Genomic DNA, 67,748 nt, shown 5'->3' with positions numbered 1-67,748 from the left:
GGAGGCCCCTGTCATGTAGGCAGAGGGCCCGCCTGCCCAGCCAGGACTGCCCATGGGAAGTGGGAGGGGTTGTGGGCACGCTGAGGGGGGAGCTCCGTCCCCCTTTCTTGGGGACTGTGGGCACCAGACCCTCTGACCAGGCAGGGCCATTTGGCTTCTACGTGGACAGTCCTGTCCACAGGGGAGCTCACTCCTCCGTGCCCCCACATTATCTGGGACAGCCTTGCCGGTCAGAAAGCTCTTCAAGCTGAGAGTGACGAGGGTGACCGGCCTAGGACTTCCTCCCGGGGCCCTGGAAGGATGCTGAGGCCAGGTCAGTCCCTTCCAGCTCACAGGGGAGGCCTCTGAGGTCAGAGGTCAGCTGTCCCAAAGGGAATGCAGGAGTCCTGGGAGTGAGGCCTGTTGGAGGCCCCAGGTAGCCTTGGGGGGCTACCCTGTGGGGCCTTGGAGGCCCCCTGGGAGATGGTGGGGTGGTGAGGCTGGGGAGCCTCCAGCTGCCCGCTGGCTCTGCTCTCGGGCTTGTGCCCCCTCGCGGCTGCAGGGCCCAGCCATTGTCCTGCCAAGGCTCCCTGGGGGTCTGAGGACAGCACACAGGATGATCCGCTATTGATGAGGCGGGGACAGGATGGGGCAGGCTGGCCTGGGTCAGCAGATCCGCCCCGGGCTCAGGATGTGCCTGGCCATTGATCTGATGGACGCTGGCCTGTCTGGGACCTGAGGGAAGTGGGGGGCCGCCTGCGCAGCATCGTCGGGGGGTGAGTGCAAATGTGGAGACGAACGCCCCTCCCTGCCCCCACTGAGTTCTTCTGGGTCCACCCTGAGCCCCAGGGGGTCCCTGATGCACAGTCCTAGGGTGCTCCTGGAGCACTGTCTCTGCTGGGAGGGGGACCCTCACCCCAGGCAAGGGACGGGGCTATGACCCCCGCACCTTAACGGGCACACTGGTGGCCTATTCTGAGGGGCTCCCTGACCTGAAAGGGCTGAGTCCCTTCTGCACGGGGCCGAGGGCACCCGAGACCGTCTCAGGTATGAGAAAGTACAGGGAAGCAGCAGAGACAGACGCCCCCAGGACAGCCTGAGGGGAAGGTGGCACCCAGGAGACAAAGCGACAGGCCAGGAGGGGGAGGAGCAGGGGCAGGGAAGGAGGACAGACCCAGAGACAGAGAAAGGGTAGGGCTGTGGCCTGGGCCCCCACAGCTCCTGGGTGCCCCTCAGAGGTGGCACCAGGCTCAGGTCACCTTGGGCCGGCCCCCACCTGGGCCCCCTCTCGGCCTGTCCGCCCTCCGCCAGCCTGAGTGATTCATGGTTGGCGCGTGCCAGTCACCGGATTGATTATCGGAGGCAGGTTCACTTGGTGGGGTCTGGGAGCCTCTGGAGCCAGGCGGCCAGGCCACCTGGAAAACCGCAGACAGGGCCTCGGCCCCCTGCCCACACCCACCCTCCCGCCCCAACCTTTGCCGCTAATGAATTGGGATTTGGTCCACAAAACCACAGCCCGCCACACCAGAGACTGTCTGGCTCCAGCAGGGCTGGGAGAGCGGTGGGCAGGGCAGCAGGAGCCCTGGGCCAGCGCCCCCTGAGTGGACTCCCCCACTGGCCAGGGCCCTGCAGGGCTGGGGAGCTGGGCGGCCCGCCGTCCCGTGTGACTCCTCACAGCCACCAGGTGGGAGAAGCCCCGAGTGAGCCCCCCTCCTGTAGGGCTCCTCCTGTAGGGAACCCTGCCGGCAGGCGAGGTGGGGGGCCCGTGTGGCTCCTGCAGCTGCCGCAGCCTCCCTGGGCTCCGCCCGACCGGGACCTGCCCCCACCCCTAACACGGTCCCCCCCCACACCCCCAGGCTACCACCGCACCTGCTCCAAACCCACCCCTTAGCTGCGGCCCCACCCTGCCTCTCCCCGGCCGACTCCTGCCCTTCCCGAAGGGCCTTGCCTCTTACCTGCCAGCCCCCGAAGCCCACCCACTGCCAGGGGCCAGCGGCCAGGACTGGGCCTCATTTGGGCGGCTGGTGCCCGGTAGGGCAGGCCCAGGAGAATTAGATGAATGAATGAATGAACGGACGAAAGAATGAATGAACGAGGTGAGAAGAGACCCAGGAACAATCGGAGGGCAGCCCCCAAGGAGCTTCAGGGAAGAGACTCCTTGTAAATTTCCAGACCGGAGGGAGCGGGAGAGCCCAGGCCGTGTGGCAAGGTGCCCCCAGGAGAGGGACCCAGGCGAGGGGGCCGGCCCCCCCGGGCCCTGGGCTTCCCTGGGGGTCCTGCCTGCCTGAGCCCAGGCCCGAGGGAGGTGGGTGACCCGGGACAGGAGGGGAGCTGGCCTCGCCTCCCTGGGAGGGGGAGGGCCGCTGAGAGATCTGCTGTCAGGCCGGCGGTTTTAAGGCAGGATTCCAGCAGAAAAAGAGAGATTTGCCAATTTAATGGAAAATCGATCCAGCCTCTGGCCGGTGCAGGCCCTGCGTCAGGCACAGAGGGTCACAGCAGCTCACTCTGGGGCCTGGCCCCTTCGTCTTGGTGGGGAAGGAGTCCTCTCCACAGCGCCTGAGTCTGGGGTCAGCTGGGACCTGCCTGCTGTCCCAGCCTCCGGTCCCTGTGGCGTCCACGAGGTGACAGAGCCCTGGACCTGCCCGCCCCCACGAGGCTGTGCGTGAGCTACTGGGGCATGGGGCCTCCGGCGCAGACCTTCCCAGGGTCCTACGGCCCAGCTGTGTCATGGGAGGAACAGAGGCCTTCCTGCCTCTGCAGGGAGCCCGTCCCTTCTCTTGGACCATCGGCAGCTCGGCACCGTCCCCACAGCTACTGGCCGTATGACCGCAGCCCGCACCCGCAGCCAGCAACGCCGCCCCTCGCGGCTACAAGCTCCAGGCCGTGCAGCGTCCCCGTTGACCACCCTGGCCATCACACAGCCGGCCCCTGGGCCCACGTGGCCAGTCTCTGTGGACACCACCACCACCGGCACGCCACCGGTCAGCAACCCCCATCCCGTCTAGACCGCCCTCAGCGCCCAACCTTCAGGGCCCCTGCATCTGTGCGTCGGGGGAGCCCACGCTGACCCCACCACCAGTGTCCAGGGCTGGGTCCTCTGCGGGGCTCTGGGGTCGAGAGGCCTGGACCAGCCGAGCCTGGGCGCCCGGGGGTGGGGGTGGCAGGTGTCACTCTCAGAGGTGAACACCACGGCGTAATGAACGGCGGGTGGGAGGGGGCGCCACGGTATTTAACGGCTGCTATTGGATTGTGCGGCTCAGCCTGTAACCGGCACATTATGAAGGCTAATGGATTTTTGAGGCCAGATTGATTTTTCATTAATTTGGTAAAAATCTTTTTCCTCTCCCCTATAATTCTGTCTTAAAACGCTCCTCCTGACAGCTCGATAAGTCACTCTTGCCTTAATGCACGTCTGGCTCGTCGTCGGGCGAGGGGTGGGGGGTGGGGGGAGGCAGGGGAGCTGAGGAGGCTGGGGGGGGGGGGCTGCCGCCAATCATCTCCAGGTAAATACTGCGTTATGTATGGCTCCCGGGGCTGCGGCCACCCTGCAGGGCCCTCTCCCAGGGGGGGCCTTGGCCGCGGCTGCTGACAGCACAGCCCCCCGGGCAGAGAGAGAGTGTGCAGAGGACGGGGAGAACTGGGGGCAGTGGGATCCCGCTTCCGGAAGGGCTGGCCTCCCCTGACTCCGGAGGAGCTGAGCTGTAGTGGGACCCACCCAGGACTTTGGTCCAGCCTCCTCCCGCCCGCCAGGCCTGTGCGGCCTGAGAGCAGGGCCCTGCCCTCCTAGGCCCCATGGCCATCTCCACCCTCCACAGAGGGCCCCCAGCTGTCCCCCAGGCCTCCAGCCAGTCTACCCCTCCCTGGGCTTCGGTTGACCCTCCCACCCCAGGCCACGCCCAACAGCCCTGTTGTGTCCAGGACTAGTGGTCCTTGCCTTAAACCGACCTGGTCTCGAACCTGCTTGACCTCCTGGAATCACAGTCCAACTGTATCCGACCCCGGGACCCTTTGGCCTCAGCCATGCTTCTGGGACCGACTCTTGAGGCGTGGGAGGAGGGGAGAGGCCGTGGCGGATGGCAGATGCCTGCCCCACTCTGCTTCTCTAAATGACCAGTCTGCTGGCCCTGCCACGGCCCACACGGCTGTGTGAGGACCCGGTCAGCGAGGACGCCCCCCCTGCCTCCCCGGGGCTGACCCCGTCCTCCGGCCACACTGTCTGTGGGATCCATGTGGGCCTGGAGCCTCATGTTGGGCCTGGGGGGCCGTGATGGGTGGGCTGACCTCCCAAGACATAAAGAGGAACTCCGCCACGATACGCCCCCTCCAGGGGTCCAGGACTCTCAGGGGCACCGTCCCCCTCCAGTAGAGCTCCCAACAGCCTGATCCCAGCGTGAGCTCAGGCAGGGAAACTGAGGCCCAGTGACACACCCTGAGCTGCTTTCTCTGCAGTCTGGGAGAGGGGCGCCCTCTGTGTCCCTGGGGACGCAGCCTTCGGCTAGGTGGCTTGCCCCCCTCCTTCCCTGCCCCGCTTCAATGGCCCCCCTGTGCTCCCCCCACCAACCCCGGGCTCACTCAGGTGCCGCTGAGGGTCCAGGCTCCCTGGAGGAGAGGCTGGGAAGGTGGAGGGGTAAGGTAGGGGAGAGCGTGGGGTCCTCAGCAGCAGGAGCAGCACAGGAGGGGACAGGGCTTGTATGAGGAACTGGGACGGCCCGGTCTGGGGGTGGGAAACAGCCTCACAAGGGGCAGGCTGGGGTTCTGGTGCCCCATCACCAATGTGATGCGTGCTTTGGGTCAGAGGCATGGAACCGATGGTTTCTGGCACCTCTCTGGAAGGGATGGGCTCCTGGGGGCAGATAGGAGCGGCCCCTGAGGTAAGACCCCTTCCCCAAAGGGTCAGAGCACGGGGTGCGAGAACTCGGGCGAGTCACTGTCCTCTCTGCCCTGCCCTCGCTCCTCCTGGACTGTGGGCCAAGCGTCCCCCTGCCCCCAGGACGGGCCAGGTCTGCCCCACTCCCTCCAGGCAGGGGACTGGCCAAGGCAGATGGCCCCAGACGGCCAGGAGTGGGCTGGAGGTCGCTCAGGGAGGCTACCGTCAGGCGTCCACCCTGTTTCCTCCTCGGGCTGGGAAACGGAGGCTCCCAGTGGACAGTAGGGGCACAGCCCAACACTCTCTGGCCCGCACACGTTGTGTTCCCTGGCCAGGGCCCCTCCCAGCCCGCTGGGACGGCAGCACTGACCCGGTACCTCCCAGGGGGGCCCAAGCCTCTCCTGACACATCTCCACCCTCCGTCCTCCAGCTAGCGGCCACGTGGACGTGCTGAAACTCACGTCCGCCCCTGGAAGCCCCGCACCACCTCCGCGTGCTCCCGCCTGGCGGCAGCCTCAGCCACCCCCCCGGGGCTCCCCTCTGCCCATACTGGCCACCCCCCTGCCCTCCTGCGTCTGCAGCCCGCCCAGCAGTTCCAGTCAGGGCCTCCCTGGCCGCGGGCTCCACCTTCGGGCCCCAGCCCAGCTCCTCCAGCACCCGGAGAGCCACACTGAGCGCTGGCCTCGGCCCTCGACCCTCCGCCCGGGCCGTGGGCCCCGTTGGCACCTCCGCTCCACCCCCCAATGGTCCCAAACGGGTCTGCGTCTCCGCACGGGAGCCGGGTGGGGTACACTGTCCCGCAAGGCAGGTGAGTGCATAGACCCCGCGGCTGAGGAGGAAGAAAGGAGGGGGGCACCACCTAGCAACGGTGGGGGGCCACCGGGCCGAACGCGGGCAGCCCCGCAGGCCTCAGACCCCCTAAAACACACAGCCGGGGGTTGGGCCGGGCTGTTCTGAGGCCCCGATGGAGCTTTACACAGGCCCGGTGACCCCACAGTCCTGGGCTGAGGCCGCTCTCAAGACCTCGGCTTCTCCCTTGTCCTCCTCGGTGTCTGCTTCCCACACACTCCCCAGCCGCCCAGCCCAGGCCCCTCTGTGCCAGCCCCAGCCTCAGTCTACCCCCGATCCCCTAAGAGGCAGGGTTGGCCCGGGAGCCTCCAAAGCTGAGCCCGGACCAACGCCACCGCCCAGCCAGAAGGAACCCCGCCGGGCGGTGACCAGCCGGTGCTCCTCACCCGCGCCCCACTGGACCCTGACAACGGGCTGAGACCTCGGGAAGCAGCCCTCCAGGGGCCCAGTCTGCAAGGTGGTGAGACACCACCCGGGCGCCATGCCTGTGTGCTCTGAGGCCCCGGGAGGCAGGGTGGTGGGGCAGGGAGGGACGTCAGTTTCCAGCTGGACAGTCCCCAGTGCAGACGTTCAGGCCCCGGGACTCAAAGTGCCTCGGGATCCGGGGGTGGGTGGACATTCCAGGTGCGGGGGCGCTCCTCCTGGGCTGAGCCCACCGCTCTAACCGAATGCCTGCCGGGCCGCGTCCCATCCTGCAAAAGGGCACACTGAGGCCCAGAGACACGAGGCTGTGTGTGAGGTCGCTGTACGGTTTCCCGTGGCCACCCTACTAAGTGACCATAGACCCGGAGGCTTACAACACACTTGTTCTCCCCCGGTGCCGGGGCCCAGGAGTCTGCAGTCAGTGTCTGCAGGGGGATCCTGCCTTGTCCCTCCCAGCTTCTGGTGGCTCCAGACCCTCTCTGGCTGCTGGCCGCAGCCCTCCGGCCTCTGCCTCCAACTCCACATGGCCTCTTCTGTCTCCCAAAGGCACATGCGTCAGCGGGCCCATCTGGGTAACCGCGATCACCTAATCCAGAGATCCTTAACTACACCTGCAAGGAACCCCTGCAGACTCTCCAAACAAGGGCACATTCACAAATTCCGGGGGGGGACGTACTTCTGGGGACCACTGGTGAACCCGCCGTAGTGACAACAGGTCCCGCAAAGGCCCCGCCCGGGGAAGCCTGGAGCACAGCTGCCTTGGGCTTCCTGGGCTCTGGAACCCTCCCCACCAGCCTCCGCAGAGGCTCCTCGGACCTCTAAGCCAGCCTCCCCGTAGGGCAGGGCCGGGAGTTCAGCTCTCCCTGCTGCCTCTCCGGCTCACCCCCGCCCACATACCCCGCTTCTGGATCGCCAGGGCCCCCGGGACCACCCAGCCGTCCCCACGTAGCTACGTGAGGTCAGGGCATCTGACCGCCTTGTGAACCGACGGAGGGTTCCTGGAGCGCTGCCTCCTGTAGCCTCAGCCCCGGGCTCGGGGGCCAGTGGGACTCTCAGCGGGGTTCCTTTACGCTGGGCTGTGGCACCGATGCGGGTGCAGCTCGGGAGGCTCCTGGGCCACCCCCACCTCTTAGGGGATCAGGGGTAGACCGAGGCTACTGCGGAGGAGCCTACGCTGAGGCTGAGCTGGTGGGGGGCGAGGTGGGACAGGAGCTGGAGGAGAGTGACGGGGGAGGGACAAGGGAGCAGAGGGAAACGGGTCCCCCATCCCATGGCGCTCGCCCCTGGCCTCTGCCCCCGGCTCTCCCCTGTGGACCGCTGGGCCCCCACCCCCACCCCTCGTCCATCCGGGCCTGCGCCTCCCACGCCTCCAGGGCTCCCTTCCGCCAGCCTCTCCTCACATTAATCTCTGCGCAGCTCACTGCTGACCCAAGCGAAACAGAGTTTGCCTTTCCCCTCTCGGCAGTTTTCTGTTGGCAAAGCAAAAAGGATCGAGGCGCGCACTCACCCCCGACCTCCCCGCCCAGGGGGGACTGCTCTGGAAAATGAGATGTTCCTGCGTGGGCTGCGGGCGCACACCGGACATCCTTCCACACGCATCTCCGAGCCGCTGCACACGCGCTCGCTCCCCACGGGCCCTGCTCTGTGCCAGGAGCCAGGGAGACGGCAGCTCCTGGGTGCTGACCCTCCCCCCAGGCGGGGGTGGGGGCACACGTGTGGGACCCTCACACCAGGTCGCCAAGCCTTCCCGGGTATTCTGGGACTCGGGGGTGAGCTGCCGTGGTCTTTGGCCTGCGGCCCATCTGTGACGCAGACACAGGTGATGTGGTCAAGCCAGAAAGGGAGCTAGAGCCCGGAGGTGGGGCCGTATCGAGGAAGGCCGACGAGGTTCCAGCCGGACTGGGGAGGCCGGGGAGCACAGGCAGAGGGCAGGAGCCACGCTGGATGACGGTGTGGGGCAGCAGGGTGGGAAGACACTAGGCTCCTCACACATGTCAGAGCAGTGGATGGGCCAGGCAGGCACACGCGGTCCTCACACAGGCACGTGGTCCAACCGGGACAGCCACCGCCACCTGAGAAAGGCCTCGGTTGGGGTGGCTCTTGTGGGCGTGACCCTCCCCCCCAGCACACGCAGCAAAGGCCCGGGCCTCCTGGTTTAGCTCCCCGGCTGACACGGCCCTGAGCTGCCGAGGTCCCGGGGTGCGGGCCATGACTGACCATCGGGGCCAAGCTGAAGCTTCTGCTAGGTCCGCGACCTCATTTGCAAGGGCTCCTAGAGCAGGCCTGGGACTCTGCCTGCTTCCAGCTCAGCTGCCTAGCTGGACTAAGGAAATGCCGGGGAAACGGGGCAGGGGGGTCCGTTCCTGTGTGCCGGGAGGCAGAGGCGAACCGGCAGGTGTGGGTGGACACAGGGTGGGCCTCTCGAGTGGCTGGAACGTGCGGCTGAGCCTCCTAGCTGGCCCTGTGCCACTCGAGCTGGTCTGTACCTCGCTCGACACCTGCTCTCCCACGTGGAAGAGGGGCTGGTCACCGCCCGGAGAGGTGAGGCCCCCTCCATGTCTAGCCCTGCCTGGCCCAGGGGTTAGCACTGGGCCCAGCCTGCGCCCCGCAGCCTGGAACTCGACTGTAGGACGGCCGACCAGGGAGGAGCACCTTGCCAGCCAGGCCTCAGAGATGCCCCAGAGCTCCCTCACCCCCACCCGCCTCTGAGGGAGAGGGAGCCTGCTCCCAGCCACCCCTGCCTCCAGCCGAGGAACCCCCGGGCACAGGGCGCCGGAGGGCAGAGACGGCAGGCTGTCTGTGGGGGGCAGGGGTGCAGTCTTTGGGAAGGGCGCCCCCTCCCCACCAGCCTGGCGCGAGAGGCCAGCGGCAGCTTCTGGCCCCCAGCCCGTGCGCCCCTCTTGGGTCCAGCTTGGCGGCCAGAGGCAGGGGAGTCGCAGTGCCCTCCTGGACGAGACCTGCCAGCCCTGTCATCCCTGATTAGCGGGTAATGGCCTCCTTGAAGCACAATTTTATTAATCAAATTAGTAAGCGCCGAGGTGACCTTGGCTGGTTCTGCTGAGAGGGGCGTTCTCCCAGGAGGGGCAGGCGGGTCAGCAGGGACACACCTGGCCGCTCTCAGCCCAGGCTCAGGCTGGTGGGGCCGCCCTCCCCGACCATGAGGTCTTCGAGGCCACCTGCCTATCCACCCTCAAGGCCACCTGCCTATTCACGCCGGCCCCCACCCTGACGGTAACACGACAGCAGGAGGGAGGCGAGGCCAGTGGGGACCAGGACTCGGCCACTCCCACCGAGGGGCGGGACGGCGCCAGCAAAGAGGGGGCGGTCCTGGCGGGCAGGTAGACCTCCCGCAGCCAAGTCCTGCCTGCAGAGGCTGCTCGAGCGGGCGGCGGCCGCCCCCTGGTGGCCATGCGCACTCCCGGCCGCCCCGGCCCCCACGCCCACCCTGCGGCCGCTCCAAGTGGCTGCTCCGCGCCTGCCGCCCCCAGCCCTCCCTTCAGGGCCAAGTCCAAACCAGCCCCCCTCGGAGCTTGGCAGAACTGAGCGGGGCGGGCGGGCGTGGGGGTGGAGGGCCAGGCCCGGCCCCTGGGGAAGCACGTGAGAGGACCGGACGTCAGCCGCAGGGCCGGTTTGGGATCTATGCCTGGAGTGTGGGACACGCGGAGGGGACAGCAAGAACGGAAGTAGAGGGATCAAGGAAAGGTGTTGCGGGGGTGGGACTGGCTGGGACACTGGCCGGAGGGCAGGCCTGTGGGGTGCCAGGTGGGCTGGGTCAGTGGTGGGGTCCTCGGAAGGGGTCAGGAATGCAAGCTTGGCTTGAGGCTGACCCAGCCCGAAGGTAGGGTGTGGACAGGATGTGGATCGTTGAGGGGCAGAGGCAAAGGGCGAGTGAGGATGTGGGCCACAACCTGCCCGGACCCGACTCCAAGAAGCAGCTGGACGGCTCCCTTGGCCTGGGACGCTGCCCTACTCAGGTGGGGACGTGGGGCATGTGTGAGGACCCGGCAGCCCAGGGGCCGCATTCTGGCACCTGGGACTCCGTGCGCAGAGCAACCGTGACGCCTCCCACGTGTCGGTCCAGCGCCCAGCACCAGGCTCAGACACCTCATCTGACTCGGTCTTTAATGGGCAGCTCTGGGCACCAGGTGGGGCAGCAAACTGGCCCGAAAGTCCTTCAGGATGGAGAGGGCCGTGGAGGGAGCTGGCCCCTCGCCACCACCCTGGGCAGGAGGGGGAGGGCGGCACACAGCTCAGGGGTGTGGGGACAGCCTCCCTCTGGTCTTGCCCCTCTTGGCCTTGTGGCTCCAGCCAAGGAGGGGCCTGGGGCTGGCTCGCCCAGGAGCTGGCGGCCCCCGCCCACACTCCTTCTGGCCCCTCAGAAGCGCCCCCAGGGCTGGCCGGTGCTCCCCCTGCAATCGGGACAGAAATGGGTAAGGGTTGGCTCCCTGCCTGTGGCCAGGCTGCAGGGTGTGACCCGGGAGGTGGTGGCTGGTGCGTCAGGGGCAAGCTGGGGGTTCTGTAAGGGCAACAGGGCAGCAGCGCCCCGCAGGGGTGCCATGCTGGGGGTGGGGACCCTGAAACGGCTCCTGCAGCGCCGCCCCTGCCCGAGGTCCCCAGGAGTGTGGGCACACGGAGGCCCACCGCGGGGAGGGCTGCGGCCTCGCCCAGGGCAGGGACTCGCCGCCAGGTGGAGACCACGGCACAGACGGCCGCTGCCCAGAAGGCCACGCCAGTGAGGCTCGCCGGCGCGCAAGCTCGTCTCTCGGATGCCCTCGCAGTCGCGGGGCGTGCCGGGGCCCGGGGGAAGGCCCTCCCGGGGCCCCCGGGGCTCACCGTGCTGGGTGGCTCCGCCCTGGGCAGCAGCGTGACCACCTGCAGGCTCGCGCCCTCGTCGCCCACGCCCTTCAGCTGCGCCACCACCTCCGCGTGCTTCCACCACTTGCACGGCCGCCCGTTCAAGGACACGATGTAGTCACCCTCCCGCAGGCCAGCTGCCTGCAGGGACACGGGGGGGGGGGGGTCCTGAGTCCCACGGGGGCACCCGCCACCCCTGGCCACAGTCCCACCTGCCCCCTTCAACCCGGGGACTCAGCCCCGGCGGGGGGGGGGGGGCAGGGGCCTCACCGCGGCCGGGCCCCCGGGGATGACAGCAGCGATGAGGACGGGCGCATCTCCCCGCAACGTGAGGCCAAAGCCAGCCTCTCCCCGGGTCACGTGGACAGGCCCCACCAGCCGCCAGCAGTTCTTGGCTGAAAACACGGACAGGGGCCCCTGGGGGTGGGGTGAAGGGGCGTCAGAGGCTCTGCCGGGCCACCACAGCACCCCTCACCCCCCAATCTCTACTACATCTTGGGTCAAAAACCGGGTGTGGCAGAGGGGTGGGGCAGGGCGGGGCTAGGTCACCAGCACCGCTTGTCCAGAGTCCTCCCCCAGGACAGGGCTGAGCCGCCTGTGCTGAGGTGGGGACGGGTGACCCTGGCAGGGGTGCTCACCAGCCGGTGGAAGATATCGGTCACCTTCACCCCGGAGAAGCTGGGTGCCCTGATCTCTGGCTTCTGCTGTGTTTTAGCTGAAACGACAGAGTTCAAGGGAAAACAGAACTAGGCCTGAGGCTCAAGGACCCTAGGCCCCTGGGAGGCAGCCAGAGCAGAGCGGGCGGCCCGAGTGCGGCCTGCCATACGCACACTGGCCCCTCTGCAGACCTCGGGGACCTGGCTGCCCCCCCCCGCCCCAGGGGGCTCCGGGGTGTCTCGGCTCTCCGGCCATGCCTGCCTGCCCCTGTAAAGCAGGAGATGCTGGGGGGCCGGCCTGTGGTCCCGTCTCCCAGGCCACCGCCTCCCTGGGGCAGGAATCCACTGCGGGGATGGCAAGGCGCGGGAGAGCAGGGGGTGCGCCCGCGTGGGCTCCTTTGGAGGCCCACCGCTCCGTGGTCCCTGGAGGTGGAGTGGCCTCAACGGCAGCCACAGGTCCTGGGCCCACGGACGCCTGCTGGCTGGACACGCCCGTCCGAGGGGCTGGGCTGCTCACGTGGGATGTCGGGAGCTTCCGTGGCCTCCAAGAAGTCATCCTCTCGGTCGAGCTCCGAGTACCTGGCCAGTGAGCGCCGCAGGGCCTGGGCCAGCACGGCCTGCAGGAGGTCCACGCTCCGCAGGGCACGGCACACGGCGTGCAGCCGCAGGGCCTCCTCTTGGCCCAGGATGGCACGCTTCAGGTGGGCCTTGCCTGCGCGGGACCGAGTCGGCACACGCTCTGTGGGGCTCGCCTGGCCCGGGCCAGACCCCAGCTCTCCCCACCCCTGGACGCAGCCAAAGGAGCACGGCTGAGGGCTTCTGGGTCCATCCTGAGGGCCCGCGGGCCGCTCGGGGAGGAGCTGCCAGATGCAGAAGGCCGGGCCGGGCCGGGGAAGAGCTGCCTCCCATGAGGGCCCCCACCCGCCCAGGCTACCCGCCTTGCTCAGGCCCTGCCTGGGACTCAGCCGCCAAGGGGACCTCGGGGACGCAAGTTGGCAGCTTGGCAAGTTGCCAGACACCAGGCATGCCCGGAAGAGGTGACTCATGAAGGACGGGTCACTCGCCCCCTTCAGCGGGCCCTAGCCCCTCCGCGCCAGGCCGCCTCACCGAGCATCCTGCGCCCCTCCTGCTCCTGGGGTGCGGCGCCCGGGGGCCCAGGTGTGGCTGGGAGCCCAAGGAAGGCCTGTGAGAGTGCTGGGCAGTCCACCTCGGCCACTGCTGGGGATCAGAGAGGGCCGTGAGCCCCTCCGCACCGGGGCCTCTGCCGGCACACACACGAGGGGCAGGGCACTCACGGGGGCTGTCGCAGAGCACCGCAGCCGCGTGGTAGTGGGCCAGGGCGCGGAAGTACTCAGCCTTGACACGCACCAGGGTGGTCCAGGGGAAGGGCACGTAGTCGCGGACGGGTGGCTGGGCCATGGTCTGGTGCACCAGCCTGTACTCAGCTGCCACCTGCCAGCGCACAGGGTGGGACGCCGGGGCCTCCCCGCCCTGGGGCCCCGGCCTCCGCCTGCCCCCGGCCTGAGTCCCAGTGGCCCTGCCCTGCACCCCGAGCTGAGGCAAGCTCAGGAATCTGAGCCCCAGGGCCTGCTCTGACTGGTGCTGCCCCAGTGGCAAGGACTCAGGACCCGGGGGTCCTGACCAGCTCCAAAGACCACGAAAACAGCTGGCTTTGGGAACAAACAGGAGACACAGCCACTGCCCCTGCCCCTCCCTGCCTGGACCCCCGATCCAGACCCTCCTGCTCATCTGGCCACCGTGGCTCAGCCAGGTCTCCTGTGGGACAAGGGCTCCCTGCCCTCACCTGGGCAGCCTCCTGAGCCAGGCGCAGCTGGGCCAGGCAACCCTGGGGGGCTTCGGTGGACGGCAGCAAGAGGCCCTCAAAGATGCATTCTTGGGCCTGGGCGGTCATGAGTCGTTCCAGCATGGAGAGCGAGGCCGGGCTCATGTCGGGGCTGGGTGCTCGGGAAAAGTTCTCCCTCAGGAGGCTGAAGGCCCCTGTGGAGGGGCGCTCACAGCAGGAGGACAGGGCTGCCTGGCCCCGCCCCCCACCCCCCACCCCCAGAAAGGGCCTGTGTGTGTATCTGCTCTGCCCCACACACTCGGAGTGCTAACCCGCCTCCCCCCACCCCCCCCTCCGCACAACTGCGGCCGTGGGGCTGGGGGCCGGGCTGCCCTCACCAGCAGCCCTCTGAAAAGCTTCAATGGCGCGCCTGGTGCCCTCGGGGCAGGAGCGGTCCTGGCGAGCCCCGATCTGGGTGTAGAGGGCCCCGATGTTGAAAAGCACGCTGCCCTTCTCAAAGGCCAGGGCCCGCTGCTGGGCCGGGACTCCCGTGAGTGAGTCATACCTGTGGGTGGGTGAGGGTGGGAGCAGCAGGAGTCACAGGGCTTCGGGAAGCCGTCAGGGGAGGCCAGTGACCGCCACCCCCAACCTACCACTGGAACAGCAGCCCCAGGTTCCTGGTGGGGGCGATGAAGCGTGCGTCCAGGAAGCAGAGCTGGTTGTAGTAGGCCATGAGCAGCTCCAGGCCTGCCTCGCCTCGGCTGGGGGTCCGAATGGCCTGCGGGGCAGGCACCAGCTGGGCCTCGGTTCCCCAGACCTGTCCCACAGCACACACACCACCCTGGGACCCTTTGCATGTCCCAGCCCAACGGGAGCACCCTGGGTCTAGGGGTGTACAAGGTCCCGAAGCGGCACATCCACCCGGTCTGGGGCTGTCGTGGACCACGCGTGCCACCCCCAGGACACTGAGCACCGCGGAGAGGCCCAGGCGGGGTCCCTGGGGAGGAACAGGCACAGAGCAGCCACTCCCAGGGGGCCAGCGGTATCCGATGAGGACGGAACTTCCCTGGTGTGCACAGAGCCACGTGTGTGCCCTGGCTGTGTTTGTGTTAATGCACACTCGGGGTGTGCCTGTCTCCCCATTCTCCCCAGGGCTGCTCCTGGTGGGGACTCCTGCACAGGGCATGTCTACACTGAGCTCCTTGCCTCTGTCCCTCGCTGAGCCTTGTTTTTCCTTGTGAACTGGGGGTGGCCGGTCTCCGGGGTCTCCGGGGCAGGGAGGGGACAGGAGGAGCCCACTCACCTGCCGCAGGTCCTCCAGCTCCCTGATTTCGGCCTCATAGGAGGCACTGTCCTCTCCAAAGTGCCCAGAGATCAGCTCCTGCTTGGGGGAGGGGCAGGTGCTGGCTTTCCCTGTTCACCCGGCCCAACGTGGAGACGGGTGGTGGAGGCCCCGGGGCCCCTGGAGAAAGGCTGAGGACTGGTGTACATGTGGTGGCGGGTCCCCTCCTCTGGCCTTGGGGTCCCTCCCCCGCAGGTATGGGGTTCAGAGACTCGGTGCTGCTTCTGCTCAGAGTCCTTTCTGAGCCCCTGTAAAGCCCACCTGACGGGCAAGGGCACTGGGGCCAGGAGCTGAGGCCCCTCTCCGTGCTGCCTGCAGGGCAGCCTAGTTCATGAGCCCCCAGGAGGACCCTGGGAACCGGCAGGTTTTCACAGCGGAGGCTCTGACTGGACGGGGCAGCCCCAGCCAGTGCCGACTCTCAGAGCGACGGTGGGGGAACCCTGTGGCCAGCGTGGGCTTTCAGCAGGATGCCTAACTCTGCCGTATCGATCCCACGGTGGGCTCTCCTCCAACACCCGTCCGACCAGAATCTCCCACAGCCTGAGCAGGCCCGGCAGCCAGCCGGAGTCAGACCTCCCCCTCCCTCTGGGCCTGTTTCCTCTTCTGTTCAATGCGATGGCTGCCCCAGGGAGCCTTGGCGACCCCTTCTGACCCCAGGGGAGGACCACGTCCCACCAGACCCCGGGGCTCACAGGTCAGCACTCACCCTCAGGGGTGTGGACCAGTCCAGCTCCTTGGTCTCCTTCAGCCCCAGGGGGATCATAGGGACACTGACACCTTCGCTGGAACCAGAACCGTTGAGCCCAGACTCTAAGGCTGGACCCTGCCGTGCCCAGTGGCCACCCCCTACTTCTCCGGGCACACATAACCCCCCTTCCCGATTCTGATACGTGTCTCGCACACACACGGCACAGCACTCAGGTGCCGCCCTGGAGGGTGTCTTGCGCGTGCGCACCACGTCCTCCCCCACGCCCACCGGCCCCCGCACATGCGCACACGCACCCCGCCGGCCGGTCCCCCTCCGCACTGCCGTTGAGCTCCTCGAGCTCCTCCTTCAGCAGCTGCAGACTGGAGTTGACGTAGCGCAGCTCCAGGGCCACTGTCTCCCTGACCCAGGCGTTGCTGGTGGCTCTGGGGGAGGGAGGCCAGACTGAGCTGAAGCCCTGCTCTGCAGGCGGACCATGCGCCCCTGGGCCTCGCGGCAGCCCCTGTGCCAGCCTGGGCTCCAGAGTGCCGTGCCCCCGGGGCCCAGCCCCCATGGAGGGGTGCGGTGCGGTCCCGGGCCCACCCCCTCTTCTCTGAGCCCCCCTGGAGTTCGTGCAAATTCCTGTCCACGTGGATACTTGGTGACTCTGGCCCAGGGCATAGCTCTCGCCTCCCACCACCTCTCTCCTTGGACGCGGGCTCTGGCGCGCCTTCCACAGTGACACAAAAACAACTTTCCCAAAGGGTGGGAGTCAGCCCCTCTCTGTGCCTACATCTGGGCAGCTGGCAGACGAGGCGGTGGGTCCCCAGGAAGGCCAGGTTGAGAGCTGGGGTGGGGTAGACGGGGATGCAGGGCGGCTAAGGAAATGGAGGGGCCCCTTGGGCCCAGCAGAGCTGCATCCTGGAGCCTATCCGCCAGCTCTGTGCACACTGGCTGTGGCTCTGACAGGTGGGACCATCATCCTGGGCCACCAGCCATGCAGTGGGCTCACGGAGACATGGGTGAAGGTCTGAGCTGATGTGCAGCTCGCTAAGGAAGAGGCACCTCTTCAGCCTGGAGGACGCTTTCCTGGTCCTCAGTCTTTTTTTTTTTTTTTTTTTTTTAATTTCTTTAATTTTTATTCATTTTTGAGAGACAGACAGAGCACCAGCAGGGAGGGGCAGAGAAAGAGGGAAATACAGAATCGGAAGCAGGCTCCAGGCTTGGAGCTGTCAGCACAGAGCCCGACGTGGGGCCCGAACCCACGAACCGCGAGATCATGACCTGAGCCGAAGTCAGACGCCCAACCGACTGAGCCACCCAGGTGCCCCCCGGGTCCTCAGTCTTGGGACACCTGTCACAGTTCAGCCTAAAGGGTGCCTCTCCTGAGAAAGCCCTGCTGGTCACCACATAAATCACAGCCTCCCACACTGCACACCAGCCCCCCCTCCAGCACCACAAGGAACTTGGCTGACCCTGCGCTGACCACTGCCAGTGAGGTCCACCAAGGTAGGGGCCTGGGTTGTCTGGGAGGGTTTCATTTGACCAGCATGGCTGCCCCAGACCCCGGTGGGAGGCCCGGCCCCTCCTCCTGGGAGCCTACAATGGCCGTAGTCACCTGCTCACACGTCCGTCTCCCAAACCAGACCACACGGTCGGGCACCTGCCTGGGTCTCTGCCTGGCTCCCATCACCCCACATGGGCTGGCTTCCAGGGGGCCTCAGGGGACAGCAGCACCACTGTCCCGAGGGATGGGGGCGGTGGCGGGCACTCACCTGTACAGGTTCTCCGCGCCTGTCCGCATCCGCAGCTCCTTATTGATCTGCTGGTGGACCTGGGCCCTGCGGCTCTGCAGGCGGCCACGCAGTGTCTGTGCCAGGGGGTCACAGCCCTGTGGAGAGGCTGTAGGTCACAGGGGCCAAGCCACGCCTCTGTCAACAGCTCACGAATGCCAGAGGGCTCTCGAGGGTGGGGAAGGCGGCGGTCGGCACAGGTGGGGCCCGAGCCAGCTCCCCAGGCAGCAGTGGGGCCAGGCAGGCCGAGTTGAGGCAGGATCCCGGGATCCCAGAAAGAAGGGGGGTGGGGTGGTCAGGGCAGGAAGCACACAGAAGGCGGGGGACAGGGCTGGACCGGGGCCCCACGAAGAAGCTGGGCCGATCCTGTGGAGCCAGCACCAGTGTGCCGGGGCTCTGGGAGCCTCTGGCGGGAGGTGGCCAACTGCTCGGCACATATCCTTGTGTGCCTTTGAATTTCATTCCATAACCCCATAATCTACTCTACCCGCACATTTCTAGCATGAGTTCTAGCACGGCCACGGGGGGATGACCCAGCCTGGCTCCTGCCAAGGTGCTAATGGAAAGGGGCCTGCCCATGGGGTGCTGGAGGCTGGCTTTCAGCGCTCCCCGTGGCACTCGGCCCACGGTGACCCTGGGATACGTGTCTTGATATGTGATACGAAGGTATCACCCCAGCTGGCTGTTTACGTGTGGGATCCCTTTGGGCAACTGCTCAAAACCACAGGCAGGCCCAGAGTCACTCAGCTCCCAGGCAGCAGGCCAGGCCTCCCGACTGCCCACTGGCCACCTCAGGCACCGCTCCTCATTACACGGGACAATCCTGCAGGGCTGCCGGTGTCGGGGTCCCAGGCAGGAGAGCTGGGTGGCAACTGAGACCAGAGATGGGGGTTCCCAGCCACAGTGATGCTGCAGCCGGGTGACTAGAGGCTCTGGCCAGGGAAGCCGAGGGGCTTCCGCCAAAGGGGGCTTGGGTGGCTTTCAGGGCTGCAGTGGGACACGCGGCCGTGGCCACCGTGCTTCCTCCTAGCCATTTAAGGGCCTTCGTCTGGGACAGTCACCAGCCCTGGAGTTAGGAAGAACTTCCCAGAATGCACCTTCCCTGGGCAACGTCCCCATAGGTGGTCACAGAGCCTGAACAGAGTGGCAGTGAGGACAGTGCCTCCAGGAAGCTGCCCCAATGGCAGGGACAGGGCTTTATTCAGGCAGTGCTGAGGTCAGGCCCCTTGCAGTGTCCACTGTCTTCCTCATATTTGAGGAAATGTGGCCTATTTTCTTTAATATGCACCCCCCTGCTGGCAGGCAGGGGCAGTTTCAGACCTTTTGGGGGCTATATCTTGTCCCACTCCCTCGATGAAGGCACCCTAAAGGAGACCTCACAGCCTCTCAAGAGGAAGGCCCCTGGTGCACAATCACCTCAGATTATGGCTCAACACCCCCTCAGATTCCAGCATGGATGGTCAAGAGAGAAGAGAGATCAATCAGAGAGGACCTCCCAGAGGCGGAGGCATTCTCCTGGGAGGCCTTCTTGTGATCCTTAGGTAACGGGAGAGGAGGCTTGTTCCAACTGAACAACAAGAGAGAGAACACTAGATGTGGAGGGCTCCCTGCTCTGGGCCCTCGGGCAGGACCCTCATCTGTACATCTCAGGGGGGCGCCAAGAAGGAAAAAGACAAAACATGGCCCTCCTCTCTCTGCTCTGCTGTCTGGCTCTCTTCCTGCTGGCCTGTGCCTCTTCTCCACGGTGCACGTCAAGACCGCTCTGTGAACGAGGGAACGAGCCAAGGAGGTGGGCAGTCTCCCCTCCAAGAGGCCCGAGGACCTGGGGAGGGAGGAGCAGGCCACAGCCAAAGCTACATCGCTCCCCTTCTGAAGCAAAGCTCCAGCAGGTTCTAGAGGTTCTGGGCCAATAGCCATGTCCATCTGCCCAGGGAGGGGGCTGGTCCCTATGCTGGGCAGAAACCATTAGCTCAGGAGGGCTGTCCTCATCAACACCACTCGTCTGCTCCTCAATGTCAAGTGCTCCTGGAGAGATGTGTTGGAACGGGGAGAATGCAGCCTCGGAGCCCTGCCGCACCTGCACAGGCCTGGTCTGGACGCTGGGACAGCCAGTGGGTGACTCCCGGGGAACACCCAGGCTCCAGGCTGCAGAGAGGGGCAGCCTGAGTGCCCCATCCTTCCCAGCACAGATTTCGCAGGTGTCCGCTCCCACCCCTTTCCAGAGCTTCCCCACTACTCCTGGAAATGGTCCTTGGTCCAGAGTCAGCGAAGCAGGATTAGGGACCTCAGAGGGGGAGGAGGTGTGTGGGAAGTGAAGAAACGGACAAACTGTCTATCTGTGAAGTCCTCCAGCCATTTCCTGTTCCTGGGAGGCTCCAGCTGCCTGCCGCTGAAAGTTTCGTCAAATACAGAGCTAGGTGCCCAGGGCAAAGCTGAGCAGCCTGGAGAGAGGGAGGGAAAAGCTAGGAAAGGAGGAATGACGGGCACCCGGAACTAGCACAAGGGCCACGGGCTGTCACAGACCAGAACCCAACACCTGCGGTGGAACGGGGCCCGGAGCGTCCTCCAGAGCGTGGGAGAAAACGCTGAGCTGGACTTGTGTTCCCACCCTTTGCTAGAAGGCACAGAAGCCCAGCTCAGGCAGGTAACGCGGGCTCGGCCTTTCCACCGAGCCTCAGTTTCCCCAGAGGTCAGCCCAGCTGGCCTCTAGGGGCGAGAGAAGTGGGTTGCTGCCACAAGTCTTGCAGCGCGCTCAGACCTGAGAAGCCAGCGCCGACTGACTGCCACCGCCGGCGGCAGGTGGCGGGCAAAAGCGGGCCGGGGGTCCGGGACCCGTCCTCCCGGCGACCCCCGTCCCCGCGGACGCGCCCACCTCGCGAACGCTGCCGGCCGGTTGCAGCCGCGCACTCTCCTCGCCGGAACCCGGGTCGTCCGTCCTCTCCTCGGGGATCATCGCCGCCCGCCGCTCGGGCCTTGCCCGCCTGGAAGCCGAGGCCGGCACAGGTCCCTCCCGGGCACCGCGCAGGGTCCCCCACTGTTCTCTCCTCGCGGGTGGCGGGCGCGGGCCGAGCGTGCGAAACTTCCCCTTGCCCAATCGGCGGCCGCGACGACTCCAACGGACAGCAGCGCCAGCCAACCAGAGAGCGAAGAAGGCGGGCCCCGCCGACCAGGCCCCGCCCGCGCGACCGCGGAGTCCCGGGGGAATGCGGTCGCCCCTGGCAACCGCCCGGCCCGACGCCGCGCGGCCGGGCGGGGCGCAGACTGCGCATGCGCCACGGCGTGCGCTCAGCGAGCGGAAAAGTTAGGGAAAAAGGAAAAAAGCAACTCCCAAAAGCGTCCGGCCCGACCTCCCGGGCGCCTGCGTGCTCGGCTCCCTGAGCCGACTCCGCAGGCTGGCACGTCGCCGGCTCGTCCCGCCCCCAAGGCAACAGCGGCCCTCCGAGGAGCTTGTCCAGCGCGTCGGCAGTGGGGGGCTCAACGGGTTCGCTGCAGCGAGCGCTGGTGCGAGTCCTCCAGCGACGCCGCTTCCCTCTCCGCTCAGCAGGCGCGGCCCGCCGGCATAGCTCGCTGCCAGAAGCTGCCTTCGAAGCGCTCCCCGGAGCCCGGCCCCCGCAACCTGCTTCCACAAACGACTTCGAGAACCAGCTGGCCTCCAGGACCAGCCTGGCCCGCAGAGACGGCCTGCTTCCGGAGCCTGCCCTCCCTGCGGGCCGGTCCTAGCGGTGTACCTCCACGCGGGTCCCGGGTCACTGTGGGACCCACTCAGAGTTCCTGTGAGGCTCCCCTCACCTAACGACACCCCCTTTGTAGGGGCAGGGACGCCGTGCACAAGCAGGAACCACGCCAGTGTCCCTCGAGGCCCTCCGAAGTTCCAGCCTTCCCGTCCAGGTCCCCGCTGCTGAGCCCGGGCTCCATCCCCCCCCCCACCCCCCCCCCCCCCCCAAGCACGCGCGGGAGCCTGCGGTCCGCAGAGCTAAACCCTGTAACCAGGCCTCTTGGCCTGCCCTGGCCATCTCATGCAACAACAGCAACAAAATAAGGCGGGTGACTTGAAGGAATATAAAAAGTAATCCTAGAATATTACCTGACTCAGCTGTGCATTCTTTTTCATAGCCATCATAATGTAATCAGATGTCCTGGCATCTTGACCCCGGGGCAATTATAACTTGATTCTATCAGGAGGAGAGAGGTGAAGGAGGAGGAAGACAGGCCAAATGGAGAGGACAGGTGGAGATGCTGACATTTCATCCTCCGAGGTCCCTGAGTGACGCCTAAATCAGGAAACAGTGCTCCAGACGCGGGAGCATGTGGTTCAGAACTGTGGGATTCAGTACCAAATCACCAGCTCCAAGAGCCACAAGGGGCTGCGGCGAGAGAGGCAGCAGGGCGCCCCGGAGGCTGCCGTTCTGCTGAGTGGTTCTGGCAGAACCATACGCTTGGTGGAACTGAGCCTTCCATAGCAAAGCATCCCCAGAGCTTGTTTTCTAGGGGGTGCATGCTTAGGAATTGGCAGCCAAGAACATCCAAAGTAAAACAACCATTTGCAAGTGAAGAGACATTTCAAACAAGGTCTGAATGGAAATTTAAAGCACAAGCTGCACGTTACAAAGTACCTACGAAGTAAATAACAGTATATAAAATGTATGGAATAAACCAAAGGAAATTCTGCAAACTTAATTGAGTTTATTGCCTGTACACAGGTGTGTGTGTATATGTGTATGTGCATATACGTACATACATGAAATAAATTAACCAAACCAAAAGATGGTACAAACAGGAAATTACTAAAGACTAAAAGTTGACCTCAGTCATATAACAAACAAGCTGAGTGTTTGGGAAAAAACAAAGTTGATAAATCCTTGAGAGGCCCGATCGGCAGCAAGGAGAGACTGTATCAACCAGGATCCACTTTTGACTTTATGAGATCGGAACACAGTTGTTTAGCTGTGGACGTTTAGCTGTGTTTCGGGGTGAGACGTTTCTTATTTTTCCCCAGATCATCATTCAGAAAGGGTGGTGGAGGCCCCAGGGTGTGGCCACAGGGTCTCCACTCCCAGGTTCCTGCAGTTTGCTTTCAGCCTCACAACAGAGACCAGTTATTCCTCCTCAGAGCTCATTTCTGTGTTCCAAGGAGGAAAGAGAAGGAGGAAGTGTCAAAGAGCAAAGCAAAACATTCCCCCAGTTCCCCCAGAACTTGGTCACATGGCCACACCTGGCCACGGGGAGGCCAGGAGTTCCAGCTGACACACTGTTGTTCCACACACAACCAGGCTGTCACTCGGGACCATGAGGCGTGGCTGCCTCGGAGGGAAAACACAAGTACAGCACGTGAAGAAAGGAAAAAGAACACTAACCAAGCCTCAGGGAAGATTTTACAAACTTAGCAAACATCGTGAACGTCAACTGGAAGGTCTGGAGAAATGGATGTATCAAGACTTACATGACCAGAGTTGACCCAAGAAACGGGAGCAGACAAGAAGAGACCAATAGCACAGACTCTAAACTGCTAAAGGGGGCACAGACTCTGACAGCCTATCCAGTCTATCCAGTCTGCAGACAGCACCTGCAGTGTCGCCTGTCAAGGGATGCCGGTGTCCTTGACTCAGCCAGGCTAAAACGCCAAATCTGATGAAAAGAAACCACAAGACACCGTGGATGGGTTTCATCAACAAACGTAAGCTGCAGACTTTGTTGATGGCCTGGCCCCACCCACGTGCCCCACCCGTCGTCGTCGTTGCCAAATCTCGTGTGACCACCTCCTTAGTGAAGCCACGCGCTCCACGGAAAGATGGCCGGTCTCAGCCCCAGAAGGTGTAGACCACGGGTGTATAGACGAAGGGTGCTGGAACCATGGCGGTGGGGGAGACGCTGTCAGAGGCTGGGGACGTTAAATGTCCTGCAATGCCTGTGCACACCAGTACAGACTCGCTGTCCCAAATGCCAGTAGAACATAGTGATCTGCAGAGGTCACCCTAGGACTTCAGCCAGCGATTGATCTGCGCCCATAGGCTTAGGATGCAGTTTTGCCCGGTTGGTCAAGAGGGGAGTCTTCAGGGTACTCCCTGGAGAGGCCCATAGGAGGAAGCTGTCATTACTGGGTGCAACGCCCAGAACCGTGTGGCCATCTTGCGACCGTATGTCCACAGACATACTGAGGGTGGCGGAGAACTGGGGCCCTGAGACTCCGCTGGTTTCTGATTTGCTGAAATAACCAATCTTCTTTTCAACCCAGTTGCCGCAAGTTGGGCTTCCTGATATTTAAAGCCAAAGGTGTCCTAACTCAACACAGATATACAACTTGAATATAAGTAACAGCACATCAGGTCTGGCAGTGTGTTCATGTTTAATGCTCCATGACCAAGTAGGTCCCACATTAGGAACCCACCAGCCGGGGTGATCTCACCAACAGATGAGCAGAAGAAAAGCTGTGCAGTAATCTCCATGTGGCCCCTTAAACATCTGAACAATTCAGCCACTATTCTACAAAAAATTCTAAGTAAAACGGGAATGAAAGGGACCGCCTAAATTCGATAGGCAATGCATCAAATGCAGATAATGAGTACGTTACATATGGAAATCTTGAAACCATCGACATTTAAATCAGGAACAAGATTTGAATGCCTGCTACTACCACTATTCATCTGAGGCTTTTTGAGTTCTCAGTTAAGGAAATAACGCAGTAAAACAAAATCTTAGAGAAAGGAGGCACAATTATCTTTATATTCAGAGAACATGGTTGTGTAATTTGAAATACCAAGAAAATCAACTAAAAGAACTATTAAAACTGATTAAAGAATTTGGTAAGGTGGCTAGTTTTTTAAATTTAAGTTTATTTATTTTGAGAGAGCGAGTGTGAGCACAGGAGGGGCAGAGAGAGAGAAAGAGAATCCCAAGTGGACTCGATCTCATGAACCTCGAGATCATGACCTGGGCTGAAATCAGGGTCAATTGCTCGACTGACTGAGCCACCCAGGTGCCCCGGTGAGATATCTAGTTTTAAGCTAACTGTATGTTATGGACTGAATTGTGCCCCCCCCCCCCCATTCATATGTTGAGGCCTGAGCCCCAATGTGACAGTGTTTAGAAGAGGGGTTTGGGGGAGGTGATTAGGGTCAGGTGAGGTTGTGAGGGTGGGGTCCCACAGCAGGATAAGTGCCCTTATAAGAAGAGACACCAGGGGCGCCTGGATGGCTCTGTCGGTTGAGTGTCTGACTTTGGCTCAGGTCATGATCTCACAGCTCGTGAGTTCGAGCCCCACGTCGGGCTCTGTGTTGACAGATCAGAGCCTGGAGCCTGCTTCGGATTCTGTGCCTCCCTCTCTTTGCCCCAACCCACTCGCATTCTGTCTCTGTCTCTCTCAAAAATAAACATTAAGAAGAGACACCAGAGTTTGCCCGCTTTCTCCAGAAGGCAGGCACACGGTGAGAAGGCAGTTGTGTGCAAACCAGGGAGAGAGCCCTCACCAAGAACTGAATCAGCCAGCACCTTGATCTCAGACTTCCAGCCTTCTCCAGAACGGCGAGAAAATAAACTTCTATTGTTTAAATCACCCAGGTTGTGGTATTTTGTTATAGCAGCCTGAGCAGATTAAGACACTATATAAGGACCAATTGCTTAAAACACATACACACATACAAACACACACAGCTAGAAATAGAAATCAGGAATATTTTCAGTCACAAATGTGACAAGACTATATGATGTCTAGAAACAAATTTAGTAAGAAAATTACATGATCTACAAGATGTATACAATTTTTACTCAGCAACTTACAACCAGACTTCAATAGTGGTTGGACATACTGTGCACCTTGATGAAAATACGCACTACTGTAAAAATGTCCCTCTCCCTAAAGGTGGCTTAAAGATTCAGTGTGAACAAGTAAAGTACCAACAATGTTAGAAGAAAAGGGGGATAATTTTAATAATCTCAGGGTTGAAGGAACATTTTACATCAAAACAGAAAATCCAGATACCATAGAGGAAAAGATTCGAAGATGGGACAATTTAAGACTTAATATTTCTATACAACAAAAGACATCAGGAAAAAGTCAAAAGACAAAGAAGAGATTTAAAAAAAAAACCGATCCACGTGTGATAAATGGAAGTGAGAGCCCCAAGTAAAACAGTTCCTAAAAACTGATTCCGAAAGAGTCAAAGGTAACCGCAGGCAAAGTGAGGAAAGGTTATGTGTCCGTCCGTGTCCAACCAGGCGAGCAGACGCCACCCTGGGTATTTCAAAAAGAGGAGACTGAACACAGCCACTAGCCCGAAGCTATGGGACAGAGTGGGGGCGCCGAGGTGGAAGGTGGGGCGCCCCAGAGCCCACAGGCCGTGGGTTCCAGGACCCCATGATTGGCCGATGACTCACCAAAACAAACCGCAGAGTAACACGTCTGTGGGGGAAAACCCCACATTAGCATTTTAAAAAGAAAGACAAGGAAGAACGCTTCAAATACACCTCTTTGGGGAGCCGGCAGAATCAGCAGCTGAGTCTGGCTTCCTCAGGCCCCTGGGCTCAGGGAGATGACGGGTCTTCTCCTTACACACGTCTGTATTATTGGACTTCTCTGAGCAAGAATGTACTACTGTGCTTTGAAGTTAAAAAAAAAAAAAAAAAAAAAGGTGGGGCGCCTGGGTGGCTCAGTGGGTTAGGCGTCTTGACTTTAGCTAAGGTCATGATCTCATGGCTCATGGGTTCGAGCCCGGCGTCAGGCTCTGCACGGACAGCTGGGAGCCTGGAGCCTGCTTCGGATTCTGTGCCTCCCTCTCTCTCTGCCCCTCCCCCGCTCGCACTCCGTCTCTCTCTCTCTCTCTCTCTCAAAAATAAATACAAAATTAAAAAAAAAAGACTAGAAGGTAAATGAAAGAATGGAAAGTGAGGAAGTGGAAACTTTTGGTGTGAAAAGGCAGGCAAATGGCGTTGGTCATTAGCAGAGGGGGACGCGGGCCACCATGGGGGTTTTCCGCGGACGGGGGCAGGAAGTGCTGAGGGAGTCTGCCTCACACCCGGGTACAGATACTTGGCAGATACGAGCCCAGTGGACTCATGATGTGAACATGAACGTTCGGACTCGCAGGCCGGGAGGAGACTCAGGCTCCTTCGCGAGCTTCTGCAAGTGCCAAATGAGGACCGGGCTGTCCGGAAACCCAACGGCCCTGCAGCAGGAAGTTGAAGGCTGGACCCTCGCAGGGTCTGGCACCTTCTGCACACACCAGCCCGTCTCCTGGGAGGGCCTGGCCATGGGAGATGCCGTAAGTGAACTACAAATGCGATCGGGATGTAGTGGAGAAATACGGTGAGATCAGCTAGCTGTTCTAGAAAACCCTCACCTGGCCTGGACTGGGCTGCTTCGATGACTGTCTCTCCCCTGGCAGGTGCTGAAAATTTTGGGTTTGGGTTTCTTCGGTTCGATCTTGAATGACAAACAAGTGGTGGCACTTAAGTGACTTTCTTTCCTGTCCCCAAGTCTCAATTAGGTGGCAGTGCTGCTGCTGTTTGTTTACCTTTGCGTTTTTCCAGAATGGGAGGCGGAGGAGTCAGGCTTTGGAGGCACAGGATTGGGCAGAGCCGGAGAGTTTAATTACGCGTGTATGTGTTCGCAGTCGTGGCCGAGACTCTGGAGTGTGGGTGCGCACCTTACTCGGAGAGCACACGACATAAATTGAAAAACAAATAACAGTAAAGCACGAAAAGAACATGATATACTGCCGTGCGCGCGCCGCTTGTCTGTGACAAATGAAGTAACAGGCTGCGTGGGACCACAGGAAGCCTTAATCAATGGCAGTAATAGCCACCGATGCATCAGCGGTGGGGGGGTCGCCGAGGGAGGCTGGCGAAGAATCAACAGAACGTGAAAAATGAATTGTTTGTAAATACTATCAACAATTTTGTGTTTGTGAGAGAGCCATTCATCATTTGGAAACCACCCTTAGTAAAAGACGCACCTGGCTTCCCGGTGAGACGGTGCCATCAATCCCGCCCGAGTCGCGGGGCCAGCTCAGGGCTGTCAAAGGCCCCAGAGAACAGACACACGTATTTATTCTTATTTGAAGGCAAGTTGAGAGGCGGTTGGAGGGGAGCGGGAAGAGCCACTGAGGACCGGCTTGCAGTGGGCACAGTATAAAAAGCCCTTTGGGAACCGAGAGAACTCAAAGTCCCCTTCTTCGGGGTGCCTTGGTGAGAGGGGGCTCTGTGGGCACTGAATGCCCACCACACTCTAGAATCTTCACAGGCCACGTCCCTGCCCTTTCCCTTCTGGACATAAAGGTGCTGGGAGTGCACACGGGGAGGGAGGGAGGAATCATGTTCTGGGCAAGGGAGGTGGCTTGCCTGCTGGCCTCTGAGGAACGGGCACTTTTGGGGGATGAGGCCCAAGGAAAGCGGGGCGACAAATTATTGTTCTCGTAAACTTGGCAGAGCGGCCTGGCTCCACGGGCATTGTTCTGACCACTGTGGGGAACTCTCGTCCTCAGAACAGCGCAAGCGAGGACCCCCGGGGCTGGCCCCGAGCATTGCTGTAGGTAGTTGGCATTTTCTGGTCTGACCACAGGCCGGCAGCGGGAAGCACCTGTAGGTCTCCTGCCACTGAGCCCTCGCCATAACCCTCTGCAGGGGATCCTACTGCTGAAGAGCCGCCTTGGGCCGGGAGGAGCTCTGGAGGGGCAGAGGACAGGTGAGGGGCAGGCTGCTGAGCTGGAGCCTGGGGGTGAGGCTGCGGGCAAGCCCCGTGTGGGCATCTGTGCTGTGCAGTCACCAGAGAACAGTCCTGGGCAGAGGGCCGGCTGGTTCACCACAGGGTCAGCAAGAGGGGCTGCCGGGACTGAGCCCAAAGACAGCCAGCGACTGATGCCTCGTCTCATGCGGGTTGAGGGATGAGGCCAGTGGAGACCTTGCCAGGAGACCTCTAAGAGGGGTGTGGACAAAAGGCTGCTCTGAGCGAGATCAAAAGCGAGCTGAAGGAGAGGAAGTGGACACAGGGAATGAACACATGTCCGGGAGTTCTACTGTAGCGGGAGCACAGGACTGGCGTGACACCGGGTCATAGGGTCGGGGTGGGCCATATGGCCGGCCGGCCTTTCACACAAGTACCGACAGTCTAACCATAGCACAGAAGGCAGAGGAAAGGGGGACACAGGCCTGGCACGTGCGGGGTTGGGAGGGTACAGGAGCTCCCCATGGACTGTTTCTGTGTGTTGCTGGTAGAGGGAGCAAGGTCCCCCACTGACCGTGGGCTTGGGCAGGGCGGGGGGAGGCAGAGGAGTAGCAGGGGGGTAGGGCTCTGTGGGTGGGTGGTTTGCAGGGGTGAGAGGGCACGGGCCGGCCAAATGTTGCCCTGGATAATGACTGTGCCATACTGATAACTCGTGATATGTAGGGAAAAAACCCTTAATTCCAAAAACTGTGATTCACTTTGTGACCTAAGCCAGAAAGATTCACATTCTAGATGGAGCTTACTCTGCTGTCATTGCTGAATACCTCATCGTCAGATAGTTTGGGAAATAATTTATAAAATATTTTTGACATCTGCCCAGCCAGTCAACTGACAACAAGGCGTTTACCCCAAACCTGGGACCACCTAGACATAGCTACCCTCAAAAATATATATCATCAGAAAATATGCATCATTTATTTACCAAGCAAAAAAGGGGGCATTATTCAGTGGAACCAAAGCTTCCTTCTCCCTGAAAACCTGTTTCTATTTTCCACGTATGACTAATTTTTAATCTTAGTGACTGAGCGGTAATGCCATTGTCACTGATGCTGACAATGGGGTTTTTTAAGAAGCGTATGATAGATGTTGCCTTCATGGTATCCTTTTTTGGTTATTGTTCCTGTGGCGCTCTGAATAGAATGAGTTCAGCCTCCGTGGGGCCCGAGCAAATCCAGGCACAATTGTAGATTAGATGCCGTCTTTATGCAAAGCTTTGGGGGCACATACTCGGCTGGCAGCGTGAGGCCAGCTACACGACAGAAGGCTTCTGTCTGGCCATTACTCACCAAAGCAGGAAAACAGCTATTTACTTAACGTCCATTTGTTCAGAAGGCAGGAAAACGGCATCTTTAATCATCTCAAACAAAGGCACTAGCACCTATAAAACAATCAAACTGTAACGCAAAAGAAACCTGTCCCAGCCTCCTCTGTATTTTTTCAGGTGGTGTCCCGTGACGGGGGTCTCAGGGTCAGAAGACAGCCCTAGTCTGCCAGCCGCGCGACCGGAACCCTGCGCAGCGCCCTCCGCTCCTAGTTTCCACCTCCCTCCATCCTGGGCTGGCCACCTCGCTTCGGTCTCCCACGGGACCTCAGCTTCCTGCAGGCCTCCCTGCCCGGTGCGCCGTCTGCCCACTAAGGCCCAGTGACCTCTCAAATGCTAACGTTAGGATACTGTTATATGCTCCCGGACCCGCTGGTGCACCCATACTCCTACACAGACACAGACACAGACACACACACACACACACACACACACACAGAAACACACAGACACACACGCTACCCCGCGCAGCCCTTCCCTGCAGGCACGTACAGGTGCACCCGCTCAGTCCGCGCATCCTTAGCACCGGCTGTTCCCCTGCGCGCATTCCTTCCACGGTCACGTGTGAGCGCCTTCGCTAGGGCCCCTCTGGGCCCACGAGTCCGTGCCCCAGCGGAGGGTGAGTGGGGGCCAGCTAACGCTGGGGGCGTCGTCTCCGTCCTCCCCAAGCCCCCTGCACCGACCAGCTCGTCAATACCCCGGGGCCTGGCCTCGCCGCCTCCGGGGCTGCTCCCTTGCCCGTGCTTCCCGGGCCCACCTCCCAAACCAAGCATTTGCACAAAGGCCGTGCTCCTGAGGGAACCCGGCCTCCGCTTGCACGCCCGGCGCGTGGGCGCACCCACAAGAATCACCCCAGCATCCTCCGGCCCTGGCTGTGCCCTGTGCACACAGCTCCCCGCCCGCCAGGCGTCTGCCGTCGCCTCTCCGGGCGGCCTCCCCACACTCAGTCGACCCCGCTGTGTGTTTGGGGTGCTCCCCTCCTCCCAAACCCCACAGAACACGCTCATCTGCCTCCCCGCCCCAGCTGGCGGCCCGGCGCCCAGCACACCTCGCTCCCGTCACGCGCCACCGCACCACGTGGGCCCTGGCCACCGACAGCGCCTCTGTGAGCTTCTCTCCAACACTTTCCCATTTGGCGTTCAATCGGCCAAAGCCCCGCGTCGTCTGCGCTCCTTGAGCGTCTGGAGCCGAGCGCGCCCGGGGTGGAAGGCGTGAGGCTCCACCGCAGGCCCCTTCCGTGCCGCCCACCAAAGCGCGCATGCGCCCGTCCGCCTTCCCAGAGGCCCCCCCAGCGGCAGCGCGAGGCGTGGCACGTGGCGGGAGTAGGGGGCGGGGGAAGGCAGCTGCGCACGCGCGGAGCTGAACGTCGTGGCTGGGCTGCCCGGGGAGTGTGTCTGGTCGTTTTGAGGGGTCCGGGGAACCCGGAAGAGCCGCAGGGGCGGTAGGGCCCGGTCCGTGGGCGCAAAGGGGCCCAGAGGAGGCCCGGCCATGGCCTCAGCGAGCTGTTCCTGTTGCTGACCTCGTTCCTCTCGGTGACCCTGGCCGTGCCCTCCGTGACCGTGCTCCCCTCTCGCACGTGCTCCTTCTGTTCTGCGAGCTGCCCTGCCCGCCCGGCCTCCTGCTCCGGCCCGGCCCTTGCCCCGCGCCACGCCCGCCGCGCAGGGAAAGCGCCTGGGCCAGCCCTCGCGGGGTGGCGGGGGGACATCCCGCTCGTCCCCAAGGGCTGTCCTCCCTCTTGGGGAGATGCTGTGGATGCGCTCACCCCTCCCCCCCACCCCGTTCCTCTACGCTAAAGGCTTCCTGCCCAGCTCCCGGCCTACCTTAGGGGGATCCTCACCGCCTGCCTTCAGACCTGCCCTCCTCTTCGTCACTTTGCTGGTAACACCCCGGAATCTTGTAACACCTTGAGTTTACAGGGTTTTTTTCCCTTTTCTTTCAGTCTGATGCATGTAAATCGGTAGGTTCTCCGCTAGAGTTGGCAAACGGGCTCTTCGCAGTGGAGTGTATGCCTGCATTCCCAGGACTTGGTTGTAATAGTTCTTTAAAAAAAAATTTTTTTTTTAAACATTTATTCATTTTTGAGAGTGAGAGAGACAGAGCATGAGCGGGGGAGGGGCAGAGAGAGAGAGAGGGAGACAGAATCTGAAGCAGACTCCGGGCTCTGAGCTGTCAGCACAGAGCCCAGCGCGAGGCTTGAACTCACAGACTGTGAGATCATGACCTGAGCTGAAGTCAGACGTTTAACCGACTGAGCCACCCAGGCTCCCCAAGACTTGGTTGTAATATTTAAAACTACAAGCATGAGGGGCCCTTGGGCGGCTGAGTCAGTTAAGCGTCCAACTTCGGCTCAGGTCATCAACTTGTTTTCGTGGGTTTGAGCCCCATCGGGCTCTGTGCTGACAGCTCAGAGCCTGGAGTCTACTTGGGATTCTGTGTCTCCCTCTCTCTCTGCCCCTCCCCCACTCGCTCGCTCTTGCTCGCGCACTCTCTCTCTCTCTCTCTCCCAAAAATAAACGTTAAAAATTTTTAAGCAAAACATGAGCATGAAGACATATAACGCCCCAGGAAAATGCTCAGGACCTGTTAACTGAAACTGTTCCTAGAGAGATTAATATAGTAATGGGGGTCAAGATCAAATGCCATCCGTGGACTGTCAGGTCCAATACAGACCTTGTGGGCGGCATGTCTTTGCTCCTCTCTTGGCTGCGGGCCGACGTGAGGTTGCTGTTGCTGTGTTTTAGGTGTAGACTCAGCTGTACACACCATGGGCTCCGGGCATGACAGGTCATCGGACGTCAGTGCCACGTGTGTCCCTGCTGGCCCTCAGAGCTGACCTGTTGCTTGCCCTGGGGCCTTACACGATGCAGCCCAGCCTTGTGTGTTTTCTTACAGTTACAGATGAAGGCGGGGCCATGGGAGATGGTCACGATTCCAAGCTGTCTGGGTGAAAGATAAAGTTGCCCTCATGAGATAACAGAATAGTTTGGGGAAGAAAAGGTGGCCTTTGCTGGGCGGATTGTGATTTTTGTTCACAAGCTGGCTTGGCTCTGGTAATAGTTTAGTCTGATCGAGCCCTCCCCGCAGTGTCGAGAATGGGACCGGGGCAGCGTGTGCGCACAGACACGCACGGGCGGCCTGGAGCAAGGGCTTTGGTGTCAGACTGGAGAAGGGGACGGAGGAGGTGATCTTATCACTTCTCCGTGCGGTTTCGGTTTCTTCCCATCAAAGACATTGTTTCAAGGTTGGCTTTGCATTTCTCCCTTTGGGAGTCACGTTGAAAGATTTCTTTGATTAAAGGCAGGAGAGAATACTGAACAGATGAAGCTAGAAACTCAAAGAAGTAGAAAGAAAAGGAGCCAAACCCCCCAAATCAGGGAAGATGGGGGGAACACCAGATTTGAGTCTTTTATTTGCTGTTACTATTTCATTTTTCAAGGCACAGTCTTCAGTATGTTACATTTTTTTTATTTGGGTAACCCCTGGGCCTTTCGTAGTTTGCATGTCATTTTGATAAATCTAAAACTAGGTATTTTGTGTTCGCTTAAAGTTCATTTATTTCAAGTTTCAGAAGGTGCGCTGCTTTTCTGTGTTGTGGGTTGGGATTGGAATCAGTCCTAGGAGGGGTGGGTGTGGTTATTTGCCAGTGCGAACCCTTTTGGTGAGTTCTGAGGACCGGCAGCCACGGGCTGGGGGTGTCAGGGCCACCTGGACCTGATCTCACGTCCCAGGCGCCATATTTGGTCTTCCCAGGGGCCACATTGGTGATGGTCCGCTTAGTGTTTTAACAGAAGTTCTAACTATTTATCATGATCCGGAAATGTTCCCAGTAAATGAATGTTATCTGTGGCTTGTAGCAGTGCTTGGAAAAAAGTACATTCTAGGGGCGCCTGGGTGGCTCAGTCGGTTGAGCATCCGACTTCGGCTCGGGTCATGATCTCACGGTTTGTGAGTTTAAGCCCCTCATCGGGCTCTGTGCTGACAGCTCAGAGCCTGGAACCTGCTTCAGATTCTGTGTCTCCCTCTCTCTGCCCCTCCCCCACTAGTGCTCTCCTTCTCTCTCTCTCTCTTTCACTCTCTGTCTCGCTCTCTCAAAAATAAACATTAAAAATAAATTTTTTTTAAATAAAAAAAAAGAAAGTACGCTCTCCATTTGGAAAGAAAATCCAGGCCAAGAAAATGGTATTATCAGGTGGGGTTTGTTCTCAGTCCCTTTCCTCTGTGGAGGGGGGCTATAGGGGTTGTGAGGGGAATGAGGTGGGTGCAGTCAAAGGGGTCCTCAGTGTGGCCTTGGCAATGGAGTTGAGACCTGCACTCCCTGAGTTTACTGAGGCCTTGCTTTGACTCAGTAGAAGTCAGAATCCAGCAGGATACAGGACAGTTGGTACCGAGCGCTGCTGCGGGACTGGGTGTCAGTGTCTTGCACATTCACGTGACAGCTGAGACAGAGGCCTGAGGTCCAGCCCTCTCTTGGCTGCCCTTGGCCCTTTGTAGGGTTTTTGTTTTAAATAAATGACGTTGTCACAGTTTAATGGTGAACTTGGCAACAATGTAACCACATCTTTTTCAAGACTAAAACCAAAAATGGTTTAAAAGGCACTATAAATGATGTTGTCACAGTTTAATCGTGAACTTGGCAACAATGTAACCACATCTTTTTCAAGACTAAAACCAAAAATGGTTTAAAAGGCACTAGGTGTTGTTGTCGCTGGCTTTCCTTTACCTCTCCTGTTTGTTTTCTCCCTCTTTCCTGTGTCGGATGATGGTGTAAATAGCTCCCTTTGTCCAGTGGAACAAAGAAAAAAACCTGATGGAAAAGACTGAGGTAGGTTTTGCTTTTGAAAAGCGTGGTGCTGTAATGAATACAGGGCTCCGTGATGGGATTTGTGTATCGCTTCATGGGGAAGGGAATGATGTTTTATATCTTTTATTTTTTTTTAACGTTATTTATTTTTGAGAGGGAGAGAGAGAGAGAGAGAGAGAGAGAGAGACGGGCATGAGTGGGGGAGGGGCAGAGAGAGGGAGACACAGAATCCGAAGCAGGCTCCAGGCTCTGAGCTGTTAGCCCAGAACCCAATGCAGGGCTGGAACCCACCAACCATGAGATCATGACCTGAGCTGAACTCTGACACTTAACTGACTGAGCCCCCCGGGCACCCCTGGAATGAAGTTTTAGAATCAGGTAGTTTGACTTGTGTTGTTCTAAATACATTTCCATTTTTTAAAAATCATTAAAAAAATTTTTTTTTAATGTTTATTCATTTTTGAGACAGAGAGAGACAGAGCATGAACGGGGGAGGGGCAGAGAGAGAGGGAGACACAGAACCAGAAGCAGGCTCCAGGCTCTGAGCCGTCAGCCCAGAGCCGGACGCGGGGCTCGAACTCACAGAACCGCGAGATCGTGACCCGAGCTGAAGTCGGACGCTCAACCGACTGAGCCACCCAGGTGCCCCTTAAAAATCATTTTTAAATGTTTGTTTATTTTTGAGACAGAAGGAGACAGTGCGAGTGGGGGAGGGGCAGAGAGAGAGGGAGACACAGAGTCCGAAACAGGCTCCAGGCTCCGAGCTGTCGGCACAGAGCGGGGCTTGAACCCACGAACCGTGAGATCATGACCTGAGCCAAAGTCGGACGCTTAGTCGACTGAGCCCCCCGGGCGCCCCAATACATTTCCGGTTTTGAATGCAGCGCCTGGCCTTGGGGTTCAGGAGCCGTTTAACGTGATGTTCTCCCTGGGCAGTGTCCAGTTGCTTCTCCTCGTTTTCTGTAATCTGTCCTGGGGAGGAGACGGGCCGTTCCCGTCACGGTCTGCCATTTGCTGCTTCAACCGTGTCCACGCTGTGAGCGGCCTGTCCACCTCTCAGAGGACATGCGGGTGTGGTGGCCCGCACGGCCAGGCTGCTGACTTGTCCAGGTTGCAGGAACTGGGGTTGTTACGCTGAAATGATCCAAATGCTAAACGTTGCTGAAATTGCACAAAGATGCCTGGCTGGCCAGACAGAAATGCGTGTGGCCCACATGTAGCTCACGGGCCACGGTGTTCGGCCGCTTGCTGCGCGTGGACGTGGGATTTCTCTCTGTGCCTCATGTTCTGTCCCGACTCTTCTTGTTCTCTCACGGAAAATGGCAGAAAGTTCTGGAAACCTTCATTTTGTGCTTCTTTTAATTGTGATAAAATTTACGTAACAGAAAATTCATCTTTTGAACCATCTGAAAGCATCCAGTTCCGCGGCAGGAAGCACGTCTGCAGTCTGGTGTCACGACCGCCTCCGCCTGGTTCCAGAACCCCGTGTTACCCGGAACAGGAACCCCACACTCCTCTCCCCCGCCACCAGCTCCTGACAACCACTTACCAGCTTTCTGTTTCTGTGAGTTTGCCTGTTCTGGATATCTTACAGAGTGGATTGCACGATACTTGTCCTTTCGTGTCCACGTTCGTTCGCTTGCCCTGTGTTCGCGATTCACCCACGGTGCAGCGTAGATCAGTACTTTGTTCCTTTTCGTGGCTGAGAATATACCACTTTTCACTTTCCCCTTCATCCGTTGAGGAGTGTCTGGATCGTTCGTCCCCTGGGCTCTCGTGGACGCTACCGCCGTGAACATTCACGTGCAGGTGTTTGTCTGGACCCCGTGAGGTGGAGCTGTGGGTCTCGTGCCGATTCTGCATTGGCCTCACGGAGGAGCTGCCCGGCTGTTTCCTAAAGTGCTTCCACCAGTTTTCGTTCCTACCAGCGGTGTGCAAGGAACCGTTTTCTCTACACCCTTGACAGCACTTGTCATTTTCTGTCTTTTTCATTCCCGCCATCCCACCGGATGTGTAGTTCAGGGAGCGGAGGTGTGGCTGTGTATGCCTGGCTCGTGTTTGGCGGGTGACCCGGTGCCGGGTCTCCCCCGACGCAGCCCCACTGGCGTGCGTGTTTGGGTGGCAGTGAGGTGGTGCCCTGTCACCTGTGCAGGCCATTGCACCTGGTCCTCTCTCTGTCTGGTCTGGGGTCTGTTTCTGTATATATTTTCTCACTCTGATTATTTCTTTAAAAGTTACTTTTGAAGGAGCGTTTTGTAAGCCGATGCTTTCCTGGCAGGCATAGTGTTGATGGATCACTTTGCTGTCACGCCTCCCGAAGCCCCAGGAGGTCGGGACAGAGCCGCTTTTGTGGCTTCCCTCTTTGTGCTTCGACTGGGGCTGTGCTCATAGATTTGCTCTTTACCAAACATTAGTAAAAAGAGAACAAAGTCCATTGAGAAGATTGGAGACTTCTACAAGATTTTGAATCTTTCCCTCTGTTTTTGAAACGGCAGCTTGCTGAGTGAGCAGCAGATCCATATATTTATGTATCAGTTTGTGTTTTGTTTTTACTTTTTATTTTGAGAGAGAGAGAGCACGAGTGGGGGGGAGGGGCAGAGGGAGAAAAAAAGAATCCCAAACAGGCTGATGGGAGGCTTGATCCCATGACCCTGGGGCATCATGACCTGAGCTGAGATCAAGAGTCAGACGCTCAACTGAGCCCCCCGGGCACCCTCAATTTGTGTTTTCGGTGGACACAGACCACCAAGCCAGTGAAGATAAAAAGCCATCCGGGAAAAAAAGCAGCATAAGCATCCTGAAGCGTGATTCTCGTGGCCAACTTTAAAAGCCGTCACACGGGGCGTGATGGTGATTCCTGCGAATACGAGAAGGCAGGGGATGGACCTAGTGCCTAGTAGAGACGTCTTCGTGAAGTAAATGGGTGGAGCCCGGATGGGGGTAAGGAACGGTGTTGGGGCCTGGGGTGGCGGAGCCTGGGGGTGCCGTGCGGATGAAGCCGGAGGTTGGTCGGGCCACTCCTGGCAACGGCCACGAGGGCTCAGACACAAGCCATTTTCCGAGGCCGCAGAAACACACAGCCTCGGCTCGTGAGGCGCGCTGACGGGGGCGCTGTGTCCCGTCGGGTGCGGCGGGCGCCGCGGGGTGGCGTGTGCTCTCTGGACCCCTGTCGCTCCCTGTGAGCTCCAGCAGGTGGCCCGCCGGTGTGTTCCCTGTGTTCTGGGGCCGGGGTGCAGGAGGCCCTCAGTGGACGTGAGGTGGTCCCCGAGGACGGAGCCCTGCAGGCAGTGCCGCACAGCACCCACGGAGAGAGCACCACGGCAGGTAGACGCAAGGCAGGGATGGGGTGAAAATGAAAAGCAAATGAGAAATCAAAGGCCAAGCATCGGGAAGGAAAGGGCCGCAAGGTATTGAGGAGGAGCCCTGGAGCAGGGCCTCGACCTGACAGGGCGGAGGGCAGCGCGGAGGAGGCGCGGTGCGGGGGGGGGGGGGGGGGGGGGGGGTTGCTGCTTTGGGAGTGAGGAGCTGCCGGAAGAGCGGTAGGGATCGCGGGGAGGAGTGAGACGAGGTGGGAGGAGGGCGGGGGAGGGGTACAGGACGGGTGGTGGGGGGAGGCGGGGCGGGGCGAGGGAGGAGCGCTGGGGTGGGGGCGGGGTGGAGGGGAGGTGGGGGCGGGGAGGGGGCGGGATGGGGTGGGGCCGAGGGGAGGTGGGGGCGTGGTGAGGGAGGAGCGCTGGGAGGGGGTGGGGCGAGGGAGGAGCGCTGGGGGGCGGGGTGGGGCGGGGCGAGGGAGGAGCGCTGGGAGGGGCGGGGCGAGGGAGGAGCGCTGGGAGGGGGCGGGGCGCGGCGAGGGAGGAGCGCTGGGAGGGGGCGGGGTGGGGCGGGGCGAGGGAGGAGCGCTGGGAGGGGTGGGGCGGGGCGAGGGAGGAGCGCTGGGAGGGGGCGGGGTGGGGCGGGGCGAGGGAGGAGCGCTGGGAGGGGGCGGGGCGTGGCGAGGGAGGAGCGCTGGGAGGGGCGGGGCGGGGCGAGGGAGGAGCACTGGGAGGGGGCGGGGCGGGGCGGAGGAGAGGCAGAGCCCACGCCCACCTCAGGCCGTGGCGTGGGTGCGGAGCACTGTTAACGTCCAGTGGAGGGAACCCTACCTGCCGGCGGTAGGGCTGTGGGGAGGCGTGAGGGATAACTACAGAATGTTCTAGTGGAGGCGCCGCTCTTGAAATGAAGGTTTTATGGCTCTGCTGGGCTGGGTCGGCCTGGTGGCGCGCACCGCCATCCCGCAGTGGCACGTGAGCTCGCAGGAGGGCGACAACAGCATCACCGGCCAGGCGAGGTACAAGGGGCTGTGGATGGACTGCGTCACGCAGGGCACCGGCGTGTTGAGCTGCAAGATCGGCCACACAGGCCACCTGGTGGCGGCGTCCCGGGGGCTGGGCTTCCTGGCCACGCTCGACACGATGGGCACGAGGTGTGCAAGCTGCAGCGGAGAGGACCAAGTGAAGAAGGCCCGGGTAGCCCTGACGAGAGGCATTATTTTCATCGTGAAAGGCCCTGCTGCCTCCAACAGGACAGCTTGTTCTGGCGTGGCCACCAGATTGTCACAGACTTTTTTTTTTTTTTGAGAGAGAGGGCAGGGGAGGGGCAGAGGGAGAGGAAGAGAGAGAAGCTTAAGCGGGTCCCCAGGCTAACACAGGCTCGATCTCAGGACCATGAGATCATGACCTGAGCTGAAATCAAGAGTCAGGTGCTTAGGGGCACCGGGGTGGCTCAGTCGACTAAGCGTCTGACTTCGGCCCAGGTCATGATCTCGCATTCGAGTCCCTCGTCGGGCCCTGTGCTGACAGCTCAGAGCCTGGAGCCTGCTTCGGATTCTGTGTCTTCCTCTCTCTCTGCCCCTCCCCCCACTCACACTCTCTCTCTCTCTCTCTCTCAAAAATAAGTAAACACCAAGAAAACCCTTTTTTTTTTTTTTTTTTTTTTAATTTTTTCCCAACGTTTTTTATTTATTTTTGGGACAGAGAGAGACAGAGCATGAACGGGGGAGGGGCAGAGAGAGAGGGAGACACAGAATCGGAAACAGGCTCCAGGCTCCGAGCCATCAGCCCAGAGCCTGACGCGGGGCTCGAACTCACGGACCGCGAGATCGCGACCTGGCTGAAGTCGGACGCTTAACCGACTGCGCCACCCAGGCGCCCCTAGAAAACCCTTTTTTAAAAAAGAGTCAGATGATTAACTGAGTCACCTGGGCACCCCTGTCACAGACTTTTATAAACCGGTGCCCCCCATGAATGTTAGGTACAAGCTTCGTCCTGCTGTCTTCATTGGCTGGGTGGGGTCTGCCCTGGTCATTCTGGGAGGTGCGCTGCTCACTTGCTCCTGTTCCGGGAGTGACAGCAAAGATGGGCACCGGGTACCCCGCTCCTACCCTAAACGCAACTCTGCCACGCAGTATGTGTGAGCTGGGACCCCCTGGCCCGGCCTGGCAGCCTATGGTGTGCCCAGCGGGTACCTGAAATGACCTGGGGCAGAGCTCAGCCCGTGGGCAGGGTGCGGAGCAGAAGCCTCGTCACCCCTGCTCTGCACACCATGTATAGTGCCCCTGGGGGGTTGGGTGAGGGAGACACAAAGAGGAGAGGCTGTGCTTTTTATACAGGAATAAAAAGGTATGTTTTGGGGGGGAAATGGAGTGTAGGTACCAGCGAAACACCACTGATGCACCTGTTCCGTGGCTGCATTGCTTCTGGCCAGTCCTTGATGAGCTCTGTCCTGTTACGATCTTTCAGTGAGGAAAGCACAGTGCACACGATAACACAGTACACAATTCACAATACAAGAAGAAGGGACTTGCTGAAGGTCACATGGCCTCTAAGCAGAGGGTCAGACGGCGGCTGCCAGCAGCCACGTGTGGCTTTGAACCCGAGATGTGGCCGGTCCCCACAGAGCTGCGTTGTGGGCGTAAAACGCATGCTGACTTCGAAGACTCACTAGGACACAAAGTATGAACTCATGCATCAGTTTTTTATGTTGATGACACATTGAGATGACATTATTTTGGGTATATTGTTTAAAATTAAGCATGTTTTAAAAATCCCATTCACATTCTTTTGGCTTCTAGACCATTTAGAATCCACATATGGCTGTCACGTTTGTGCTGGGCGCACCAACTCACACCCCGTGAAGGTGAGCGGGGGGCCCTAGTGCAGCCGTGGCCTTTGGGGTCCCAGCAGTCTCCGTCTGTCTTGGTATGGGCTCTCGCCTTCAGCAGCTGTTTGGGGGACATGACGTAAGTATCCTGAGCCTTGTTTCTTTCATCTGCGGAGCAGGGTCAAGTGTGAGGGTGCATGTGAAGGGCTGTGGGGGGTGAAGGGTGTCTTTCGGTGTGCGATCGATTGCCTTTCCCTGACGGCTAAAGACGTTGATCTTTTCATGAGCTTGTTGGCCATTTGTACCTCTTCTTTGGAGAAATGTCTGTTCAGATTCTTTGCCCATTTTTCATCGGCTTATTTGTCATTGTGGAGACGTAATAGTTACATGTTTTGGACACTAGACTCTTGCCAGATAGGGGATTTGCAAACAAAAGCTCTGAGTTCATTCCTGGACTCAGTTTTACTCCGTTGATCTGTGTGTGTGCGTCCTGATGCGAGCACCACGCTGCCTCGACTACCGAAGCCTTGTAGTGTGTTGCAAGGTCAGAATGTGTGGGTCCTCCGACTTTTTTTCTCTCGAGGTTAGTTTGGCTCTTCTGGGCATCTTGTATCTGGGTTGTCAGTTTCTTCAAAGATTTGGGGATTTGGGTGAGGACTGGGTCACATCTGCAGATTGCTTTGGGGAGTGCCGCCCTCTTAGCACAATGAAGTCCTTCCACCCCATGAACGTGGGATGAGTTTCCATTTGTTTAGACCTTTGATTTCTTTCACCAGTGTTCTGTAGCTCTCAGTGTGTAAGTCTTTTGCTTCCTTGGTTAAATTCATTCCTAGATATTTTCTCGTTTGGTGATATTGGAAGTTGAGCTGGTTCCTAATTTTCTAGTTGGGTTGTTTGTTATAGGCGTAAACAGACAAAACCGACTTTCTTGTGTTGACCTTGTACCCTGAAACTCGGTTGAATTCACTTACTAGCTCTAATAATGTTCTGATAGATGTTTTTGGGTTTTCTATGTACACCATCATGCCACCTGCAGAGAGAGTTTACTTCTTCCTTTCCAACTTGGATACCTTTTATATCATTTTCTTGCCTATGTGCTCTTTGGTGAGTGTGATTGTTTTTTATCACGAGTGGTGTGGGATTTTGGCAGGTGCCTTTTCTGTGTCTGTTTAGAGATCTTACGGCTTTTGTCCTGCCACACTGTCATTCGTAGTCTGAACTTGAAAGCACAGTGACCTCAGCATTCTGATGATGGAATGGTGGGCCTTTGCTAGAACTGACTTCCGGGTTTTAGAAGGACGGCAGGGGAGAATGTGTGCCAACCTTAAATACGCCTGGCACACGGTGGGCTTGCGTGTCCGGCCGGTGGCTGCATGGCTCCTTCTGAATGGTGACCGCCACCAGGGCCTGCCTAGGTGCTGAGAGGCAGCTGCACAGCCGTGTGCCACAGCTCCCAGCCGATAGGTGTCAGGGGGGACGGCTGAGCTGGAGGTTGCTGAGGGTGTGCAGATGGCCTCGCGTCCACGGTGAGACCGGGCGTGCCGTGCGCTCTTGGCATGGACACCCGCATGTGTGCTCTCGCTGAGGTCAGCTGCCCGGGAGGCTACCGCGTTTTATGGGAAAGCATTGGACCGTGAATGTACAACCAAAGAAGTTTCCCAAAATAACTTCTTCAGCACCTGGCCGAAGGAGGTGGTGCAGGTGGCCGTGGCAGCCGTCCTGGACCCACCACACCAGGGTGCCATCGGCTGCTGCCTCTCACAGCCTCTTGACCTCTGAGGCCACCTGGTTTTCTCAGGAAGGCTTAGTGCTCTTTCGACGTCCCCCTGCCTGGCCACTGTCTTTCAGCGGCGCTGGAGAGGTAGGCAGAGGGCGTGGGGCCACCTTGCTTCAGGTGCACCTGTGAGGGTGGCCACGGCTGCCACAGAGCGGGGGATCGCAGGAGCCCAGGAGGGGCACTTTCTGGCCCCCGGGAAACGGAAAGCTTTGGCGGGAAGCTCTTTGAAGATAAGGTGCTACGTTAAGTTTTTATTTCTTTTTTCATTAAAAAAAATTGAGTTATGTGTGGGTCAGCACTAACCTGGGCATCCAGCTGAATCACATTTTCCATACGTGCTCGCCCATGGGACTCCCCCAGAGAAAGAACATTCCGGGCCTGTTCCCAGGCTTCCTTCGGCAGGACACCTGTGTGGCTCTGTCCCTGGATTGCTGACCACTGCATGGTGGTGTCCTCCACTGCGTGAACACACGTGACTCTGTTTCCCTGTTGGCATTCAGACCACCAGCCTGAACAAGCACCTCAGGACACGGTGGACAGACAGCCTGACCGCCAGAGAGCTCCGTATCCGCAAGGCCAGCGTCTCTCTGCAGGAGCAGCTGTGGGCGCTGAGCAGAGGGGAGCGCGTCCCCTCCCGTCAAAGGGAGAAGGTGTCCTGGCTGTGCGCTGGTGCACGGCTGCTTGGTCCAGGGGAGGATGCTGCACGGCCAGCGTCCAGGGAAGGAGTGGAGCCTGTCTGGCCTGAGGGGACACTCCGGGCCCGGGGAGCCCTCTTACCAGCCAGGGCGGCGGGGTGCAGCCCTGGGGGCACGGCCTCTCCAGGGCGGTCAGGCCAGCCGTGCTGCCCCCCTGCCCGCCTCACGGGTCCGGCGGCTGGCAGCGCTGCTTCTCTCCCTCGTTAGCGCTAGTGCTGTTCTCGCGGGTTCCTCGGGACTTGGACGCGCATCACCTGCAAACGCTTACTTCTTCCTTTCCAGTCCGGTGCCTTTATTCCTTTCTCTCGTCTGAGCGCGCTGGCTGGGCCTCCTGCTCGGTGTCCACCCAGGCGGCCGAGTCCCGTTCCGGAGGCCGCTGCCAGCGCCGGCTCTCTCCGATGACGTTTACCGAGTGGAGGACGTCCCTTTCTGTTCCTAGTTTGCCCAGATTTAGGATTTCGTGGAAGGGGGCTGGATTTTGGCAGATGTTTTCTGTGCGTCTCTTGAGGTGCCGTGTATCTCTTTTTCCCGTTGGTAGGGTGCGTTCCGTTCACTGCCTGTCAGGGGCTAAGCCATTCTCGCGTCCTTGGGACGAGTCCTATTTGGTCGTGGTGTAGTCTTTCTTATATATGGTTGGGTTTGGTTTACTAGTGTTGTGTGGAGAATTTTTGCTTCTTCTTTACAGCGGATACTGGCCCACGGTTTTCTTGTGATGTCTTTGGTTTTAGTATCAGGGTAATGCTGGTCTCTGAGTTGGGAAGTGTTCTCTCCTTTTCTGTTTTGTGAAAATTTGTGAAGCATTAGTGTTCGTTCTTAAAAAAATTGTTTAAATGTTTACTTTTGAGAGAGAGAGAGAGAGAGAGAGAATGCACACAAGTAGGAGAGGGGCAGAGAGAGGGGAAGACACAGAATAGGAAGCAGGCTCCAGGCTCCGAGCTGTCAGCACAGAGCCCGATGTGGGGCTTGAACCCACGAACTGCGAGATCATGACCTGAGCCGAAGTCGGACGCCCAACCGACTGAGCCCCTAGGGGTCCTGGTGTTGCTTCTTCTTTAACGTGTTTTGTAGAATTCGCCAGCGAAGTCATCTGGGCCTGGGCTTTTCTTTGTGGGAGTTTTTAAATTGCCGATTCATTCTCCTTACTTGTTATAGGCCTTTTGGGTTTTCCATTTCTTCCTGCATCAGTTTTGGTGGTTCGCATCTGTGCAGCTAGTGCCTCTCTCCTGGACCATCTAACTTGTCGGCATACTTGCTCCTGGTTTCCCTTCTCACCCTTCCTGTTTCTGTACCGAAGCGTTGCCTTTATTCTTCGTTGCCATGGCTGTGGTTCTAGAAGCTTTCTCACTGTGCCGAGTGTCCTCACAGGCAGAGGGGAGTTTCGCATAGTGGGATGTGTGTCAGGAATGCCAAGTGGTTAGACCACAGGACATTCATCTGAATAAGGCTGCATGCGCTCCTGACCTCCGGATCCCCAGAGGCAGCTGCTGGAGGCTTCTGGTCTGCCCCCTCCTCCCTCTGTTCTCCCCCCGACGCCTTCTGTCCTCCCTCTGCCCTCGGGCACCTTGGCATTTTCACCTGTGCTGTCTGGCAGTCGTCCCAGAGCAGCCCCCGGACACGGAGCCCACACTCCCTAACTGCCTGGGGACAGACGCCCACTTTCCAAGCTGCTCTGCCGCAGCGTCTCTTCACACCGCTCCGGCAGCGCGTCCACTCGTACCCACGTCCAGGCGCATCTGAATGTGAGTTCCTGGAAGGAGGACTGGGGTCGAAGCCCACGTGCACCGCGGTCGTCTGCCCTGTGCCATCCCAGGGCCGCGTGTACCCAGCATCTCTCAAGGAGCGTGGAGCAGGGTAAGGGGGCCTTAGTTGCCACACGTTTGACTTTCTTATAAAAGGTGGAACAGGGTGGGGGGTGCCTGGGCGGCTCAGTCAGTTGAGCTCAGGTCATGATTTCGGGGTTCATGTGTTCATCCCCACATCGGGCTGCCTGCTGTCAGCGCAGAGCCTGCTTCAGATTCTCTGTCTCTGTCTCTCTCTCTCTGCACCTCCCCCGCTCAGACTCTCTCTCTCTCTCTCTCTCAAAAATAAACACACACACACACACACACACACACACACACACACACAAACACACACAAGGTGGAAGGGGGCTGAGCATCTTCTCAAGCGTGGAAAGGCTTTTCTGTTTGCCCCTTTGCCTGTCGTGTTTCAGATGCCTGCACTGTCCCTTTCTGTGAAGTCAAGTCTGGAATGACTCTCCCTCCATCCTGTGGAGCGCTCTTTGGTGGCGCAGGCAGTGGCCCTGCAGCCCCGGGGCTTCACCCTCCACTCTGGGAGGGCGGCGGCAAGGGAGGCGCGTGGGCCGACGCCTTACCTGGCCGGCGGGCGGGCCAGGGGCCAGTTTGGGAAGTGTGGCCCTTCTTTCGCCAGATTGCTGCAGAAGCTGGGGGAGGGGCTCACGAGACTGAGCGTGCAGGCCACAGACAAGGAGGGAAAGCAGGCGGCCTGGGTCAGCGTCGTCTGGGTTCCTGGGCCCCCATGGTCAGCACAGGCCCTTCGTAGGATGGGCACCTCTCTGACTAGCGTGTCTGTGACACCAAGTCCCCTGTCACCTGTCTTCCTTCCCCGAGAACTGTGGAACAGTATAAGGCCAGAAGGGGGACGGGGAGCCCCGTGTGGTGTGGTGACCCTGAGCATCAGGCTGCCTGTGTCCACCCACCCACGAGGCACTCAGCCCGCTCGCCAGGTGTGAGCATGGCCGGGTCGCCCATGAGGCCCGTATTGTGGATACTTGGGCTGTGTCTGGGGAGGCTGGCCCCAGTAGGCCCCTCTGTACCCCTGGAGGGGTGGCTGTGCTATAGTGGAGACAGGGAGAGAGAAGTGGGGCTCATCCCATGCAGGGCTCGAACTCACGAACCCTGAGATCATGACCTGAGCTGAAGTCAGACACCCAAGCGACTGAACCACCCAGGTGCTTCTATTTATTTATTTTTAAAGTTTATTTATTTTGAGAGAAACAGAGATAGCACAAATGGGGAAGAGTCAGAGAGAGGGGGAGAGAATCCCAAGCAGGCTCTGCACTGTCAGCACAGAGCCTGACGCAGGGCTCGAACTCATGAACCATGAGTTCGTGGCCTGAGCCGAAACCAAGAGTTGGACACTTAACTGACTGAGCCCCCAGGAACCCCTATATTACACATATTTATCAAATATTAGAGTCTTACACCCCTTCCCAACTGTAGGAGGATCTCAGAGCATTTACACCCCCTTCTAGCAGACGTGCTTTGTTGTTCAGTGTTTCAGTCGACGTCCCTCTTCGATACGTGTGGTGCTTGGACCTAGTTCCTATCAGTCATTTTGTTTGCTCACCGCTCCACCTCGTGTCGAAGACCATTATTCTATCATTTGCCTTCGTTTTGCAGTGTAAACTGGAGAGGCTGTTTCAGTCAAAGCTCCAGTGATAAACGGTCTTATATTTTATGTGTCTGTAAATGTCCATGTTCACCTTCTTTATGAACAATAATTTTGCCGGGCATGCAGTTCTAGGGGTCTCCTCCCAGCACGTCGAAGGCACCAACCGACTGCTGCCTCTGTTGCTTTGAGAACTCGACCGATGGTGTGACCATGGCTGCTTTGTGGGTGATTGAGTCTCTCGGACATAAAGATCTCTTCTTGCTGGTCTGTGCTTTCACTGTGTTGTGTTTAGGTGTGGATTTCTCTTTATTTATGCTGCTTCCTCCATCATGCTTCCCAGACCTGGGAATTTATGTTTTTCATTAAATAAAGAAAAGCTTGTAGGAATACCGTAAATGGGGTTCCGAAACAGTTCAGTCCTGTGAAGCGCAGAATCTCGTCCTCGTGAAGAATGGAGCGAGCCTTCATACATGCCAGCCCCTTCCAGGCTCTCAGCTGTGGATTGGCACTACTTGTTTGCAGTTGCCTTTTATGACTTAACTATCGAAGGTGATGGTTTTGGGTCTTGAGGGTGGCTGGAACTTCCAGGCTGTTGGTAATGATTTCAGTGTCCTTTTCCTATCGTTGATTATTTTGTTGGCCCAATTATGGGGAGACTGGACTGGTTAAAATTGGGAGTGCAAACACTCATCTTCCCCTGGTGGGGTTGGATGACGTCTGCCTGCCTGACCTACCTTCACCTCCATCCTTAACCTTGTACAATATGAGAGCTTGAGCTTGGCTGGAGCAGAGGGACCGGGTGGGCTGTGGCAGCCAGCCGCTGATGAAGTTGGAATTTGCCTAATCGTGAGGCTTGTCACTGCAGGCCCTCACTGGGTGTCCTCTCCTTCACTCTCTCCTCCTGGGGCTCCTGTCAGGTCCATGCCAGACCTTCTTATTCTGCTTTACAAATCCTTTAACATTTCCTTTATGTTTTCCATCCCCTTGTGTGTGTGGTATTCTGGATTTCCTTGGATGTATCTTCCACTACACTAATGCCTTCTTCAGCAGTGTCTAATTTGCTATTTAACCTACCCAGTGGATTCTATCAACAATTATACTTTTAATTTCTAAAAGTTGTCTTTTAAAAACTGTGCCTGCTCATACCTGATAGCCTTTTATTACTTTCTCATTCCTGTACACGCTTCATACAGAACTACTCCCTTGCCTGCATTATCTGGTAATTTCATTATCTGAATTCTGAGGTTGATGTGCACCGTTTGCTGTTCTCTTTGACCCTCATTCAGTGAGAGCTTTCTGTGTGCCTGGTGATCTCTGTAAGCTCACCGCCTGACTTTATAAACAGGAACGCCACAGATCTAAGTAGGGGAAGCTTTCCTCCACTGGTATCTGAGAGGCACCATGAACCTGGGACCCTTCAGCCTATCTGAGGATCTTGGCTCAGCATGGGAGTCCCACGTTTGGTTTCCCACCTCACTGGCCCAAGAGCCAGCAGCTCAATAGCTGTGGTGCCACTGAATACACTCTGAGGGCAATTCTGCCCCTACAGGCTGCATACCCTTGGGCCAAAGCTCAAATCTTTTTTTTTTTTAAATTTTTTAACATTTATTTATTATATTACTGAGAGAGAGAGAGAGACAGAGACAGACAGAGCATGAGTGCGGGAGGGGCAGAGAAAGAGGGAGACACAGAATCCGAAGCAGGCCCGAGGCTCTGAGCTGTCAGCACAGAGCCCAACATGGGGCTCAAACTCACAAACCAGGAGATCATGACCGGAGCCAAAGTCAGACACTCAACCGACTGAGCCACCCAGGAGCCCCTAAAACTCACATCTTAAAAGAAATAGGTGGAGGGGCGCCTGGGTGGCTCAGTTGGCTAAGCGACCAACTCAATTTCAGCTCAGGTCACAATCCCACAGTTCATGAGATCGAGCCCCCTATCGGGCTCTGCGCTGACAGCACAGAGCATGCTTGGGATTCTCTCTCTCTTTCCCCCTCTCTCTGCCCCTCCCCAACTGGCACGTGCACACTCTCTCTCTCAAAGTAAAAGAATTCAATAGGTGCCCTCAAGAGCCCTAGACTTGTGCGATTTTTGAGGTCCCAGCCAGTAACAGGACCCCAAATGATTCACCATCAGTAGTCAAAGTAGAGCAGACAATTACCATGAGGGGGCACCAAACCACAGCCTGACCAGCATAGATTTGGATCATGAAGCTGGACCCCAGGACTCATGGCCAGGTGACTGCTCAGATTTATCTTCCACGATAAACTCTCAACAACAGGACCTCACTCAATTCATTACGGCAGAGTTCTAGGACATGCGACAAAGACATCTCACCATTCTTACCTGGCAGGTGACACATATATCCACGACGCTGTCACAGTGTGATACGAAAGGTTAAGTCAAGAGCAGTGAATTCACTTAAATTTTCCTTCCTGCCTTTTCTGACCGCAGATTGCGAGGTCCTGTGGGTGAGCACATTTCTCATACCCCTTCACACCCCCTAGTGCACCCTGACCTGCTTTGAACACATTTAGCCCATTTGTTGATTAAAACTCCTGAAGAACCAGCTCAGGCGTCACCTCTCCTGGGAGCCCTTCCTGGCGTCTTCACCTTGTCCCGTCATGGGTGTGCACCTCTGTCCTGTGCTTCGTCCCCTGGAGGAACTTCTGTTCCTGGACTTTTTGTTGGGCACCGCATGGCTTGTTACCCTGGTCTGTAACCTCTCTAACCTGCGAAGTCCCCGCGTGCAGATGTCACACGAATCTGTCTCTCCCAGCACAGTGGCACAAAGCCCGGACAGGTGTGTGCTGGGGAAACATTTGTTGCAAGTACCGGTATCTTAAACTCCCTTTTCTTGCGCTGTTTCCGAGGCTGAGCAGAGAGAGCTCTCCAAGCTGCGCTCGCCGAAAGCAGAGTTGTGTTCTGGCCGCCTACCGCCAGCCCGCGCTCTCCTCCGTGTGCCATCTTTCACACACTCCCCTACACGTTTCCCTCTTCCGCGGAGTCTATTCTGCTCTGGCATGTGCTGTACCAAGGGCTGTACTTGGGTGGAGACACACAGACATAAACACAGCTTTGATACAAAGTCGACAGTGACTCCTGCCTTTTAAAAGAACTAAACAAGAACAAAAACAAACCAAAACACTGACAGACGGATCTCAAAAACCTGGAGTAGAGGGAAAGAAGGAAGACAGAAAAGTAGATATTAAATCATCCTATTTACATCAAGTTCTAGACCAAGCAGAACTATAGTGACAGAAACGAGGTCGCTGCTCGCCTCTGACGCCGAGGGGGGGTACGCCTGAAGGGGGCGACGGAAATAGTCTAGGATCTGGACGGAATGATGGTTCTAAAGGTCAGATCAGATGGTTTGTCCAGTCTCTGAAAACCCGCACGCGAGATCCGTGCGTTTCACCATACGCGAATCACACCTCCGCAAGAGGCGTGTGGACCCCCCACCCCACCCCCCGCCCCGCCCCCATCCGAGCCCCGTCTTCGGGGAGGCCTGCGTCCCCTCCGGGAAGACCGGCCTCCCCTAAGGCTCCCTTCCTCTCCCGAGCGCGGGCCAGGGTGGCCGCGGGCCCGGCACGGAAAGCCCGGAGGCCGCCCCCGCCTCCCCCGGCCCGCGGTCTCCCGGCGCGGCGCCCTCCCCCCTCCCCCCTCCCCCCTCCCCGGGCCGCGGCGGGGCGGGGCTCACTCGGCGCCGTGCACGCGCCGGTGCTGGATCAGGTGCGAGCTCAGGCGGAAGGCGCGGCCGCACTCGCCGCAGCGGAAGGGCTTCTCGCCGCTGTGCACCCGCCGGTGCCGGAAGAAGCCGGACAGGGCCCTGAAGGCGCGGCCGCACTCGCCGCAGGCGTACGGCTTCTCGCCGGTGTGGATGCGCCGGTGCTCGCTGAGGAAGGAGCTGCGGCTGAAGGCGCGGCCGCACTCGGGGCAGCGGAAGGGCCTCTCGCCCGTGTGCACGCGCCGGTGCTGCAGCAGGTTGGAGCTCTGGCCGAAGGCCTGGCCGCACTCCCTGCACACGTAGGGGCTGTCCCCGCGGTGCGTGCGCCGGTGGCGGGCCACGTTGGAGCTGTGGCCGAAGGCCTTCCCGCACTCGCCGCAGGCGTACGGCCGCTCGCCCGTGTGCGTCCTCCGGTGCTTGGCGGCGTCCGACCTCTGGCCGAAGGCCTTGCCGCACTCGGCGCAGCCGAACGGCTTCTCCCCCGTGTGCGTGCGCCGGTGGCGCACCAGGTTGAAGCTCTGGCCGAAGGCGCGGCCGCACTCCTCGCACACGTAGGGCCGCTCGCCGTGGTGCGTGCGCTGGTGGCGGACCACGTGCGAGCTGTGGATGAAGGCCTTCCCGCAGTCGCTGCAGGCGAACGGCTTCGCCCCGGAGTGAATGCTCCGGTGCTTCGCCGCGTCCGAGTGGCACTGGAAGCTGCGGTCGCACGCGCCGCACTGGTAAGGCCGCCCTTTCCGGGGGCCTCTCCCCCCCGCCGCGGAGCCTGCGTCGGGGGCGGCGACCCCGCTGCCGTCCCGGCCGGCCCCCCCTCCGGGTTTCTCGGAGACGGCTGGTGGCCCGGGGGAGCCTCCGGCCTCCTCGTCCCCACGACCGTCCGGAAGCCGCGGCGCCCGGGCAGGCCCCCGGGCCGGCCCCGGACCGCTCTCCCCGCGGCACCCCCCTTCTTCGGAAGCCTCCTGCTTCGGCGCTGGCACTGTGCTCGGAGCCCCCCGCTCCGCCACTGAAGCGGCACGGCCGCCGGCCGCCGGCGCCAGGGACGCTGGAAAAGAGGGTCAGAGACGTGTGACTTGAGGCCCAAGGAGGCTCTCGGACAGCGCACATGCACGCGAGGGGCGCGGTCACAGCGCAGAGCAGACACCTGCGCGCTGCCGGCGCGGTTCCTGCCAGCTCTCCCCCTCCTTAACAGCCGTGCTCCTAGGAGTGGGCAAGGCCACGAGAGGGCGGATCGGGACCCTCCGCTGTGACTCCAGGGTGGCCTGAGCCTCTACCGACAGTCTCAGGAGGGCAGGGGACAGACGCCTGGGCTCTGCGGTACGGCCTGGGAGGCAGACTAAACCGGCAGCAAGCCAGAAGATCACCACAGTAGAGATACCGGGGGAAGCGGGCTGAGAGCGCCTGGTGGCCCACGTCCTGGTCCCAGCTCACTTCTACAACCCCAGACTCCCCACAACCCACAGGGCCTCTGGCCCGCACAAGCAACAGAAGGCTTACTCAGAAATCACTGCCAAGAGTAAGCAACAGCGACGGGGGACAGAGCCATTGGGCTGAGGAAACCCGCTCCCGCTCCCCCTCGGCCCGGCTGCCCAGCGGGAGGCTGCTGCCAGCTCTAGGCCCTGCTGGCTCCCGGGCACAGACCACGCGCCCACTTAGACAAATGCCTTTAGGGACGTGGTCGCAGAACACTGGGAGGTCACAATGCGAGGCGGTTCTTGCCGCCTTCGCAGGGCCTGGAGGGGGTACCTGGGAAGGGGGACAAGGATGCTTCCCTGCAGGTGGCCCAGTGGAGGGCAGCCCCCAGGGCAAGCCCATCAGCCTGCAGACCAGCTTTCCGAAGAAAGCTGTGCCTGTATTGCCGGACTGGGGCACTTCCCTTCTCCGCTCTGCCCCCAGAGCTGGGCACAGGTGATAAAGCCCCCTGCGTAGCTGGGGCGGGGGCAAGGCAGGTTAGGGCCCATGGGCACCCACAGCCATTCCCCATGGGTTCCCTAACGAGGGAGCTGTCCAACTGAGCAAGGGCGGTGGGGCCAGGCCCAAGCACACGGCTAAGAAACAGGAGGCCCCTGGGAAGGCCCCGCCTGACCTGTGGTTTGGCAGACTTAGAAATTCAAGAAAGGGTCTCATAGGCACCGGTTAAGAGGCAAGGGTCATTCAGAATTAGAATTGGAGGGAGGGGGCACGAACACCCTTTCCGGTTCCACTTGGTCAGGCCTCCGGTCCTGTGAACTGCTTGCCTCCTGGGGCAGCCCTGTGCAGGGGGCCCTCCCAGTGACAACCTCCCAGGGGTCCCTGAGGACCCCTGAACACAGAGCACTTGTTCTCGCCGGGGGCGGCTTTGCCCCCGGGGCACATCTGGCTTTGTCAGAAAACATCTCTGGTTGTCAAAACTGGGAGGGGGTCATCCTGGAATCCTGTGGGGAGAGGCCAGGGTTGCTGGGGAGTATCCTAGAACGCACGAACACCCCTACAGAAGGCGTCTTCTGTCTCAGAATGTCTATATGCCAGAGCTGACAGACCTTGCCGGAAGGAAGTCTTCCGGAACGGTTGTAACTGGAAAACTGTCCCCAGCTTGACCTGCACAAGGCCCATCCGGGCGGCACTGGCCTCACGCTCGCCCATATCCCACTCGCAGGCCAGAGATCTCACAGCCTGCGCTCAGGGCCAGCAAGCAACACACGGTGCTCTTTATTCCCTTAAAATGTGTGTTCTGCTGTAACCCGTTTCTCTTCCGCCACTCTGTGCGCGTTGGCATTTGCTAAAATCATTTCATCCCAAAGCGAGGGACTGTGAAGAGCCCTGTGTGGACCGGATCTGGCCAGGGTTAAGGTCAGGTGGGGGAGGGAGAGGCCCAGCCTGGACGTCCGGGACTTGGAAGGGCAGCGTCAAGGCAGGGCCCAAAGAAGGGGTGAGTGTTTGTTCGTGGACACTGGGGTTCTTTGATCTCGAGGGAGAATAGAGGCAGGTGTGTGGGGTTCTGCAGAATGCTCTGGCAGCTGTGGCCACACTCCACCCAGGCCCCGCCCCCCGACGCAGCAGACAGCGTATGTGGTGGCAGAGCCCGAGGCAGCGCGTGTGTCTGCACGGAGGGGAGACGGTGCTGTCCCGAGCGCCACTCGTCCCACACCGCAGCAACAGCAGTAAACTGGATAGGAGTCCTCAGCTTCGACAGCCCTCAAGCATGGCCTTAAGTCTTCAGGACAGAGGGAGCCCGGAGCCCGAGAGGGCAGTGGGTGGGAGGCTAGCCGGATTCTCACTCATCATACTCTTCCAGCCACCTGGTCTGGGCCCAAGCTAGCCGGGGTGCTGAGAAACAGGGCCAGAATTAAGAGTCTCATTCTCAGAAGTCTCCGGGGTGGGGGGGGGGCAGACAAAGAGAGGGGGGTGCAGAGCTGGGCCAGGAGAGCAAAGGGATACAGCAGGCAGTGGCGAGGACAGCAGGCAGCGGGGTGGGAACCGGGCCGGGCAGAGGGGATGGGGTGGTGCTGCCCCATCCCAGCTACATCCCTAGCCGCTGGGCAGGTGGCCTCTGGGGGCCCCGATTCCTAAGCTGTCCCCCCCGCCAGCCCCACCTGCCTGTCCACCCCTCACCTGTGTGTGTGTCCATCAGGGTGGCCGTCTCATTGGTGTGCTGCAGACCAGACCTGGGGGTGCGCCTCGCTGTGCCTTGTGGGAACGCCAGCAGTGGGTACACCTGCCTGAGTAAGAAGGAAGACACGGGGAGGAAAATGCCCGTCTGGAAAGTGGGGACGAGCCCAGAATGGCTTCAGAGAGGTCAGAGCTGCTCCTGGAGACCCTGAAGGAGCCACCTCATCCACTGTGCCTGTTTCTGCCACTAGAAATCAAAGTCGAGACACCCCAGGAACTAGTGTCCCGGAGGATCCCCCCTGGGAATGCCGTCTGGACCACGCTGGCTCCCCCGTCCCGTCCCCAGCAGACGGAGAGCGCAGCTGGGTGTGGCAGCCCCTGCTCACTCGCTGCCTGCGGTGGCTTCGCTCCACGAGGAACAAGCCCACAAGGCCTCCGGTCAGCGATCAAACGTCTGGAGACGTGTCTAGGGCATTACTTTTTTCTTGATGATCGTAAAGATTTGAATATAAAAATATGAAACCCCCCAAAATAAAAAGTCATTTGAGGGGCGCCTGGGTGACTCAGGCGGTTAGGCATCCGACTCTGGAGTTCAACTCCGGCCATGATTTCATGGTTTGTGGAATCGAGCCCCACATCAGGCTCTGTGCTGAACGCGCAGAGCCTGCTTGGGATTCTCTCTCTCTCTCTCTCTCTCTCTCTCTCTCTCTGTGCCCTTCCCACTCTCACATGCTCTACTAACTAAATAAACTTACAAACGTTATTTGACTGGTGCACTTTTGGATTGAGAAGTGACTTTGCTATGCTTGATACTAAAGTCTGACAGATTTAACTACACAAAGAAATTTAGGATAAACAAAGAAATGAAAAAAAAACAACTGGGTGGGGGTATGTTTGTAACATAAAGATGCATATCCTTAATATATAAAGACCACTACGTATTAATGAGAAAACGTGAAAATTGGTAAAAGTCACAAACAAGTAACCACAAAAAGAAAGCAGACCAGTGGCCACTATATTTTTTAATATAAGTCCCTCATTTGTCCCACCTCATTTGCAATTGAGAAATGTAATTTAGGGGCGCCTGGGTGGCTCAGTCGGTTCGGCGTCCGACTTCGGCTCAAGTCGTGATCCTGCGGTTTGTGAGTTCGAGTCCCTGCGACTGGGCTCTGTGCTGACAACTCAGAGCTTGGAACCTGCTTCGGATTCTGTGTCTCCCTCTCTCTCTGCCCCTCCCCTGCTCCAATTCTGTCTCTTAAAAATGAATAAACGTTAAAAAAATTTTTTGAAGAAATATAATTTAAAATATCACTTTTGACTCTAATATGGCAGCACCTTGGGGGCGAGGAGAAGGTTGGGGGAGACAGGCACGGTCCTCCACTAACGCTGGAGAGTAAGTGCCCCGCTGGGGGTGCCGCTGGACAACTTACAAAGGCCTTACAGTCCTACTGTGACTTCGCTTCTGGGGAGTCACCCCAACAGTGAGATCACGGGTGCTGGCAGAGACCTGCCTGTACGGACATTTCGTCTCCAACTTGCTCGGGAAGAAACCTTGGACATGACGCCATTTCGACTAAAAACAAGGGAAGGTTCAAGTGCGTGAGCAGCTGGTAATGAAGCGACCCCTGAGGCCATCTCACTGGTCAGGGGGCTCCCGAGGCCGTCACGCCGGTCCGGGGGAGACGCCACTGGGGCTGTCACTCCCCACGGCGCACGTGCAGCTCCTTCCAAGCGAGAGCCCGGCAGACACGCACGTACCCGCCCGGACGCCAGGTTCCCGCCCCGGCACAGCCCGTAGCCGCCCACCGCCACTCACCTGCAGCCCCGCCGCCCGCCGGAAGCGCCGCCGTCCCCAGCGCCGCGGCGCGGGCACTTCCGGTGACGCTCTAGGCCGCGGGAGGACTGTGCGCTCGGCTGCCCGGGAGGCCGCGGCGCGGGCGGCTGTCGGTGACGCTCTAGGCCGCGGGGGGGACTGCGTGCCCCGGCTGCTCCCCGCGTGGGCTCCGCTCGCGGCGGTGTCCGGGGGACCTCGCCCGCCCCGCCCGCCTCCCGGAGCCGCGACCCCCTGCGAGCCCTGCCTCCCTCGCCTGCAGCCGGGCCCGGGTGAGGCCAGACGGTGGCCGAGGCGGCCGCGGGGCGAACGAACGAGCCGACGAGGCGCGTGCGGGTGCGGAGCGGTGGCGGCGCCGCGCCGGCAGAGGGCCGTCCGAGGGAGGCCCGGGGGGCCCGCTCCCCGGAGAGGGGCCGGGAGCGCCCGCGGCGGGGCGGCTTCGCGATCGCGGCCCTCCTCCCGGCTGCGGAGACCCCCTCTTGCTCCCGGTGTCCCTCGCCAGCGGCTTGCAGTGGGGGCTTCACATTGACGGCGGCGGGCGCTGCCCGAGGACCCAGGGGAGGGTCCGCAGGACCGGCCGAGGGGGCTCTAGGCTTCACGCAGGACCGAAATCAAACGCGAGCCGGAGAAAAGTGCAAACGGCGTATTGAGCAGAGGTAGACGGTAGCCGCGAAGCGTCCGGGGGACCCGGGAAGGAGAGGGGTTCTCCCCGTCGCGTGGGGTGAGGGGCTCACACTGGAAAGGGGCCCAGGGCACTGTTGCTTCGGGAATCTAGGCTAGGGTCCGACCAAAGGCCAGGTGGACAACGGGTGTTACTCTATAAATCATCAAAACGGATGGCGAACGGTTTTCTTCTTCAGGCGTTTCCGGGTCGCTTCCTGTCCTGCGGGTGCTGCTCCCACAACCAGGTGCCAGAAGAAGGCTTTTTCTTTGCCGGCTAGAACGGTGACTTCATCCTGGGCTGCGGGTTATTTTTCTTTTCCAGCAGGTTCAGGGGTGCATCTGAGGGTGGCTGTTGTTTGTTTCTGCTCAGGATCCCTTCCCTCATGCGTTCTGATGAGAGCGCACCTTTCCTTCTGGGGAGTGCTCCTCTTCCCTCCGATCCCCCCTAGATCATTCTGGAGCTGAGGCCACCCCGAGCCCTGTAGGATGAGAAGTGGAAAGGCGACGGGGGTCGGGCGCCTGCGTGGCTCAGTCGATTAAGCGTCGGGCTCCTGATCTGCTGGGGCCATGATCTCATGGCTCGTGGGATGGAACCCTGAGGCATGGAGCCTGCTTGGGATTCTCTCTCCTTTTCTCTCTGCCACCTCCCCCTCCCCTCAAAAATAAAGAAACATTTTTTAAAAAGAAGAGGAAAGTGACAGACCTGGTCACATCAAGGGTCTGGTCCCGGCCAGGAAGCCTGGATTCCCTGGGTTGGTGAAGCAGCTCCTGACCGCGTGGGCTGCCCCAGGCCCTTCGAAGCCCGTGCCTGCCCCCAGTGGTGCCAAGGAGCTCTGTTGCCGACGCTGTTGCTTTGGCGGTTGTCCACTTGACTTCAGGGGTCCGGGCCCTGGGCCCCCAAGAGCTGGCAAGTGCCCTGAGGAGCCAAGGGGCTTCTTCAGTAGGGCCGGGCACGTGCTGAGGGAACAGGCCCAAACTCACGCTGACCGGCCTGTGGCCCCAGCCAGTGCATGTGACCTGTCCCTCCACTGATGCGGCCCGTCTGTAGCCCCAACTGTGCCAACCACCTCTTCGAGTATTAAGAACCCTGAGAGAGAGGCCACTTTGCAGACGAGGAAATCTGGATTTCCAGAAGAACGAGCTGGCACACAGAAAAAGGAAGTGACCCGCCTCACTTGGCCGGGATAATCCCGGCTACTTTCTACCAGCAGACAGGCACCCAGTCTCTGTGGCTGGAAACCACGGCGGCCCACGTGCGTTGCTAGTAGGTGGGCTCTCCTCTGTCGGTCGTTGTCATTCTGGGGCTGGGCCCCCAGCACGGGCGCTGCTGGAACACGGCTGGTCGCTAGACGGAGGGCAGAAAGAATTTGGAGGAGGCCTGCGGGCTCTTCATGGTTCCCTTTTAGTACAGGCCTTAGGCACAGCCAGGTCCAGGTGAACTGGGCTGTGCGATCCTACCGTGGCCTGAAGAAAAAATGACAGTCAAGACCACAGAGGACAGGACTGGCCGGTGGCCAACAGTGGTGCCTGGAGGGAATGAGCCCCGGTGGTCTGAACCCACACTCCCTGCCAGGACAGTTGCCTCTTTTGGCCCCAGAGGAGCTTCAGAATGCAAGAGAAGAGGGCAGAATGGAGATCCCAGGCGGGGAGACCCAGAAGCTCCCTCAGTACCCTGCAGCCCCCCACCTTCCGGCCTCTGGCCTCCCCCAGACCCAGGCTCCCTCTGGCGCCTCTCCTACAAGCCCCAAGTGCAGCAGCCGGCCAGCCCACCCCCCACGTCCTCTGTGCAGAAGCTTTTTCAGGGCAGGTGGCATCGGTAAACACCCACTATATGTTGTGTATATATGTTGTATTATTTATTTGTAACTAATTATTTTAAAAAACACGTAAAAATTAAAACATTTAAAAGGATGATCTCAATGGAGAAACAGGTTTCCCTCTGCCTTCCAAGGAAATACCTCGGGTGTTCTGGAGAGCTGCTCCTCCCACAGGCGACTTTGCGAAGGGCAAGTCCTGCCTCCTGCCCGCAAGCCTTGGCTCCCACTGCCCTGGACAGTCCAGCTCGGGCCCTGCCCCGCACACGCCCCTCGCTGTCCCCAGCCTTTCGGGTTCCATCCCGCGTCCCGGCAGGGACTGGGACCGGACGGTAGGGGGCTGAGCCACCCCGACCTAGAGGCCGACCGGCCCTCACTCCCGCCCTCCCCGCTGCCAAGGGCTACCGAGCTGCCTAGTGGCGGTCCCCGCAGCCACGCCGATGGAGGGACGGGACTGTGTGGGGGACAGGCCCCGGAGCTCAATCCTGCACACTTGGCATAAGGGGCCAGACAGTACCAGCGATTTGTAATAATCCTTTAAACCTCTTGTAATAATCCTGTAAAGACATCGGTGGCCCGGTGGCCGTACAAAAGCGCCCGTGGACGCCGGGCGGGCGGGCTGAGCCTCGGTCGAGGGCTCGGCCAGCGGTGGGGAGGAGGGGGCGCCTGTCCGGAGGACCCTGCGCCCCGCCCGGCCGCACTCGGGGCAGCGGGCTCCCGGCCGTCGGCGGCGGGAAGTGCGAGCCGGCACGAAGGCTTTCCCGCGCCCGTGCGGATGCTCCACCGCGGCCGGCCTCCGGCCCAAAGCCCTCCCGCGCTCAGCGCACTCGGGAGGCTTCTCCCCGCCGGGAAGCTTCCGGTGCTGGGGGCCGGGTGGGGGGTGGGGGCGCCGGGAGGCCCAGGGGGCGCTCGGCCTGGCCGATCGCTTCATCGCTCAGCTGGATCACCGGCCGGCTTCCGAGGGGCGCCTCCAGCTGGGGTCACAGCCCCGGGGGCTCGCGCCTGTCTAATCTTCCGCGTGGGTCACCAGGTTCACGGTGAGCCTGGCTTTGCTTCTAGGCTCCTGTCGGTGGTTCCTTTCCTCCCTGGCGGTTGTCTGAGGCCCGCAGGTCTTGTGTGGCAGCCCTGCCCGCCTCTGTGCACCCGGATGGCCTCTGCAGGACCCGGTGGCCCAGGCCTTGGGAGCTCTGCCCCCAGACACCCTGCGGCTCAGTCCCCTCCAGGGTTTCTCGAAGGAGAATCTGCTCCTCATTCTGGGTTCTGTGCTCACGGTCTGAAACCAGAAAGGGAGAAGGCAGATGTCACCAGACTCTAAGCCACAGCACAGAGAGACTTTGGGGACAGCAACATCATCTCATTAGAGACAGTGGGGAGGGAGGAAGGAAGCATGGACAGATTCCCAGGGTGGGAAGGGGTGTGTGGTGGGTGACGCAGGGATTGAGGTGAGGGCGGGGAGGCCAGGCCAGAGGCAGGCGGGGAAGGGCACAGGGCCAGGTGGCAGGGCACCGGAAAGGGCTGGCGGTGTGCATCTGGACATCCTGACTCCCGCACGGAAGTCAGTGCAGCTTTAGCATCCCGGAGTTTGGCCTCCCTCCCAGATGCGCCTCCCGTGGGAGCTCCATGAGCCGGACGCATGGGTTCCTGCGGGGCTGTGGTAAGAGAGCCGACCCGCCAGGGCTGACCGGCGCTGTCAGGTTGCCAGCGAGAAGGTGCAGCACCCCCTGGAGGCAAGACAAGGAAGCCGCAGAAACAGCTCTGCGCGGCCGGAACGAGCGCCTGCTCCCTGCGCTGCGTGGAGCCCGGCTCTGGGCACGGCCCAGGGCGCCGGGCAGAACGGCCCGTGTCCCGCGTGCAGAATGAAGAGATGCCCGTGCGGCTTCGTGTTTCGGTGTCTGTCTCTGGCCCTCTCTGTGCTGATGTGACAGAGCAACATCACTAAGAATATCTAGAATCGGCTTACTTTTCCTAAAATAAACCAGGACTTCTGTTCAAAGATAACTGTGTAGAGACCTTTTACTTCCTTTTTCCCCTCAAACCTAAAGGGATAGTAAAGAATGGGGAGCAGCGAGAGGAAGCCCAGAACCACGGCCCGAGAGGCCCCGCCTCTGGCAGGTCTGGCTGAGCGCCCCCTCCCTCCCCGCCCCCCCCCCCCCCCCGCCCTGAGGGGCCCAGTGCGCGTGCGTGCGCCAGCATGTGCCTGCGGGCTGCGGGAGACTTCCCCAGGCGAGGGGGGCACAGTATTTCAGATCTGAGGCCACGCCCCCTTGGAGGACAGATGCCTCCAGCAGGGACACGGCGGAGCAGGCGACAGGGCGATGAGCTGAAGTCAGGGTGGGTTTGACCCAGCTGCCTGCTGCCCCTCACCCCTGCCTTCCCCCAGGGCAGACCTAAGGGACTTGGGATGCCCTGACATCGCTCCTCAAACGAGAAGGAAGAAATCACAAGTGGCATCACTAACAAAAATGAAGAGCCCACGCGAAGGAACCTGGTGGCACAGAAGGGGCTGAGTCAGCAGAACGCAGAAAGAAATGGAAGGAGAGGCATCACCGGTGTCCTGCAGGAAGAAGCAGAAGAGAGGAACCCCGGCGAGCTGCCTCCAGGGGCCGAGGGATCAGCCCCACAGCCCCAAGGACCTGAATCCTTCAAGCACCCGAAGAGGTTAGAGCAGGGCTGCAGGTGAGGACATGAGGCCAGCGGGAGGCCCCAGGCAGCCCCCACTCGGACTTCCCACCAGGAGTCTGAGCGATAACAAAGGGGCTGGGAGAGAGCTGGGGCGGGGCGTGGGGTGGGGAGACACCCTGGAGGCTTTACAGCAGAAAATTCCAGTTCAGCGGGGGGGGGGGGGGAGCAGGGGGAGGATTTGCAGCACATTGAGACCCAGCAGCTGCCCAGGCTCATCTACACCCGCATGATGCCTGTGGGATCCGGGGGAACCTGCCCCGAGGACTGCTGGGGATGCACACATAGGGCAGCTCAACGCCCACCCCTGGGGGCTCATGAAGAAGGGAGACCGTCGGAGGCACAGCGGTGCGTGGAGCCGGTGCCCAGCAGCGGTGCGCAGAGCGCTTCCCCAGCCGCGGAGGCAACGGAGCCGCCGACTCCGCCGGGAGAGCCGCCTGCGGGCACCGCCAGAGCGGGTCCTGAAGCGCCCGCAGGAGGGGGGGGCTCCGCTGCGGAAGAGAACATGGGGAAGGGGCCGGGCCCGATCCCCCGGGGGCGGCCAGCGGGTTCCGGCGGAGAAACCACCCGGAGAAGTAAAAAGGGGCCAAAGCAAACAGGTGTGTGTTGAGAAGCTGTTTAGGATGTAAAGTCCTCTTTGAAGCAGGAGCCAGAATAGCTTCCGGGGCTTTCATTGTTCCTTGTTAATTTCCTGGCCATTCTTCCTTTAGACCGCTTTGTGAAAAAGGAAAATGTATTTGATTGCTTAATGTCTATTCCTATGAAATGAAAAGGCAGTATCGGAAGTAAAAGCCACGCGAAAAGGGGAAGTTGAATGAACACAACAGAAGGCCAGGTCAGGGGCGTGGAAGACGGATCTAAGGAGCCTCACAAAGTGAGGTGGGAAAGAACAGAACGACAGTTGGAGAAGATGGGAAGGTGAGGGAGGCAGAGACGGGCAAGCGGGATATTTCCAGATGGCTTTTCTGAAGAAGACCAGCAAAGGGACCGTGAGACAGTCCTTCCAATACAGAAAGGGAGCCGTGAAGCCCTCTGCTGCAGGCAGGAGCTGCCAGAGGGGTCCTGCTGGGGGGACAAGTGGACCAGAGTCCAGGGAAGCAGTCTGGCCTTTGTGCCAACATGTCGCTCCATCTCGTTCTCGGGCGCTGTTCACCACCCACCATTCTCTGGCCGGTTGCTGCCCTGTAAACCCGTGGGGCACCCTGGGGGTCAGGTGTAACAGAGAGGGACAGCCGTGCAGTGGCGCTGCACACGGAATGCAGGGTGGCAGGGTAGGAAGGCCCGAACCCGGGGTCAGGAACACCTGGGTCAGATGCCGGCACCGGCAGGTACTAGCTGCATAATCTGGGCGAATGACTTCACCTGCCCGAGACCTAAGACGGGGCTGAAGCCCTCAGTTACTGTGCCACGGGCACGTACGGACACCTGTCCTCTCTCACTGCCCCGTGCCGTGGGCGGCCGACGAGCCATCAGCACTGTGTGCCGGGCCCCAGGATGGAAAGCTGTGCTCTCTGCCTGGGAGGAGAGCCTACCTGTGATTCTCTCTCTCTGCTTCTCTCTCAAAATAAATAGACATTAAAAAAAATAAAGGCAATTTGAAAAGCGTAGGAAGAATAGAACACGCTCTGCCCCCAAAGAAATCAGTCATCAGCAACTCTAGGGAGCGTTTGCCCAGATTGTCAGCCGCTCATTTAGGCGCTGGCTTACTGTTACAGCAAACTGTGTGAGGGAGAAGCAGGGCGGGCAGCTGGAAGCACGGTGGGAGAGCAGGGGCCCCAGAGTCCCAGATCTGGGTTCAAACTGAGCCTGTGGTAACTCTTCTCTGAGCCTTGGCTTCCTGCCTGTAAATGAGGGCCACCGGTGCCCGAGACGAAGCGAGGGGGGTGGCGATAGGGTGCATAGGACTTCTAGCACCGCTCCCGGCCAACCAGAGCGCTTCAAGATGTGAATGTTACTCTAGGATGAGGTTAAGCATTTGGCTCAATTGTTTAAAGAGCTGTAACAGTAAGTCACCACCCACAGCCTAAATGAGTGGCTGACAATCCGTGCAAACCCTCCCTAGAGTTGCTGATGACTGATTTCTTTGGGGGCAGAGCGTGTTCTATTCTTCCTACGCTTTTCAAATTGTCTTTATTTATTTAAAAAATGTTTACTTTGGGGCGCCTGGGTGGCGCAGTCGGTTAAGCGTCCGACTTCAGCCAGGTCACGATCTCGCGGTCCGTGAGTTCGAGCCCCGCGTCGGGCTCTGGGCTGATGGCCCAGAGCCTGGAGCCTGTTTCCGATTCTGTGTCTCCCTCTCTCTGCCCCTCCCCCGTTCATGCTCTGTCTGTCTCTCTCTGTCCCAAAAATAAAAATAAAAAACGTTGAAAAAAAAATTAAAAAAAAAAATGTTTACTTTGAGAAAGAGAGAAAGAGAGAGAGACGTGAGAGCGGGGGGAAAAGCAAAGATAGAGAATCACAAGTAGGGCGCTGACAGCACAGAGCCTGACGCAGGGCTCGAACCCAGGAACTGTGAGAACATGACCTGAGCCCAAAACAAGAGTCAGCTGCCTAAACGACTGTGCCCCCCCCCCCCCCCCCCCGCGCCACTCCAAATTGTCTTTAAAGAGCAGAAATGACTCTCACCATGAAAACAAACTTCCAAAGGCTATTTAAGAAAAAGAATATTAAAATCTGTGCTCCTTGAAGACTAGACTGAAATTTCCCTTAGATGTGGGGCCTGGCTGACTTCTGGGGTGAGGCGGACAGCCAGGGGACAGGGTGGCTGGGGGCCTCACGGTGAGCACCCGTGGCCCCAGCGACAAGGACTGGTACTTGAGAGGGAAGCATCGCCCCCCACCCCACCCCGGATCCCAGGTTCTGGGAGAGGAGGGCCTGGCCGTGTCTCCTGGGCAGGGGACGCAGGAGCCGAGGTCCCGGAGGCCGCCAGAGAAGCCATCGCGGACAAAGCGGGCCCGCCTGTCCCGAGGTCCTGGCGGGACGGGGACGGCGCCCAGAGCCCTCGGGCTCTCCCTGGGTCGCACCAGCCGGGACTCTGGCAGCTCGCTGCCAGCGCTCCTGGGTGGGGGTCAGGCAGCTCGGTGCCCCCGGGGCGCGCGGACGGGACTCAGGCAGCTCTGTGCCAGCGCTCCCGGGCGCGCGCTCCCGGAGGGACCCGGCCTGGCCGCGAGTGTCAAGTCCTCCAGCGGGAGAACGCCTTAAAGTGCGCAGGGTGCGGAGCACAGGGCCTTGGGAATCGGCCCGCCCCGGGCTGCGGCTGCGCGGACGCCCCTCCGCGGCTCCAGCCCGGCGGGCTCCTGCGGCCCAGCGGCTGCACCGGGCGCTACTGGCGCTGGGGCGTCCAGTCCGAAGAGGCTGCGCGCGCCGCCTCGGAACCACGCCCCCATAGCGCCCCTGACCCCGACGCGGCCGAACCGCGGGCGCGCGCGCGCGGCGTTCCCCGGAAGCTCCGCCCCACGCCGCCGGCACTTCCGGGCGCTCTAGGAAGCTCGGAGGACTCGCCCGGGGACCTGCGCGAGGCGGGCTCGCGTCCCTGCAGCGGTCCGAGGGGCAGGGTGCGCGGGGCGAGGGAGCCTCTGGAAGTGGTCGGGGAGGCCGGCGCCGGAAGGGGATGGGCGAGGGGACCTGGCGTGGAGGGGCCTGAAGGCCGTCGGAAGAGCTCTGTGAAGCGAGTGAGGGAGCCCATCCGGCGTGGGACTTCAGAGGACCTCTCGGGTGTGGGGGGGGTGGCGGGGCGGGGTGGGTTGGGACGCGGAGCATGTCCTGGGTGGTGGGAGTGGCCTGCGGCGGGGTGGCGAGGGCAGCAGGAAGGGCCTGCGGAGGCCGGTGCCGCGCTGCAGCCCGGACTGACACCCGGGCGACCACGAGGTCTTACCGCAGGAGCAGAAGAGGGGCGCGGCGAGGCTGGGCAGAGGGCGGGGCCGGAGCCGGAGCCGCCGCGGGCGTGAGGGCAGGCTCCGCTCCAGGGGCCTGGCCGCCGGGGTCTCCCCTGGGCAGCTGCCTGTGTCGGTGCTCCTCCTTTGAGGGCTGATGAGAGCAGAGGTTCCCAACCCTGGGGCGCCGTCACTGGCACTGCGGGTGATGGGACTGAGCCCGGATTCCCAGCTTTACCCCAGGCCCTAGTCTCTCTCCCCTGGGACGGGGCCTGGGAGCCTGTGCTTTTCCGCAGGTTCTCCAGGTGATGTAACTGGTACCTTAGTGGGTTCGCACATCCATGAAAATGCAAGGCAGGGGGTCTCATGTGAGGCCAGTGCCTCGTAAGAATTTGCTCAGCGCAGCACGAGAGCCCCAAAACCATGACAGGCGGTGTATGAAGCCGCTCCAAGGAAGAGGTACAGCTTGAGCAAAAAGGAGGGCGAGGCGGTGAAAGATGGTTGGAAGTGTATCCATTGTCTCAAAAGACTGCAAAGAAGCCTCCTTCTCTTGGACTTCTTGGCGGGGCGTGTGGCAGCTACAGGAGACAGTTCTCAGCCCCTCCAAACAAGGTTTACTGGACTCAGCACATGGGTCCGGCACATGGCACTTTCAGGGTGTGAGGATGGAAAGGGCTCCATTCTCGATCTTGAGTCCCCGAAATGGGTTTTCCCCGCAATGGGCACACTTGCAGGCTGCGTGCGTGTGGAGATCTCTGTGACCTTGTCAACGCACTGTGTGCACACGATGTCTCAGAAGCTGCTCCAAAAACACCCTGCAGACCCAAGTGTCCAAGGAATGTGCCCCCTTTCTAGACCATGACCCCAAGGAAACCCTCTGGCCCGCAGAGTCGTCTCCCACCGGCTCACTGTGGAGTGAACGCCCTGGCTGTGGCTTTGGTGTGAACAGAGAGAAGGAGAGTTTCCCCTCCTGCTGCCCGCCTGGTGAAGGTGCTGTTTCCGAGGAAGATCTCTGCCTCAGGGCTTTGCTGTGCCGCTGCACTGCGGTGGGGTGGGGTCCTGTCGGTGGTATTTCTCGGATGCTGAACGTGCTCAGTGACAGTGGTATCCTGCATGGTGACCGTGACAAGGTACCTCTCCAGCCCGGATTATATGATGTGTCCACCTGGCCTGCCTCCACAATCCCCTCCTGACTCTGGTGCGCGCCCAGCGGGCTTTTCCACACTCGCTACATTCACAGGGTCTCTCTCCATGTGAACTCTGACCCCGACAACTTGACCCTCTACCCAAGGCTGCGCCAGGTCTCGTCCACTCATTGGCTTCTCTGCAGTGTAGATTCTCCGATGCTGAACCTGGCCCGACTGTGCCCGAACCCCTCCCACAGTCACGACGTTCCAGAGGTCTTCGCCCCCCAGCTCTAACGTTTTGTTACATCGAAGGTTCCGTCCACCTTGGTTACACGTGCTTACATAGTGCTTCATGACACCAGAGCTCCGCCCGTGCCCTCCACGGTCACCACATCCCCTTGTCGAGCGCCCCACAGTTTCCAGCTCTGAGCGACGGGTTGTCTGCATCCACGGCCCTGGGTCTTAGGAACACCGGCGGGACTTGTGAAACGCTGGCTGCGTGTGGGTGAGGATTTCCCGCAAGATCTTGGCTGAGGCCATCTGAGCACTGAGTGGATTGTGGCCTTTAGAATCTATCTTGTGAATAACACTCAAATGCAGGAGGCCTCTGTGCCCTGTGGCACCAGACGTTAGAGCTGGTCCCTCAGCTCCACCCGAGCTCCCAAACGAGCCCCCTCCACCCGCCCCAGTCCCGCACGCCCCGGTTCCTCTCGCCGGTGCCGCCCTGCGAGGCTCCGCCGCTAGGGGCGCCGGACGCGGCGGGCGGCGCGGGGAGGAGGTAGGGACGCGCTCCTTCCGGTGCACTTCCGGGTTGCTCTTCGCGACTTCCGGTTCGGTGGGGTCCGGGCGCCGCTTTTTGGCTTGGCGGAGGCGCTCCTCTCCGCAACTGCCTGTCTGGCTTGCAGTTTTTCCAGCGTCGCAACTAGTATAATGGAGACCCCGCGAAGGGGTCTGGGCCCAGCCCGGCCCTTCCCCAGCTCCCGAGACCCCGGCCGGAGACACCCTCTCGGCGGGGTCTGTACCCAGCTCGGCCCTCCTCCAGCCCCCAGATCCCGGCCAGAAGTACTCCTCTACAGGGGTCTCCGGAAGAACAGTTTGCCTGGGTTTCACTAACGTCGGGATCCTGCCAGATGTGCTTTAGTGGAGAGCCTTGGGGTTAAGAGATAGAGCCGGGGGATCCGACCGCTGACACACTTGGGTGACTCCTAGTGACTGTTCAGTCGTGCAGCAGAGGCACAGAGCCGCCACTGTGCTGCTGCACCCTGAGGACCGAGTTGGATGAAACTTGCCGTGTCCTACTCAGTCTCCTAGGTGGGGACACGCCCAGCACAGTGCAGGGGCCCAAGAAAGGTTTCTTGAATGAATGAATCAGGAACACAATGCAACAAACCATCACGGGAGAGAAGATAATTATTTTGCAGATGGTAGGCCATGAGGGTTAGGAACCCATACTTGTTAACTTCTGACTCTGGCCTGTGTCTGCCGGTTCTTCACACAATCTCGTCTAGTGCTCACAGAAACCTTGTGACGTGGAGTCACCCTCAATAGACCCGTGCAACCCATACGTACCTTGCCCAAGACGGCCCAGGGCGAGTGGCAGAGCTGGGCTACAAAGTAGATCGAATGTCCTTAGAAGCTGGATGCTGGGAGATCCCTCCCCGCCTGCTGAGGGGCACGTGGCCCACAGCAGATGGCTCCACAGACCACGTGTTGGTTTTGCCTCTGGGCTCTCCACCATGAACCCAGGGTCTCTCAGACTGAAACCCCGGGCGATCTGAGGCAGCCCGATACGGGATGTTGCAGATCAACCGAAAAAGGCAAGTGTCTGGATGACACTGGCATCGGAAACGCGCAGGGGACGCTTCTGGTTCCGTCTGCCCATCCCGGCAGCTCCGCCCAGGCAGGTGGCGTGACTGAGGAGTCAGGCTGAAGGCAGTGTCTAAGGCCCATCTCCCTGGTCACAGCCGCTGGCCCGGGGATGGATGGTGAATGGCAGGGCCCCCAGCAGAGCCCCCTCCTCAGGATGGTTCCAAGGTGCCTGGGGCTGGGAATAGCCCTTGCCCCTCTGGTGGCTACAAGGGAAGGAGTTGGATCTGGGCCTGCTTTAAGCTCTGCTCTGTGTCCTGGTGAGAGGGCACACCTGTAGCAGGGGGCATTGGGCCAACGCTATGGCATCAGGTGCAATTCTTATCCTTGCTTGTGGCGGTGAATTCTGTGTGTCAACTTGACTAAGCCATGGGGTGCTTAGAAATTTGGTCAAACGTTATTCTGGGTATGTCTGTGAAGCTGTTTCTGGATGAGATCAACATTTCATTTAGTAGACTGAGTAAAACAGGCTGCCTCTCAGTGTGGGTGGGCCTCA

General features: G+C 60.0%; 3 protein-coding genes and 2 long non-coding RNA genes across 6 annotated transcripts; 3 read left to right on the top strand and 2 right to left on the bottom strand.

Annotated features, from left to right (window-relative positions):
* Nucleotides 1-10,226: 10,226 nt before the first annotated feature.
* On the bottom strand, nucleotides 10,227-20,305 carry RHPN1 (rhophilin Rho GTPase binding protein 1). Of its 2 annotated transcripts, none has more exons than XM_060611469.3 (15): nucleotides 20,104-20,305; nucleotides 17,214-17,329; nucleotides 15,756-15,884; nucleotides 15,460-15,535; nucleotides 14,715-14,792; nucleotides 14,065-14,189; nucleotides 13,810-13,976; nucleotides 13,433-13,626; nucleotides 12,924-13,080; nucleotides 12,736-12,846; nucleotides 12,146-12,340; nucleotides 11,611-11,687; nucleotides 11,243-11,389; nucleotides 10,952-11,113; nucleotides 10,227-10,527 (listed from the first exon to the last, which is right to left on the bottom strand). In XM_060611469.3, the coding sequence occupies exons 1-15, from the start codon at nucleotides 20,182-20,184 to the stop codon at nucleotides 10,369-10,371; spliced, it is 1,974 nt and encodes a 657-aa protein (XP_060467452.3). In that variant the 5' UTR covers nucleotides 20,185-20,305; the 3' UTR covers nucleotides 10,227-10,368. The 2 variants fall into 2 exon arrangements, with proteins under 2 accessions (XP_060467452.3, XP_060467453.3); XM_060611470.3 differs by having other exon boundaries at nucleotides 12,736-12,843.
* A 10,348-nt stretch (nucleotides 20,306-30,653) lies between these two features.
* On the top strand, nucleotides 30,654-36,670 carry LOC144615060 (uncharacterized). The gene is made up of 3 exons (XR_014136487.1): nucleotides 30,654-31,144; nucleotides 34,039-34,088; nucleotides 35,453-36,670. It is a non-coding gene; the product is annotated as an uncharacterized LOC144615060 (long non-coding RNA).
* A 1,518-nt stretch (nucleotides 36,671-38,188) lies between these two features.
* On the top strand, nucleotides 38,189-39,530 carry LOC132664696 (claudin-7-like). The gene is made up of 2 exons (XM_060611554.3): nucleotides 38,189-38,655; nucleotides 39,312-39,530. Exons 1-2 carry the CDS (start codon nucleotides 38,294-38,296, stop codon nucleotides 39,517-39,519), a joined length of 570 nt encoding a protein of 189 aa, XP_060467537.2. The 5' UTR covers nucleotides 38,189-38,293; the 3' UTR covers nucleotides 39,520-39,530.
* Nucleotides 39,531-44,038: 4,508 nt separating this feature from the next.
* On the top strand, nucleotides 44,039-54,163 carry LOC144615061 (uncharacterized). The gene is made up of 2 exons (XR_013553427.2): nucleotides 44,039-44,528; nucleotides 53,423-54,163. It is a non-coding gene; the product is annotated as an uncharacterized LOC144615061 (long non-coding RNA).
* On the bottom strand, nucleotides 49,587-55,389 carry ZNF696 (zinc finger protein 696). Its single transcript, XM_060611467.3, has 4 exons — nucleotides 55,217-55,389; nucleotides 54,831-54,973; nucleotides 53,404-53,510; nucleotides 49,587-50,857 (listed from the first exon to the last, which is right to left on the bottom strand). The coding sequence occupies exons 3-4, from the start codon at nucleotides 53,417-53,419 to the stop codon at nucleotides 49,788-49,790; spliced, it is 1,086 nt and encodes a 361-aa protein (XP_060467450.1). The 5' UTR covers nucleotides 53,420-53,510; nucleotides 54,831-54,973; nucleotides 55,217-55,389; the 3' UTR covers nucleotides 49,587-49,787.
* Nucleotides 55,390-67,748: the final 12,359 nt, after the last annotated feature.

This window comes from Panthera onca, chromosome F2 (assembly GCF_046562875.1).
Source record: "Panthera onca isolate mPanOnc1 chromosome F2, mPanOnc1 haplotype 2, whole genome shotgun sequence".
Lineage (NCBI taxonomy): Eukaryota > Metazoa > Chordata > Mammalia > Carnivora > Felidae > Panthera > Panthera onca.
Note: the sequence above shows the minus strand (reverse complement) of the source record. Positions and strands in the feature narration are given on the sequence as shown.

What these genes read in the sequence shown, in the direction of transcription:
- RHPN1 (XM_060611469.3), bottom strand. Translation starts at nt 20,184, where the DNA reads ATGATCCCCGAGGAGAGGACGGACGACCCGGGTTCCGGCGAGGAGAGT. An exon ending in GAGGGGGACCGGCCGGCGGG is followed by an intron (nt 15,536 to 15,755) that starts GTGCGTGTGCGC and finishes TTCTGGTTCCAG; the next exon opens with CGAAGGTGTCAGTGTCCCTA. An exon ending in AGCTTTTCAGAGGGCTGCTG is followed by an intron (nt 13,627 to 13,809) that starts GTGAGGGCAGCC and finishes GCCCCTCCACAG; the next exon opens with GGGCCTTCAGCCTCCTGAGG.
- LOC132664696 (XM_060611554.3), top strand. Translation starts at nt 38,294, where the DNA reads ATGGCTCTGCTGGGCTGGGTCGGCCTGGTGGCGCGCACCGCCATCCCG. An exon ending in TGTTCTGGCGTGGCCACCAG is followed by an intron (nt 38,656 to 39,311) that starts ATTGTCACAGAC and finishes TCACCTGGGCAC; the next exon opens with CCCTGTCACAGACTTTTATA.